We start from the raw sequence: 60,948 nt of genomic DNA, 5'->3' as shown, positions 1-60,948 counted from the left end.
TGGGTGCTTTGTATGCATTTGTCCCACCTTGCTGAGAGATAAAGTGTTTGTATTAGGTGTATATCTTGTAGTTTATTTTGTTTTCTTATTATTGGCAGTTATGAAAAGAGTCTAATTTAATTTTCAATTTTATCTACTGAACCAACCAACATTGTGCCAACATAAGGCCAACCTTGCCAGGAATAATCCTTACCCTCTTTGTCTAGTCACAGTGTGTGTTTAGTGTTGCATTTAAGGCAAACACCCTAAGTTAAAATATAGCAGGGTTTGTTTCTGCGTATTATACTGTAAGTAAAATGTACTGATAAACCACTAACATAACATTGTTAAGCTGCAAACCGAGACAATTCCCACCTCTGGTTTGTGTGCATGGAGTTTGTATGTTCTTCCTGCTTGGTGGGTTTATGCAGGGTACTCTGGTTTCCCCCCCACAGCCCAAAGTCATGCAGATTAGGCTAATTAGTGCTCCCAAACTGCCTGTAGTGTGTGAATGAGCATGTTTGAGTATGTGTGTCCTTTGCAATGGATTGGTGCCTCGTCCCTAAGTCTCCTGGGATGCACTCTAAAAACTGCTGGGTTAAAAAACAATCAAACCTCAACCCAGCCGCTGTGTCACTATTAGACAGAACACACGCTGGGTTGTTTTGACTCAAGTGCTGTGTTTAATCATTTAACCCAGAATTCTGGGTTGTTCATTTGACCCAACCAGTGGGTTAATATGACACTCTAGCTGGGTTAAATGTTAAAGTGCTGGGTTTTTTTATTAGCAGTGATGAAAAGAGTCTAATTTAATTTCCAATTTCCAAATGTATCTACTGAACCAACCCACATTGGCCCACCTTGCCATTATCTACTGAACCAACATTGTGCCAACATTGGCCTAACCTATCTTTGGCCCCAACAATGAGCCAACGTTGGGCCAATGGACAAAATGACATTCGGCCCACGACTGATGCCAGAATTGGCCCACTGTATGCCCTTCAGCAGTGTGCTATCTGGGAATATATTTTATACCTAACATACTGTATATCATTGATGGTAAAGTGGAAATCTTAGCACAGCGTGGTGCGGTTGGTGGTGGAAAGATCTATTTTTTTTTTGGTATTTGTGTGTAAAGTTTGGAAGCAAAATACTATGCATACAGTTTTCAAACAGGGTTCTAATTTTGGGAACTGTGTTTATCCAATAATCAAATCTGTAGCATTCTTTACATGAAACTCTTGGTTTGGGGATTAAAATCCTGTCTCTGGTCTTTTTGTGTGGATTTTGCATGTGCTTCCTGTTGTTTTGTGGATTTTCTCCAGGTACTCATCTTTATTTCCACAGTCCAGAAGCATACACTGTAGTTTGATTGGTGTTTCCAAATTGCCCCTGAGAGTATGGGTGGGTTTTGAGCTTGTGTGCCCTGCGATTGGTTGGCACCACATCCAAGTTGTTCCCTCACTTGCTCTCTGAGTTCCTGGGATAGGCTCCAAGCCCCAGCACTGCTCACCTCATCCCACCATCTCTCAGGGATCGAGGACGGCATTCGTGACCCCCCCCCCCCCCCCAAATGGCACTTAGTTATTAACCTAGTTGACCCAGTATGTATATATTACGTATGTATCCAATGATGTAAACTTTAAAGCACTTTTGTAAGTCGCTCTGGATAAGAGCATCTGCCAAATGCCTAAATGTAAAGCCTGTGATCCTGGCTTCTGTAATTATCACTCTGAAATGAAGGACCACTCTCCACCAGGCTCCTTCTATTAGAAATGCCCTGCACTGAGTGTGAGCTGAGACAAGTTAGCAAGTGTAAGAATATCCATCACACCTGGGTGTTAGGGTGGCTAGCATTCTCAGTGGATCTGAGAATGTCCCGATTAACTGTGATGTCCTATAGGATAAGAAATTTACTGTGATTCTCAGCACCACAATGTGTGTGAATAACCATTCTTAATGGCCTGCTCCGTGGTGGGGGCACACAGAAACCATTTACTCTTATATTACTCTTATAAGTGAAACATGCTCATATGAATGCTGCTCTATCAGCAAATGTTGATGCATTAATGACATGCTCAATTGATCTGATGACGGTTATCATTTCTGTGGCTCATCATTTAGATTGCTACATTTGCTGTTCTGTCTTAGGAAATGCCCCCTTATCTCCCTCTACTTTGCCAACAGCACAATAAAAATTTGAGATTTTCCAAATGTAGAAGGTTAGTGGTTTCTACTTGATTGTACAGTGAAATAAATGTTCTGGCTTGTAAAAGCTTTCCTGTTTTGCATGTTAAGGCTTTCAGGTGTTATTCATACCATGCAAGCCTGGTGTATTTGAATAAATCTGTGCAATGCATATTTTCATGTTGTCACAGGTGCTTTGTCATGTTTTTCTTCCAAGCATTGGTATTCTAACTGAACAACAGGTCTCAAGAGGAATGCAAAGCCACACTATCACCTGAGGGACAACATGATACTTCCTTATTTGGAAGACTATATGCCCTCAACATGCACCAGCCCATTCAGGACATGTCTGCTTAATATGAACACAAGACTTTGTAGCAGTGCCCCATCAAATAATCACACAGATGTTATTCTAACTTGCTTATGTGCTCCTAAAAAGAAAGAAGAAATTCCTCGTCCCTTTAGTCTGATGTATTTGCTTCACAGACCTATAGATGGGTACTGTTGTGGCCACCCTTCCCCTTGCTGGGCTATAAATTGAAATTAGTCTTGTTAGGGATCACTTCAGCAAAAGATTGAGAAAATCAGATGCCTTGGGGATAAGCTTGCATCGCAAGTATTAGTGGCCAGAAGATTCTGGCATACCCTTGTAGTCAAATCATGTAGTTAACTTTAAATAACCAACTAACTGACTTAGCAGCATTCCATAACAAAGTACCTTCCCAGTCTTCCTTGCTATGCCAAATATGTGTCCAACAATGCTAAACCTTTTCACACTGAGATGATGACGGAGGCAACTCTTTGCAAAAACATGCAATAGTTAGTGTTCAATGAAAAACTTTCTAACAACAATGCAGGAAAAAAATAAGCACACATCCTACCACTCTGCCACCATACCAGTGCCATATGAGGAAGATTAATGAAAAAATAAACAATTTTTGTCTCCTCAGTAAACAAGCTTCAGTTAATCCAAAATGCAACCGCCAGGGTTCTCACTAGAATATCTGACACTAGTTCTCCCATCCAGAAAATGTGATCATATAACCCCAATACTATCATCCCTGCACTGGCTACCTGTTCCGTTTAGAATTAATTACAAAATAGTATTACTTACATACAAGGCCTTGGTTTAGCTCCCACATACCTAACCAGTCTTCTGATCCACCACGCTCCTTAAGATCACAAAACTCCGGACTTCTGGTAATTCCCAGAATTTTAAAATCCACACAAGGGGGTAGGGCATTTTCATATTTAGCTCCAAAGCTTTGGAATAGCCTTCCAGACAGTGTTCGGGGAGCAGACACGGTTTCCCAATTCAAAAGTAGACTCAAGACGCATCTCTTTAATCTGGCATACATGTAACTCATCCCATAACCTCATACTCCAGTACACCGATCCCAAATGGCAACTACGCTAATTCTCTCCATCTGTTCTGTATTTTTCTACCCATCCCGAGGCATCTGGAGATTGTACCAGCTTCAGTAGACAAAGGCCGACCCTGCAAGGATCCTGAGGCATCCAGAGAAGGACCAGCTCCAGCTGGATTCTGCCTTATTATGGTTGGAGCTACACATCCTGCTCCTGTGATCCCAGTGATCCAGACCCCATCTGCCCTCTGCACCTACTGACTCGTTCCTGTGCTGAACTGGACTTTATGTTAATTTAAAGAATTTCGGTTATATTGTACTTTCAGCTGCATAACACACATGGTGTTATATCATCTCTATCTGTTATCACCCAAATGAGTATGGGTTCCCTGTTGAGTCTGGTTCCTCTCAAGGTTTCTTCCTATTGCCATCTCAGGGAGTTTTTCCTTGCCACCGTTGCCGTCACCCTTGGCTTGCTCATCAGAGACATTTCATTCATCATTCATTCATTTCATTATTATCTAGACACATTTTTCTCACACATACACACTTCCAAATATTTCCTTTTCTAATAGATTCTTTCATTTTTGTGAAGCTGCTTTGAGACAATGACCATTGTTAAAAGCGCTATATAAATAAAATTGAATTGAAAAAAATGGAAAACAATTATGAGAGTTATTGTGGTGAGGGGGACACCAGTTCAAATCTTGTTTAGGGACCTAGGGCCCTTCATTGATAGATCCAGTCCTGATTAAACTACAATTATCATAAAAAGGGAGAAAACCAGCTGTGCTGGAAGTATCTGGAATAATAGCTGCAATGTACAAATAATTAATTATCAACAAATAAATATTAATGGCTCATATATAAGAATTTTAACATATTCCCATTTTTTAGGAATGCTTTCAGTCTTAAACACCAAATTGAAAATAATTAATAAACACTAAATTGAAAATGAATTAAGATCATTTCTACAGGCCAAGATAACAAGACATGCATAATAAAGTATATTTTTATACATGCTGATTGTGCCCTCTGTAGGCTCAAGAGTGAATTATAAATCAGCATAACAGGTTAATTCTGCCCCACACAAGCTTTTGTCATAACTAAATCCATAAAAGGTTTTTTTTTTTTTTTTTTAGATTTAAACAAAAATTACATTTTGACCAGCATGTAACATACACTAATCTGTTAAATCTTCTGAATGATTCTGATGTTTTTAATTGTGATTTTTTTTCTGCAGATTGTTACCCTCAGCTCTCCCCCAAGATGCGTTGAAGACTGGGTTATAAGCAGTGAACTGGTCTGCTGTCTTATTAATGCTTTGTGCTCAGTATTTCTGGGATGGTCTCCAGCTTTGTCCATGATCCTGAAGAGTAATGAATTAATAAATGAATTTGCAGAAATCCTAAAATGTTGAAGGACCCTTGTGTTGCAAGCTCTCAAGTTCAGTTCTGAAAGATTACAGCTTCAGTTTGGAGATCTGAGGACTGTAGTCAGTCAGGATACACACAATCAACCCCTACAGAGAAAGGCAAAAAAAAAAAATACACATTCATGCATTAAGCATATTTATATGAATTTGTGCCCAAATGCACACATACTTGCACACCAAGAAAGCATAAGACACAAACACCACTCCACAGCTATATTACCATAATAGTCCATTTGCGGTTTTCCGCCTCAGGAAACACCAGTGATCGTGGCGAGTAGAAAACCTCATCGTCCACCTCTTCTGACTTTCGTGGAAGACAATGCATGAAAGTCCAGTCTGGTGCGGCTACACTTCCAGTCTAAAAGCCAATCAGATTGCAAGATAAAATCAATTAGTTCATCTGTTTTTGAGCTAGGAGCAAAGCATTAATAAGTATTTGGGACCTTGTGGCTGTGAGGGAACACTAACCCAAAAGAAAGAATGCAGTGGGCCTCATACATATTGACCACCATGCATTGATTTTTTTTTTTTTACTATTTAAAATGGGCAAAATATTTATTTTATTTAAGTACTTTATTTAAGTTACTTCATTAAGTTAAGTAACTTCCTATTTCATAAGCAGCCATGTCAGGAGATATATCCTGTGGTCATGGCATGAAAGGGCCTGCCATGAAATTATCCATTGGCCTGCATTAAGAAAAGAAAACAACCAAAGAGATTAGTGAAACTACTAAAATTAGGTAAAGACCTGTAAATGCATTATTAAAACCTAGAAAGATAGTGGGAACCATCATCTCTGAGGTCAGAAAAACATCCTGTATGTGCATGATGTGAGACCACTTTAACACTTATTAAAAATGAAATCATTGAAACAGAGTAGAACTCAGCCATGTTTAATAGTAAAACTAAGAGCATTTCCACATGCATAACGTAAAGCGATTGGGACAAAACAGCAGTGTCGCCTTAAGAAAATTAATTATCAGTGAGGCTTATTGGGGGAAAAAGGCTTAAATTTGCTAGGGAGCACAAGACTTTGGAGAAAGTTCAAGTTCATGTGATCTGATGAGTCCAGATTTACACTGTTCAAGAGTGATGGGAGCTTCAGGGTAAACTTTAAAACTGTTCTTAGTTACTTTGTTTATTTTAACACTGGTCTATAATTATGAGGTTGCACACATGTATACCTATACTTATGTACATCTCATACATAACCATGGCATAAATTCAGAAGGTATAAAACCAAATAACACATGGTTGTTGAAATGCACAAATCTGGTAACAAATATAGAACAATAGTAAGCAGTTAGAATAACATCCCAGACAGCACACACATGTATCACCGACATCAGCCTCAGAGCGGCACGACTGATGAGCACTGGCGGAGCTTCTGACCTGTGTGATGGGTGCTCCATTCTCCAAGTTCAGCTAGGTTAACTTTGGGTCGGCCCACTACTGCAAGCCATTACCACCTGAAGTAGTTTTAAATTCTTACTGATACTATGTAGTGAAAAGGTGTGAAGAATAAACCATGGAGGTGGTTTCCCTTTATATTTCCAATTATTCCAATTTAGAATATCAGGTCAGTTTACTTCCGTGTTCTGGGGTTAAATCCCAAATAAACTAAATGGAGAGCTAATCAGCTAAAGTGTTCACTAAAGTGTCACCAAGTAGTACCCTTGGTTAGGGGTTACAGAAGTATTTGGGATTTTGCCTTGTGTTAGAAGCCAGTTAGCTTTGTAGCTCACTATAAAAGTTTTAAAAAGGATGATTTAAGGAAAATTTGGAATGATGTACAGTAGAAGCAGTTGACAAAGTTTTGATTAAAATGACATTATCAGATGTGATTTCTTGCTGAAAGTGCTTCTGTGACTGGTTTTGAATGTCAGTTTTGACAGATAACTGCTCTCCTCAGTGTTGCAGACCATGTTAACATACTTTTATCCATGCTGCAACCAACTGTTACTGCAATTACCAATTGTTAGAACACCTGCGACCTGGAGTAATACATATTATTAAATGTCCCAGTGCTGTTACTATCCATTAACACAACTCATGGAATGGCTCTCATCCAATCAGATTCCTCAGTCAGAACTAACTGTTGTATAATTTACGACAAAGCTGACAAGGACTCATTTACCTGCATGGTGATCTGGTAACCATGGAAATCCTTTAGTCTCTTCTTCTTTTCCTCTTCCTGTCCCATGCTAATCCATGTGTCGGTCACCAGAACATTGCTGCCCTGAGCTGCCTCCATTGGCTCTGAAAACAAGTGCAACTCTGTCCCAAACTACAGTGTGCACAAACATATTCTACATTTTATTCACAAATTTATTGTCTGTGGATGTACAATCTACAACCCCAATTACAAAAAAGATAATATAGTATGGAAATTGGCAATTAAAACAAAAGGGAGAAGTCTCTTCACCTTGTCCTATATTATAATCCATAACACTACAACAACACATTTGATAATTTACCATGTGAATGTTTGCTGAAAATACGTGGCTGTAAGATCCTCCTAAAAAGTTGGGACAGGGCCAACATGGGTTTCAAAGAAAGGTGTAATTTTTTTAGAGCAAGGTTTAGGCAAAAGACTCGCAAATGATGCACCAACAAATTATCCATGACTTTTATTATTAAATGTCAGTACACAATATTATCAAGAAATTCCAGGAAACTCGTCAAATCTCAATGCCTAAAGGGCATGCGCAAAAACCCTTCCATTCAAACATCATTGTCTTAAAAACTGTCAGGTATCAGTATGGATATCATGATGTGGGTTCAGAACACATGGACAGACAGTGGCACACTGGAAATGTGTTTTGTGGTCCGAAGAGTCAACATTTAAAAAGTTTCTGTAAAACAGCAGCCATCATGTTCTCTGGGTGAGAGAAAAAAAGGACCATTCAAGCTCTTATCAGCATCAGGTCCAAAAGATAGCAACAGTAACGGTATGGGGTGTGCCAGGGAGCTTGACATGGGTAAATTGCATACTCTGTCTGGGCATCATTATTGCAGAAAAATATATATTTTTTTTGGACCAACATCTGCTGCCATCCAAACACGTTTTTCAGAGGCCTGCATTTTTGTATTTTCCAGCAGGACAATGCCAAACCGAATTCTGGCTGCTCCAATTGAAAATGTGTGGTGCATGATGCAGTGCAAAATATGGCAAAAAAGATCCTGTATAATTCCGCTGCTGAAGGCCTGCATAATGGGGGAAACTTCGGCTAGCTAAGCTTGACTAATTGGTGTCTTCAATGCCCAAATGCTTAAAAAGTGTTATTAACAAACAGGTTGATGTTATATTTTGGTATACACAACTTTTTTTGGAGGATGTTGTAGCCCGATATGAAATGAATGCATATTTTTCACAAACTATTAAATTCATATGGTAAATCATCAAATAATAAGTTTTTGTAGAGTTTTTATTATAAAAAAAGGGGAAAAAGGCTTTACAGATTACTCCTGTTTGGGTTAATGGCCAATTTCCATGCTGTGTCAACTTTTTGGGACTGCAGTTGCATACCCAGAGCGTGATTCTCACCAACACCATACTGACACACCACCCTGTTTCGCTCAAGATCTTTTAATTAAACCTTAACAGAAAAGTATGGTTTCCTTTTGTGCATAACCTGTGGGAGTTATACTGTTTTTTTAAAGCAGTACAAGGGTTTTAAAAATGTGAAATTCAGTGCCAATACTAGTAGGTTATTAACAGTTACTGTATATTGTATCATACCTGCTTAGAAAGACATAGTGCCTCCTGAGTGACATTAGGATCTGGCTCATAACCCTAGGAAGAAAAGTAAATAGAGTAAATAATTGCATCAGTTGTTTTTTGCTGCAATGGCAAGTGTACACAGAGACATTCATTTGTATAGTTATAAACACTCAGAAGTCAAGTTAGAGACAAACCTTTGGTGTGGCTATTCTCAGATTGACACCCAATTTGGCCAAAGACATCATGAAAGAGTGAAGTACATTGTTACCATCACCTATCCAAGACAGTGTTAGGCCCTTCAAAGATCCATAATGCTCCTAAAAGAGAAGACAGCACAAAGGATAAGAAGAACAACAGTGTCAGAAAGTGTGTGTGTGTGTATCTGGGTTTGCACTTTTGCCGGTCTGAATAAAAATGTCTGACAAATGCCTAATTGTAAATGTGTGTACCTGCAACGTGAGCAGATCAGCTAGTATCTGTATGGGATGGTAAAGATCAGAGAGGCCATTGATGATTGGTACTGAGGCTTCCTTATCCAGCTGCTCCAAAGTAGAATGACTGTACACTCGCGCTAACACAATATCAGTCAGGCTTGAGAGCACTCTGCAATACACACACAGAAAAATATTTTATTATTACTGCATTGTGTTTAAGAACGAAATTAAGGATCAATTTAGTGCCAAGGTATGTGTCCAATCTAACCATTATATACATTATATTGTATTTAACCTGGCGGTGTCTTTTGTGCTCTCATTTACACCCAGGTGAATATCCTGAGGGGTAAGGAAACATGGATGTCCACCCAATAGGGCAAACCCTGGACACACAAACAAACACACACACACACACACTGTCTATTTGGCATTTTTTCGGATTTGCTTACTTTCATTTACTATTCAGTATGCTCCATGACCGTGTTGCTTATGCCTGAAACACAAACACACACACTCGCTCTCATTTGCACCTGTCTCAGTGGACATGCGGGTCCTGGTGCTCCTCTTCTCGAATATCATGGCGATAGATTTGCCCTGAAGGAGAGGAAGATACTAAAAATAGAAATGTAAACCATTAAACCCATTTAAATCACACACAAAAAACAACATGAACATTCCCTTTATCACATTTTAAAATTATTTTAACAAGTATACACCATAATAAATGAAAAGCAAGTTTGGAGTTTTGTGCAATCAGTTTTAAAATTATCTTGCCTGTCCATCATGCTTGATTCGATGCTTCAGGTCAGCAGAAACCCTCAGGATGTGCTTGATCTCATCTGGGTTAAAGTCTTTCAGCGTCAGAAAACTGCGTCCCTTTAAGTGCACAGCCCCTAAGCAGGTCCTCCCCACCCTGGTGTCACACAACACCATAGTAGATCAACCACATACAGTAGATCATTACAGGTCAAATTGCTTACATTCATATATATATATATATATATATATATATATATATATATATACTACACCATACTACAGTAGTGTGCTCACTAATAGTTTACAGACTGAGTTATCATAAAATACCATGTACACTTACCTAAAATTCCTTGCTTGTTTAAACTGGACAGTTTTAAGCCCGTGCATGAAGGTGTTCCTAAGAGCAGACATGCCGTTTGGAATGTGTGTGTTTTTGCACCGCGAAGAATAAAATGCAAACTTTGCTGCACGAACTCAATCCCCGCGTGCGATTACATCAGCGAAGGTGGGACGCACGCCACTGCTTCATACAAGACACGCCCACAAAGCGCTCATCTACCAAACCACGCCCAATCAAACACACGATTCTCATTAACTGTTTTGATTCCAAAAAATAAACCTCAGGATCTACATGTGCTGATCGGTCTATAGGAAAAAAAATCCTAATATGTAATTTATCTTCCTCGTTAACAGTGGGGTGGCGGCATAGTTTAGTACTGTCTCATTGTACCTCCAGAGTCTGGGTTCAGTCCGCGCCTTGGATCTATGAAGATTGCATGCTCTGCCTGCTTGGTGGGTTTACTCAGGGGACTCCGGTCCCCCCACAGATTAGGCTAATTGGTGGCCAAATTGCCTGTAGTGTGTGAATGAGCATGTTAGTGTGTGTATGCATGTGCTCTGCAAGGGATTGGTGCCTCATCCCTAAGTCTCCTGGGATAGGCTCCAGGCCCCCTGTGTCCCTGTATGAAGGACAATATGACAAATGACACACAAAAAAAAAATCTTGACGTCACCCAGGCCAAAAAAATCAGGTGACTGACGATTAAACCAACAACGATGACGTCACAAACATACACTATGTAAATGATATTAGACCGAAATTGAGCAAGAGACCACTTACATTTAAGGATACTTCCTAAACAGAGCACATTTTTCTCACGGGGTAATATGGAGAATAGCGGGCACACCGGCAGTCCAGTTCTGTTCAAACTCCGGAAGAACCGGTGAGTTCTTAGACATCAGAGTCCCTAAAAACCCCATCGGTAGGTTCGACCCGGTTCTGTGATACGGCGACGCGGACATCGCCCACCGTGCCACCGATTACCCCATCATAATCGCTATTAAAATAACGCAGCATAATTTTACATATTTATTATGATCAAATATTATATTCCTATTATAATGCGACTATTATATAGTCACGTGCCAGCCTTCGTCAACATTAATGAAATATTGGCACATAAAATGCATTTTTGACGCATTTATTTTGATCTGATCTGTCTGAACTAAACCACTGACTAAATAAATATGTTTTTAACAGTATTTTATCATGTTTATTAGAATTTCAGTTTGTTTATGACATCGTTTTCATATACAACGTGTATATTTTATATCGTTAATTTTAAAATAAAATTCATTTTATGAAGTTTTTTTGAAATCTTGTTGTAGTTAATATATAAAGATGTTAAAACGATTATTACAATATTCTACAACAATATTTATTTAGTTTAAAAATGTATGACATGACAAATCCCTACACCAATGGATATTTTATTTGGCCATTTTTCATAAATGGGAACGATAGCTGTCACGTGACTAAAGTTCATAATAATAGTAACATAATACGTGAGCATAATAAAGAGTGTTAATCTATGGCAGAAAATATGGGATATAAAGAAATAAGTAAACGGAGGGCTGTCTTTTTTTATTCATAAAAAGCATTATAGCTTTTATATTTTTAAAAATATTTCAATAAGGTGTTTCAGTACAGTCTACAGTTACTTAGAATCCAAGTTGTTAGGCTGTTATCACTTCTATACATGAGAGGAAGTGTTTAACATGAACTAAAACATGAACTAAAATACTTCCATGGTTAAGAAATATTAATTATTTTAAATAATTTTTAAGCATACATTTGGCTTATTTGGCTGGCTTGGCCATATACTTTGAAGTATATGAAACATACATTTCTTTTTTTTTCTTTATTTGAGAAACGTCTTTATCTATCTATGTCCCTATCATTGGAGTTTCCTTACACTCCAAAACAGAACACATTGCAGCCACTTCCAGAAATACTGGAAAAAAACACTAAATGGTGCATATTTAGGTATTAATAATTGACCGTCATTAAGTGTCATGGAACTCAACAAAAAAACAAACAAACAGTTAGACAAGGACAGTCAGTCTAGTAAAACTAAAATAATATGAAAGTATTCAGTGTGATACATAAACTATAAAGTGTGTATAAAGTGAGATGTAGTACAAGCATAATCCGGCAGTATAGCATAGACACTTAGTAGCTTATAAATACATTTGTGGTATGTGCATTCATAAATAATATATATATTTTTTACTTTTAAGGTTACATCATAAATGATTGAATATTAAAAGTCTTTTTAAAAACAGTTAAGAAATTCCTTGGGGGGCAATGCTAAACTGGGATCTTTTGATAAGCAGAAAATGAGAAGGTGTAAATAGTAGGGTTACAAATGTCACATATATTTCTTGACCAAAGTTAAGCATTAATGGCATCGATAACCTTAATCTGTAATGTTTCATAATTATTAATCAATGCACCACAACCTTAGCAAATTGTTCATGTAAAACAAATTGATAAACCACAATAATAATAATAATAATAATAATAATGCTGTCAAAATACTGCTCGTCTCTCTGTCTTTATTCCAATCAAGTCTACTAGAAATACGTGTCCAGTACAAGTCCCTGAACTGCAAGTGTGCCCTCCTGTGGTTTACAAGATAAATGATATGTGAGCTGTGAAGAAACATAGTTTGTTGTCTTTATTGTGGCAAGGAGGCATTTTGGATTTGAAGAAAGTGGTTGGCCCATGAGAGGGCTTGGCTTTATATATATATGGTAATGCAATTTCAATAATATTCAAGGGCCCCACACAAACCTACTGTTTCAGTAGTTCTCCCAGAGATTAGCTGGCATTACTGTTTGATCATTTTTTAATATGTAATTTTCAATATATATGTTGTATATATATTTCTTCAATGAAAACTGAAGACAAACGAATGGAGATGACTTCCAGATGGAAATTAAAGAGGAAGATCGTCCAAGTTGGAGACAGATGGAACAAAGTAATAGAGTAAGTAAACTGTTTAATTAAAAAGCTGTACTGCTATAGTCAATTCTGAGTCAATAAGCCACTCCTGGCTGCATTTAATGTATTAAATTTGCATTGGTCATCTGTCCTTATTGCAGCATCTGGATAAATTAAAAGCAGATGGCACAGAGCTGGTCACAAACGTTTTGGTTAAATGTGATGCCAGGCAGATGAAGAGGAGAGTAGAACTAAGAGCGGCAAACAGGCTAAGGTGCGAACACAGATACCCACATGCACAAGCAGTGAAGAACCTAGAAAACACCAAGTTCTTCCACAAATGTTAATAAATCTTTCTGTAGGGATTACTTCACCATATTAAACATTACATTTATTCCTCGTTAAATGTCATCCCGTTTTTATCAAGGCATTGTTACATTAAAGTATGTAATTAGCAGTGGTGTGGTGATGTTTAAGTAGTCTAATATTGAAATCATTTTATAAAGGCCAATTACAGCTTCTTGCCATTGCAGCCGCTTTGAATCATTGTGCTACTTTAGGTTTTATTAGGTTTTATCAATAATATTTTCAACCAACTTTAGATTTTAAGTTTAAGAGTTTTGGTTGATGTGGCTTCCCTGACATTTCTTTACTGCAGAATAAACCTCTGCATTCTGCTGCTTGGTCGGTAATGTTTTAATTTTACTAGGAGAAGCTCTCATTCCAGTTAAACAGGTGCTTTTGTATGCTTTTTGTAACTACAGTACAGTATATCTAGACTAAGTTGTGCAGCCATATTAAACTGACAGACATTATCACAGAATTCTTGACAACCACCATGATATACAGTACAGTATTAGTTATACAGTTTAGGGTGTAATTATTGATAAATGGATAAAAACAAATACAGACTATGACTCTTTCAGTATTTAAAGCTAATAGTTAGAAAACACAAAAGTTACATATATAAAAAAAGTCCTTGCTGCTTGACAATATAACATTTTGTCTTAAATTTAAGAAAAAAAATAAATAAATTAACAAAATCATAGCTTGCATGGTGTTGCAGAAGGTATCAATGCCGTCGGATCTAGAGCTTCAGTCCCAGTATGTGCAACTGGGACAGATGGGAAAGATACAAAAATTGTCTGTTTGTTATTTCTTCATTGTTCCCAAACATGCACTCGATGATCCTGGCCAGAGTGGAGAAGCTAGAAAATGAGGCTAAATCCAGTACAGAGAAGTTTAATGAGATCATGAGCAAGTGGTCTGAGGCCGAGACGAAGGTGATCCACCAGGAGCTGAGAGATGATCTGAGAAAACAGCAACAGCTCTGTTGGCAAATCATTGAAGACAAGAACAGGCTCCTTAATGAACTGCTGCAAGTGTGTATACACACAAACACACACACACACACACACACACACACTTTCTCTCTCTCTCTCTCTCTCTCTCTCTCTTTCTCTCTACCATGCACACACACAACAGATGTCTACATTTTTGTGCAGGAACTTAAAGGAAGAGATAATCATTTTGTAAAAGAGCGCAAAAAGGAGGCAGAAGAAGTGGATCTCTTAATTGAAAGGATGCAGGAACAGATCTCAAGTCTGAAGAAACACTATAGAAAGGAGCTGGAAGCAGTTGAGGTGCGGTAGTGCCCAGATGCTATGTTTTTGATATGCTGTGCTATCATGGCTTATTGCTTAGCACTGTCGCCTTTCACCACCAGGTTCTGGGTTCAAATCCTGCATTGTCTGTGTGTATGAAGGTTGCATATTCTCCCTCTTCTTGGTGGGTTTCCTCCCGCAGTTCAAAGACATGCAGATTAGGCTAATTGGTGTTTCCAGATTCTACCATGGTTGTACGAAATTGGAATAAATACGATGGTCACCATTGGCTTCCATGGTTCCTAGTTGGACTAAAGAGGTTTCTAGATGGATGCATCTGGATACAGTATGAACTTAAAACTATTAAAACAAACTAATTATGTGCTAAACTTTAAACTTACACAGTTTATAATTCTAGGAAAATGTATATCACTGGGTCTGTAAATGCTTGTCATGCACTTGTCACACCACAGTGGGTGTAGGAAATGTTTTTTATAGGTTTCATTTGAAATGAATTATATACTTTTTGGCCATCATCATACACATTTCATTACATACATAAGCAGTAGTCTTAAGCAGAAAGCAGTGAAAAAGTTTCTAGAAATCTCATATTTAAACACAATATGTTTTCCCACTCTTTATTCAGTACTATGTACATAGAAGCAACCAAACCTTTAAGTCTTTAAGTCTCAACAAGCTTTGCAAACAGATTTTGGCTATGTTTTCTATTTATAACTTGTTTACTTACGTCTTCATAATTTTCTAGAAGATTCTAAAACAGCATAAATGCAAGAAAGTTTTACATGCAAATGAATAGAAAAAGCATTGTGCTTACTTTGTTTCTTGTTTGGGTTACAGTGCTCATTCCATGATGAGCAGAAGGATTTGCTCTCAGCCAGCACGAACAAATGGGAACAGCAGAGGAAAGAACAAAATGACAAAGAGGTACAACAAACCTTTACATATTTTACATGTTTAACATGTTGGATTTATGCCAGTGGCATAGTGGTTAGCACTGTGGCCTTGTACCCCCAGCCAGAGTCAAGGGTTTGATCACTACCTCGGGTCTGTGTATGGAGTTTGTGTTTTCTCCCCATGCTTGGTTTTGTCTGGGTACTTTGGTTTCCTCCCATAGTCCAAAGATATGCAGATGAGTCTAATTACCGTTCTCAATCTGTCCAGAGTGCGTGTGGCTTGCAATGCATTGGCCCCCTATCCAGGGTGTCCCCCGCCGGGGTCCGGGCTTCAGCAGAGGTTCTCATACATAATATTCAAAGGTCCAAATCTGATTTCTATTTACAGTCAATGGAACAATCAGTGATAAGCAATTATTTTTTTCTTAAACTTGCTCATAACTTATAAGCAACGTACATTCACATTTAGGGCAGTCTGAGAAAAAATACATTCAAACCTAGTGGGGAAAATGCCACTGTTTAACTGCAATCAGCTGCATAAACCAAAACGACTCTAACTTTACAGGAATTTACACTCAAGTGTCAGAAATCTTTAACGTGACTCAGAAGAATGAGTACTCTCAGAGAGTGATTCGTTCATTTTCTACTGCTCAAAGCATTGCAAAACCTCCGTAAATTATGTAAAGGAAACAGAAATGAGTAATTACCTTTGAGTCTTCTAGTTCGAATTGTTTGTACTTGTGTCACATAATTCCCATAGACGCTATGTAATGCAATAGATTTAAAAGAACAAACAACTCAAACTAGAAGACTCATGAAAAAAACTGCTCAAGTATTGCACTGCAAAGCATCTATGGGAGTCACGTGACAAAATAACAAATGATTCGGACCAAAAGATATGAGAAATGAGCTGCTTATTCTGTTTATCATAATATGTCCTTAGCTACATTGTAATATTTTCATTAGTGGAACTATAGCCAAAACTTGTGTATGTAGACGTGCTGGGGGTCTGTTTATTGAAAATGTAACATTTTGTTTTTATAAAGAACGAAATGAACTAAATAATTAAAAAAAAGATTAGTTCATTTTGATAAACGAGATTCATCATAGAACTAGCCATAAAATTATCCAAACTTCCCATCAGTACTTAAAAGCTCATTAATCATTAAAAAAGTTTGCAGGTGTTTTAGACAAATTTTAGCTACAAGAGAACAATGTTCATTGTGTGATTTTCATGTTAAAACAAACTAAATAAGCAGTATATTTGCTATTTTGTCTACATAAACCGATTAAAACAAACTCTCTTAAATGACATAACAAGATACTTTAATATCCAAATTATTTTAAAATAAACGTTTTACTGGACCTTAGGGGGCTGTTCAAATGTTTTGTCTAAACCGTGTGGAAAGAGGTTTTCTCCTTCTTTCCCAAGAGGCATGGTGTGGTGTCTATCGTTGCTATGCAACCGTGACCATTGCATTCCATGACGGCAAAAATCCCTTGTATTAAGCTCTGCTGCTAAATTTATTCGTGGACAATATGGAAAATAGCAATGTGCTTTCCATCCTTCAAGGCTGAAGAAACACCGGATAATCTCTATCCCTCTTTATTGTGAGCGTGCTAGTCTTTAAAATGTCAGTCTAATTCCAAATACAGTAGCTGCCTAAACCTCGGCAGAAAAAAGATGTGAGCGCTAGGCAGAGAGAATACATTTTTCTTTGCATATTTGGATTGTGACATTCTGACTGCACAGGCGACGTAATATGCTGCCCGCAAAACTATCAGTTTTTTAATAGGTATAACACATTTTTATTTCACAGTAGAAAACATATACCTCATTATCTTGTATTTTTGTAATCCTAATTTGAGGTGTGGGCTGGGTCAGTTGACTTGCAGAGGAAGTCCTAGAGTCCAGGCGTCCAAAGTCCTGGTATAAAGGATATTCAACAAATGTGTACATCACTGCTCTGTGTGTTACACAGTGTATAATTGCACTGTGTTTATACAGTAAGTAGGACTACATTATTTTTGTGTGTTTGTTTGTGTGCAGCTGAAGTTCTTGATGCAGAGGATGGACATGGTAGAGGAGCATGAGGCCCTGCTGGATCGCTTAAGAGCAGAAAACTCAGAGGAGTACAACCAGCTCAAAATCACACTAGAGACTGATCTACAGGTAAACTGTCTAACACTGATAACAGGTCAAAGTTTCTTTAAGAAAAATAAGAAACAGTAATACATCCCCATATATAAATATATTTGTTGGTGTGTATGCATTAACAGCACCTGCAGCAAGACCTGGAGGAAAGAAAGGCTATCTACCAGAGTAATCAAGAGAAACTTGAGTATGATCTGCAGAAAGTAAAGAAATTTGAGGAGGAGTGTGCCGTCATTAAGGCTCAGCAGATAAGGAAGATCACTAGGTACTGTTCAAATAAATCTTTTGTCCTGAACCACAATATAAGTCTAACTGAAATAAACTCTCATAAATACTAACACAATAGCTCTGACCTATTGCTGACACCTAAGCATACTAAAAAGCATACACATATAGGTTTGGAATTACATTTAAGTTAGCTCATTTCTGCAAAATAGGACCTTTATTCAAGCAAGACAGGTGGCATATAAAACTGCATAAGCAGCAGCTTGATATAATTCAACGGCTGACTTCAGGTGTTATTATTATCGGGTATTAGCGCACAGGTAGTGGATAGCTCAGTGGTTAAGGCATTGGCCTACTGATTAGAGGGTCCCAGGTTCAAACTCTACCACCACATTGCTGCTGTTGAGCTACTAGGCCCTTAACCCTCAAGGATATAATAAGATAAAAATGTACATTATCATGAAAAAGGATAAACAATCAACAGTGCACGTTACAGTTGGATGCTTATTGAAGCCTAAATTTTGGATTACAAAATAATTGTAAATGCAAAGGACTGTTATCCAAGCAAAGCACATCCTCACACTTCTGCCAAAACTGCTGACACTCTGCAATAACTTTGTTTTGACTATAGGGAGAATCCTATCCTCAACCTTAGAACTTTGTTTTCATATTGGGGTCGCTTTGTTCTTTGTTACAGACTACAGGATACACGCAACAACCTGAAGAAAAAATGTGCTATTCAGGAAAAGCAGTCCCAGGAGGAGATCCAGTCATTGACCAATAAGTACAGACGTCTCATACAACAGTGCAAAGATATTCAGAAGAGGATAAGGTATCAGTTACACACACACACACACACACACACAGCACATCAGAGATTATTAACAATATTGATTGTAATGTGTCCATGTGAAGGCATTTTGCAGAAGTTGATGCCAAGCGTTATGAGGAGATTTGGCTGATGAATGAAGATGAGGCCAAAGCTTTGGTGGGCAGGGCTGTGGATTTGGATCGGGTTATTCATGAACAGGTGCTGGGCCTGACATGGAGTCCACCACCACTGCCTTTCACAGATAAATCGAACCCCCAGCAGCCCGTGGATACAGCATGGCTTGTAACCCGACAAGTTCTGGGAGAGGAGGACAAGACACAAGATACACAGGGGGAATCTGGACGTCTGGGCAGCCCCATGGGCAGAATGAATTGTAGAGCTGTGAAGAGGCTGATGGAGCTTCTGTGTGATGAGATGGTAGGTATTATCTGTTTATGTGTATGTGGATCCTGTAATTCTTCAGTTTACAGAAAGGTGAAAGTTGGGAATACATCCTGGATGTGATGCTAGGCCATCGCAGGGCAAAATGCACACATATTCATTTATACCTAGGGGGAATTTAGAGTGGTCAATTCACCTTCTGGCCTGTTTTAGGAAGAAACCTGAAAAGAATGGATAAAACCTATGTAAACACAATCAGACTATTTAAACTCCACAAAGACATGGGGTGCCTGCCCATGGTCTACAATTAATTACAAATCATCCCTTTGGCAATTAGCTAGTCAGAAATGACCTTATAATAATTTCACTGGTTACATACTTGTTATTATGGCAGTGCTATTTTAAACATCAATAGCTCTTTTAGTTTATCGCATATAAAGGTTCAAATTATTATGCTGCACCATTAACCACTAATTTCAATTTGGCCCAACAGTCAAATACAGTGTTAACACTGAGTATTTTGCTCTGCACATCAGGAATTTTTACTCATTCTTAAATATGAAACAGTAGTATTGTATAAACAATTTGGTGCAAAAGGAATGGAAAAAGCAAGATTGTCTTTGTGGAGTTTTATATAGTCTGATTGTGTTATATAATCTGATTCTTCCACACCGAACTCCTCAAACCATGTCTTCATAGTTCTTACTTTGTGCACTAGTATGCTGAAGCATTAAGATTGCCCTTCTCTGGGGATAAAGGGCCTGACTGAATCTAATAATTACCTGGTTTAGCCGAATAGTTTTGTCCATATAGTGTATTTTCTTAAACATAATTTCTTATCTAATTAGATAAAGCATGATATAGTTCAGGGTGAGAAAATCACAGACCATGCAGGCCGCACTGGCTTTTTTACTTCTGTTTTTATTTTTTTATTAATTTAAATTATTTTTTTTATTATTGCTCATTATTCTTTTATTTCTCTTTTATTTTTTCAAGTTGAGTATTCAAATACAGATAATAATATTTGGAGCATTAAACTGATACAGATAATGTCATAGTCTTACACTCCAAATGAGTAGACTGTGATTATAAGTGTGAGGTCAATGGGTTTATAATAAACTTAATGTCCTAATATGCAAACATTTAAAAAAATATGTTTATGTTTATGTTTTAGGGCTTTCTTTTAGAGAGAAAATGTCTTGAGTTAATTTCTTCCATGGAGAAGAATGAACAGGATTTTTTAAAGCTCGATTCCATCTGTTCTGTGAGTAATATTTTTTGTCAACTTCTGCGTGTATCACCTGGTTTTACTTGCTATAATAATAATAATAATAATAATAATAATAATAATAAATCTAATTCCTGATAGTCCAATTAATACTGATTTATTAATGTATTTTTTCATCTTGTGTGATTATTTGCAGGTGTTGGGGATTGAGAATGAAGAGGATGTAATTGAAATGACCAAGTTCTTCTTAAAATATAAACAGCCACAAACAGAAAAGGTGGAGTTTGAAGGAACTTTTTGGTTCATTTGGTTTTAACAGAATTCTCTTTCCCCTTCATTTCATTTCAGCTGTATAATTACAACTACAGGGGGGGAGGGGGGGGTGAAAAGTAACTAGGCATTAAAAATTAGTAATAAACTCTATATTTCTCATACAAATACATTGAAAGAAATTTAACATGTAAATTATCACATAGGATAATGAAAGAACGTTTTTTTTTTTTTTCATCGGTGGCGGCAACTAATTCCATCCTGAATTCCAATACCTGGAATGTAACGGACAGTCTTCTGTAGGAAGTCGTTTGTGATATTGCTGAGAACCTCCCGAATCTGTGCCTCTACTTCCACCAGTGTGGCCTTAAGCATTGGGCACATTGGATGGAACGACATGGACCTCATTAATGGCCTTCAAGACGTCCACATCTCACTCTATGTAATTTTTTTCCTGTGGGGCTATGCAAAGGAGGAGGTGTACAGGACAAAGCCTTGCACACTGGAGGACTTGGAGGCAGAGATTCAGGAGATTCTCAGTAATATTCTCCAAACAACTCACTTTGTACATGTACAATTTGTTTACATAAATTTGTTTTAGAAATATGTACTTTATTAACAATTTTTAATGGCTAGTTAGTTTTCACCCACCCTGTAGTAATATCCCAATCAGGTTATGGCTAACTTGTTTTTTTTTTATTTCTTAGAGTATATCAGTGAAAAACACGGCAGAGAATAAATCCAATCTTATCCAATCAAATGATCTACTGAGAGCTCTAAGAGCCTTCCATGCCCAGTACTGCAAAACAAGGTGTGTGTGTGTGTGCTTTTGTAACCTAATCCGATTTAATGTATAGGTACAGACATGAGTTTTTCTGTATTTAAGAATGCTACACGTGTACTACAGTGAGAGCGGTTTAAAACTTTAATTATTTCTTTAATTACTTTTATTACAGAGAAAAACACAGACATAGAGGCAGTGCTTTAGGGCTAGAGAGGATGACCGACTCCGAGGTCAAAACATACTGGGAGAACATAGCTAACGTCATCCCTGAGTCCAAACTCAAAGTCTGGAGTGTGCTGGAGGCAGGTCTCAAAAAGTACTAGTGAGTAGAAGCATGTGTGTTTTCACATCATAGCAAATACATTTTTATTTTTATTTTTTTATAATGAGATAATCATATCAGTTTTATATTCTGCTTAATAGCTACAGTATGTATGTGCATTGTTCTTTCTCAGTACTGAGCTGACTAAGAGATCAAAGCTTCTGTCTGAAACAAAGCAGCTCAAACAACAAAACTCAAAGCTACGCATGATCCTGAAAAAATATAAAAAAATCAAAGGTAGGTGTGTGTATGTGTGTGTGTGAGTGTGTGTGTGTGTGTGTGAGAGAGAGAGTTTGTTTACTTCCAAAATCAAATCATCCTTCTAATGTTTTATCTCCTGTTAGGGAAATGGTGAACTGATGATCCTGCTAATTCAGATGCCTGTCCATGGTTGGAGCAGATATATATACTGCAAAATACTGCAAATACTTATTACAATAATTACAATGAACAAGTATTGCAATAATTTAGATAAATACTCACACCAATCAGCCAGGTTGCTCAGTGGTAGATTTCGCACCTGCCATGTGGAAGGCCCTTTTCAATTCCCACTCAATGCAGAAAGCCAAGCCACTAGATAAAGTGCCGGTCTCAAGCCAGGATAAATTTGAGGGTGATACCAGGAAGGGCATCCGGCGTAAAAGATGGGAGCAGCCAAAGTACAATAAGAACTTACAACAATCAGCCATAACCTTAAAACATCGGTTAGAGAACTCAGGAATTTGTCTAAAAATTCCAGATCTGTTACCTAGGACACACTTAGCCAATTTTCCTGTTGGCTTTTATTAATTGTGTACACCAGGGTGTCCATCTGGCTTCTCAGGTAGTAATAGCCCAGTAGGCCTACTTGTGAAATTCTGCTGCATTCAATGATTGAAAAATTACAATGCACTAGGATTTCTCCATCAGCTCAGGTTAGTCAAGAATGTGCTGTGGCTGGAGCGTGTTGCATGCCAACTGGACCTCATGAGAAAATGGTGTCCTAGTTTTGGCCCAGTCCACCTTTGGCCACATGGATGGTAACTCATGTGAAGGTGCGCATGTAGGCCTCTGCATGATTGTCCTTTGTGAGTTTGACCAAGGAGTGCTGCACATCTCAACAAGGGTTGGGTAGCAGGGTATCAGTAGCAACAATCGCGTTGCATTTGGCCAGCAGTTTGTTGGTGACCCTAATTGCATTCCATCTAGTGCACATAAACAGTGATCAATGCCACATCCCATGCACTTCCTGGCAGTTTACAACAGTGGTACTGAATTGCACTTTCTGTACAGTACCACAGTGGCGGTCATGTGAGGAACATGTTTCAGCTGTCATGCTGTCAATCTATCAGTGAACTAGTCCATTAGTTGTCCTAGTTATTAGTTCTGTAACAAGGTAAAGTCTTCACCACTTCTGAGAAAACATTGGCAAGACCAGATTAGACATGAGGATGTTTAACCCATCACAAGTCTGTCAGAAACATGCTGTGCCTTGTGCCCTACGCCTTACGCCCAACTTCAGAGGTCTTGGGGGTGTCTATGCCTCAACGTGTCAGAGATGTTTTTTTAAGTGGGAATTGTGCAATATCACAAAGAGGGTTTTAATATTATTGCTGATGCTTTCAAAAAACACTATTAGTCTCACATAGGTGTATATTAGCCTTCAATTTTAGTAAGGTTTTTAGGAATCGAAAGACTATAATAAACCTAAATAAGATTTGAATGTTAGTTTTGGAATTGGTTCAGCAACATTTATTTTTGTGTATTTTTAATAATTTATGACTGAATTTTTTTCTAGTAGCAACAAACATTTATTTTACTTTTATTCATTGTACGAGCAATGAGTAGGACCTACCATCAATCAATTGATGCCAAATGAATAAATAAATATGGAAGTAAATATTAAGAGTAAGATTTATAGAAATCAGTGGGATCATATTTTAAGATCATCTAAATGAAGAATCTAAATCTGACTTTCTGTAGTTTACAAATATTCTATTCTAATAAAAAAAATCTTTTTGCCATTTTTCCAAAGAATTACCCCAGGAAAGCTTACAACTTTTTAGAAATAAAATGGCTCAAATCAGTCAGACAGGATAAATGCAAAAGGATATTTTTGAAAGAAACCACAACTTTAAACGACAAAACTGAGTCCTTTTTTTTAATATTTGACTGATTAACAGCTTTGCTCTTACTCCACTTAAAAAGTAAGATAAATTTTTTATCAAGAATCCACAGAAAACTCCATACAGTAGTTCTCTCATTTACTCCCTAACTTTTTTCATCCTTGGTCTATTTAAGATTCCAAGGACAGGTAAAGGGACCCCATGTCCTTGTTCCTTCCCTTCTTCAGTAAAAAGATCTACATTGAGGCTAAGATAAAAAAAAAAATACATTTCTTATAGAATGACACTGCAGGGGCAAACTTTGGGTTTGCAGGGATGAAGAAAGGAATGCAATGTGTAAAGGAAAAAAAACATGAACTGAAAAAACAAAATACTGAATTGAGGAACAATTAATGAGGTGAATAATCACTATTATTTAAGTAATAAGAAAATGCATGAACCTAAACCACAACTATTTGTGAGAAGAAACAAGGGGGTCCAACAGGAAGAAGCCCCTAGTTCTGAGGAAACATTATACCATAGTATCTAGACCTATTGCATAAAAACTACTGGAAAATTCATGTCTGGTGAACACATTTTATGCTGGTGCAAATTTTCCTACACTGTAGTAACAATCCTATATGCCATACTACTAAAATGTAGATCTTGTTCCACATTCCCTCCAAGTTCAACAGTTTCAAAAGTTCTCAATTTCCATACTGTAAAAAATATATATAAACAGTTCAGTTCAATAAAAAATGTCTTTTTCCAGTATTCATTTGTCTAGTCTGGGGAGCTTGTGCCCACCATAGCTTCTGACTCTGATCCATTTTAAGGTTAGAAGTGCTGCACCTTCTAAAATGCTTTTCTGCTTACCCTGTTTGTACAGAATCCATATATTTTTCTGTTAGCGCAGACTAATCTGGTCCTTCTAGTTGGATATCTTTCATCACAAAGTGTTTCGGCCTGCAGGCCCTCTGCACACCGAGGGTAACTCCAGGACCAAGATTATTAGATACTATGATAAATCATACATTTAAACAAATATGCAGATTTTCCATCTGTAGCATGCGAATTTATGATGTTTTTTTTTTTCAACGCAAGACAGGAATTTCCTGTGTTACTGTTCAGGTGGCTTACACTCACACAATATTTATCACTTTTATTACCACCAACAGCTGCTTTTCTGATTACTGTTATTAAATATAAAGTAGAGCAAAAGATGATAGGGCATTTGTTTTATGATAAAACAAATTTATGTTAACTTTATTTTGACACAGTTCTACTCATTACAAGCCTAAACTTGTCCTGGTCTGCTGGTGACATTTTTGCTCATTTCTGGCATGCATTTATCAATAATTAGGATAAGTGTGAGAATGTGAGAGTATGTATGTATAAAATTATATATATTATTATAATGTATTATGATGATGATGGTTATTATTATTATTACATTGTTATATGTATAAAATGTATCTTTAAAATTATTTATTAAATAAACTTTTATATTGCACAGAGCAAGGGTTTGTGATTTTTTTTATTTATACCCAGTGAACCATTCATAGTTTATTTTAGAAAACGAGTCAAATATTGGGCACATTATGTAAATATATGTATAATTATATTTTTTCAGGGAAGCCACTCATGCTTTACCGAGCCCTCTGCACATTTAAAATCATTAAAACCCCTTAAAGTTGACCTATTCTGATTATTCATTTAGGTTTATATCTATCACTAAATAACTTAAAAGGCATCAAATTCTTTAAATGTAAATGTTGTTATAAAAAAATAACTAACTAACTAACTAAATAAACAAACACTATTGCTTTTGGTTAATGTGGTACCATCAAGAGGACATGTCTTGTACCATTTATAAGTCTCTTTCACCCAGAATCTATACTGTAAACTAGTATAATGCAGTAATGGATTTTGAGATGCTTTGGTGCACCTTTAAAGTTTTAATGTTAATGTGAATTAAAGGTAAACTACATGGTCAGGAAAGAGGTAAATAGACACTCATAGATTAATGCACCAACATTTGTTACAATTTTTAATGAGTCAGGTCTAGCTGTTAATAAAGTATATTAGTAATACTTTGTTGACGTTCCTTTAGCAGCTTTTAAAGCAAAACTTGCTGGGGTATACAGTAGACTATTGATTTATGTTCTACACCTACATCCTGTGTACAGGGTCACAGGGAGCCTGTTACCTATCCCAGGAGACTTAGGGCACACAGTGGACAAGGTGCCAATCCATCGCAGGGCACACATACACTTTGTGCAATTTGGGAACACAAATTAACCTAATCTGCGTGTCTTTGACTGTGGGAGAAAACTGGAGTATTTGGAGGAAACCCATCAGGCACAGGGAGAACATGCAAACTCCATGCATGCAGACCCAAGGCGGGAATCAAACCCTCGACCCAGTGCGAGGCCACAGTGCTAACCACTATGAGACGTCTTTCAGAAGGACACCTTGAATGGTTCACTTTTTTCTTAAAAATTTTTGGACAGTCCCTCCTTGGATTGACTGGCCTCTTTCCGAAATTTCTTCAGAATTTTTAATTATAGGTAGGCTAAAAGCCTTAAAATGGGTATATTTCAAGTAGTACTTGAGGCTTAGTGGTTAGTACTGTCTCTTTGCACCTCCAGGGTCCGGGTGCGATTCCCAGTTCGGGTCTGTGTGCACGGAGTTTGCATGTTAACCCCATGTTTGGTGGGTTTCCCCCCACAGTTCAAAGACATGCCAATTAGGATTCAGATCCCAAATGAGCGTGTACAGTAAGTGTGTGTGCCCTGTGATGGATTGGCACCATGTACAGTGTGTTCCCTACCTTGTGTCCATAGGTCTCCTGGAATAGGCACTGTATACAGGATAAAGCGTGTTTCCATGCACGTGTAAAATGAATAGTAAAGGTAGATAGAAAACAGAAATATAGAAAATAGAAAACACTCATGGTTCAGGCTCATAGATATTTTATTTCAAACTTAGACTTTTTTTTTTTAGAAGTTTAGCACTGGTAATGTTTCCCACAATTTTAAAGGAAAAAAAAAGTAACTTATGTACTCTTTGGCCATGACTTTGGCTACACATGAGATCCCACTCGGGTTTCCGGATCGCAGTTCAGGGGTTTTGTGCCCAGACCTGAGGGTTTCTACTTTATGCACAGCGGTACAGGACGGACGGACGGAGAGCTCGTGTTTCGCGGAGGAGGCGGCGCTCTGCAGGGAGGAAGAGGAGGAGAAGGAGGAAGAATGCGACCGCGTCTCAAGCAACTCATGCACATTTTTAAACATGACCAGCTGGCTGAGAGCGTGTGTTCTCGTGGGACTTCAGGTCGCCTGCTGCCTCGCGTATGACGGTAAGAGACGTGAGGTTCCCGCCCTCGTGTCCCGTTTGTTTCTGCAGCGTCCAAGTTTTCACTCGCTTTTTCTCCTTGATTGTGGCCACTCTGGGAACTAAACCCCACGCTGTTGTGTGAGTGCGAACACGAGAAAGGTTTGTAAACCTCGAGTTTTTTTTTTCCTGGTGCGGGGTCTGAGGTTGAGTGTGTGTGTTTGTGTGTGTTTACGTGGACGGTTTTGGGGGCAGAGGTGGCGCTGCGCTGCGCGTTACGCCGCGAGCTAATAGTGTGAAGCGGAGGGAAACACTGTATCCATTCATCCAGCTGTTCGCTTCGACCACTGTGCACGCATTAAATGTGAACACATAAGTAATAGAGATCATTTGGCGTTTGGATAGATTGGAGGTGGATGTAGCACAGAGCCTGACAAGTCATTAAGATAATAAGAAATAATCGGATTTAATTATTTGTTACACATCCTGTACAGCAGGGTGACAAATTTTTTTTGGGATTGAAGAACAGGGTACAGGACCCCTGGAGCAGCACTCCATACCCCACGGTCAAGGGTCGCTCATTGGTTCAGGCATTGGACTACAGTTTGGAAGGTCCCTGGTTCAAACCCCACAAACATCAAGCTACCACCATTGGGCCCCTAAGTGAGCTCTGGTTTCTGACAGATTGGTGTGCACCAGGAAGGGATGGTCAGAGTTGGGTTACTGGGAGCTGCTGAGGTGGGTTTTGAGTTGCTGGAAAGTCTTTTCCTTCTCTGTGGTCCACTGTACTTTCTTTTTCTGAGCAGATTGGAAAGGGGTGATGCCACAGAGAAGTCAGGCACAAAATGTCGATAACATCCTGCTTTAACTCTCAACTGCTTTGAGATAATAATGCAAGTCTCCCTGGATAAGTCTGCCAAATACTGTAAAAGCAGTCTTGCTCAAGGCCTCAAGAATGACAGCTTGAACCTCCGATCTTCCGAGCAGTAACCCAGAACCTTAACCGTCTCAGCCGCCACTACATTCCCTTATGTGGGCTTCTCTTAGTGATCTGTGGTCCAAGGCTTTGGGTTAAACCTGGCTTTATGAGGTACAGTAAGGGGACTTTTGGTGCTAGTATACACACCATACATAGGGAAACTGATACTTTTTTTTCCCACAAAGGGTCATCTACTGTGCATAAATGCTATTTCTTTTATCTTTTCCACTTATTATGAGCTTGTATTAACAGATATAAAGTTATATAATTGCACTGTGAATAATATTTGTGCTGTATCTTGTCCTGGGACTCCATGGCCTCCATGTGCGCCCACAGACAGAAATCAAGTGGGTTCAGATCTGAAGATCGCTTTCACCACTCTATGGGACCACAGTGATCAATCCAAGAACCCAAAAACAGTTGATCCACCCATCGTTTTTAATTTTTCCTATGTGTGGAGATTTGGAAACTCCAGGCACACTATAGAATTTTCTACACTGTTCATGGAAATTTAAAGCTTTCATTATATATTCTCCATGTAATGGCAGAGTATACAGACTTTGAGTTTTCAGTCTTACTTGTTTGTTAGTTTTAGGCATCAAAATGATGCTTTTCTGGATATACTGTAGATAAATAATGAAACTTGCAAAATGAACATGATTTGCTTTAATTGTTAAATATGTAATGCAACTTCAATCATTTTCTCTCCAAAATCTGATAAAGACCAAACCAAAATCAAGAAACAAATCTTAAAGTATTTTTAATTTTAAGGCGAATTTGTTTTTGTATATCATTTAAAAAGCTACATGCACTACAGTTACTGGCACCTCTACGATGTAATGAAGAAAGCATCTAAAACAAGATTCCTGATCTTTAAAGTGGTGCTTTAAAATGGATTAGTCCAAAACTCTGTATAAGAACATGCATGAGCAAAATCCTAAAGTGCAGACAGATCTGATTGCAAAAAAAAAATAAAAAATCCATGTGATTTTGCTGGGGGAAATAAGTATAGTAAAGTAAATCAAATGCTGTATGACTCAAGAGTCATTAATGATGTTTAATGCTCCTCTGGGATTTTGTGGAAAATGTAACATGCAAATATTAGCCATAGTATACAGTATGCGTGTGTATGTGTTTGTGTGCTCTTTGCTGAACAAAAAACTAATTCACTGACTTTCAGACTTGTACAGTAAGTGTGGTGTGTATGACAGGGGCTTTAGGTGTCTCTATATGAGTGGAGTTAAGGTAAAATTGTTAGGACTGTATGTATGATGAATTTCACACAGGTTGCAACATGAATTTACGTTCCAGGGCTCGGAGTCAGATTTGCGTTAATGGAATAGAAACTGATGCAAACAGCTCTTACAGCTTTCTATAAGGCTATTTAGTTCTCTATCACATCAAAGAGATGACAAAAAAGACCAACACTATGGCTCCAGTAAAGTCTGGTGTGAGTGGAAAACTTCTCTCTGTGTGTGAGAAAAGAGTTGCATGACATTTTGCTGAGCTCAACAGATGAACTCATCTGCCAAGAGGACCAAGGAGCACTCTCTCACACACACACAGACAAACACACAGGGAGAGAGAGAGAGAGAGAGACAGAGATCAGAATACAGAAGTCTTTTCCAAGAATGCTGAGATGTTAAGCCAAAGGTAGATCCTTACTAAATGAGAATTTCCAAGAAATCTTTAAATGTTTATGTGTGTGCATGTGCTGCCGTTTGGGGCTGGGGGTCCAGGAGGCTGCTTAGTCCCGTGCCAGGCGTACATATAGTAGAGAAATGATTAATGGTTGGTAGGAAGAGCTCAGAAGAGCCCTGGTTAACGTAGCTCAGTTTAAATGTTAAGGTTCACTTCAGTCAGGATCACATGTTTTTAGTCACCACAGATCTAAATGGAATGAACCACAGAAATCTGTTTCTGTTGGAGTGCAGTTCTGTTTATCCTGAACTGTGTAAATGGAAGAGAAAATTGCATGTTGACTGTAATAGAGGAGCGGTGGCATGGTGGCACATTGGGTAGCATTGCTGCTTCTTCAGAGCTTATAAACTCAGGTTACTTTTTTTGTACATTCTCTCATTGGTTTCCTCCAGATTCTCATTCTCCCATTAGGTAGACTGAATACAGTAAATTGTTCCTAGGTGTGAATGAGTGTGTGAATGTTTGTATCCATGTTGCTTTTAATAGACTGACATCTCATTCAGGTTGTATTTCTGCCTCCCCCTCATTGTTCATAGGAAATTTGCTATCAACCAGCAGTAACTTAGTGAGTCAAAAGAGTACTCCTAACGCATTATAAGACTTTACACAAAACAGTTGTGTTGAATTCTGGAATGTGACTGGTCAGAAAATAATGATTCATTTCCTCTAGCAGCACCTTGGACAGTAGTTACACGCTACAAGCATAGACATAGTCCTGCTAGAGTGGACTGAGATGATGCTCCGCTACTTTACTATAGGTGAGAAGAAAATATTCATGTACAAGCACGTGTACAAAGTTTTTGTAAACTCTTGAAGATCATATCATCCAGTAAAGCATGTCACACAAAAGAAACAATAAGAAAACAAATTGAATGGTCTAAGTATGGTTGTAGTAAAATGTAAGGTATGTTGATTCACAATATTAAAACTCATGCAACAAGTAATATGCAAGAAAATATTTCACTTTAATGGTTGGCAGAAGCACAGTGAATATAACTGTGTTTCTACCCAATTAAAAGGCAATGGTTAATGGGAAGCCTGGAGCCTATCCCAGGAGACTTCAGGCACAATAAGGGGTACACCCTGGAGAGTGTGCCAGTCCAGGCATACATGCGCACACACACCACAGGAAATTTGTGAATGACAATTAGCCTAATCTGTGGTAGATACAACTTTTTATCAATTTCCCGCTAAAATAGTTGTTTTACTGATGCACTGTAAGATTTCAACTGTAATGAAATGAATCTGTTACAAGGGAGTACTGGGCACCTCTAATGTCTCTATAGACACTTAACCTACATGTTTTTGAACTGTGGGAGGAAATCGGAGCACCTGAGGGAAACCCACCAGGACTCGAACCTTTGACCCTGGAGGTTTAAGCCACAGTGCTAACCACTACGCCATCTTGCTACCTGTTTTCAACATGATAAATGTTATTCATAAAGTCAGTCTAATAACTGATCGTGTGGTCAGTTATAGTAGACTAATGTATGTAAACGTTGGCAAATCACATGTTTATATTAATTCACTCATTATAATGTTTTAATTAAATATATTTTGGTCTTAATTGATGCAACAAAAGTTTGCCCTATAAACATTCACAAGTTCAATTCCTGGGCAGTGTTGCCAGATATTGAAATACCAAATCCAGGCCTCCGAGTGGCGCAGTGGTAAAGCGCTCGCCCTATCATCCGGAGATCGCTGGTTCGAACCCCGGGTGATGCTGTTTTCCTCTCACAGCCGGAGGCACAGAGAGAGCTGATTGGCCGAGCTCTCTCAGGGGGAAGGGATGAGAGGTACTTGTGCTCCCACATTAATCACGGCTCTACAGCCAATCAGGGGCGTCTGTGAGCTTGCGCACACGAAAGGAGCGGCTAGCGCTTTCCTCCGAGTGTGTTACTCCGCCCCTAACGGTGCGTGAGCGAGCAGTTCGAAAAGATGCGGTCGGCTCACGTCACGTGGTTCGGAGGAAACACGGGATAGCTTTCGTCCTCCCGACTGAGTGGTTGTAGTAGCCTTGATGTGTGTGAGAGCCTCCTAGCGACGGGGAGTAATTGGCCACGACTAGATTGGGGAGAAAATCGGGAAAAAAAGAATTGGACAGGACTAAATTAAGAAAAAAAAAAAAAAAAAGAAATACCAAATCCATGAAAATAAGCCCAAACTATTGAATTCGACAACATGAAAAGCTCAAAAGAAGAAAATGTATCAAATATAAAAGAAAGTCCAGTTTCAGTTCATGCATTTAGCATGCATTTCATGCTAAATAATAATAATAATAATAAAACATGCTTTGTAATTACACTTTATGTACCTTAAACAAAAACCAACTTGCCAACGCAAATGAGGAATGAATAAAAAAATGATGTAAATAACTGAATGTAAAACACTGACTGAGAAATTACTCAGTGACCAGTATTAGTATTAGCAATTTAAAACTTTTAACAGTAACAATGTAATATCAGTATTACAATATCAGCTTAGTGTAAGCCTTTTGAGAAGTCAGCTATACACACCACTTCCACCAGCCGGTGGCGAGAATGAGCCATGGCTATGACCACGCTGCTACCAACCATAGTTAACAAATGTAACACTGACGTACAATTAAGCAATATCACATAAAAGGGAGTGCTGTTGTATTGAACTTCAGCATAACTATGTGAAAACCACATGTGAGAGCATGTTTCTGTGCAGGTGAGTGTACACTGAATTTCTCTTTTCCACCATGACACTGCAACTACCTGTTCCTATTCCAAAGCAGTTTTTGATGTCCAGCTCAAAACTCGAACACAACAGAGTAGAAGCAACAGCATCTGTTGTCTCGCCCACAAGTCTTATGTATGTATTTTTAAACATACATGGAGCAATAGCATGGTTGATTAGTGCTGTGTATTTGGTCTGGTAGCATTTTGATATCTTTTTTAAAAGTAGGTACAATTAATTTGCTAAGTTGGTTAACAGAAATGAGGGATGTGTGACAGGCTCTGTAGGCTCCTAACTTTAGGTAATTTCTCTGTCTCGTCTTGTTCTGCTCTGAAACACTGTAAGTCGAGAATGACAAGAGACAAGAATGGTGCTGCATTCTGTTATGTTTATCTGTTCTGGCATGCTGAAGAATATCTGCATGATGTGCACATATTTCACTCTTATAGTACCATAGTGCCTTTGAATCAGATTGACTGCATTACATTACGGCATTTGGCAGACGACCTTATCCAGAGCGACATTTTTATCTCATTATACATCTGAGCAGTTGAGGGTTAAGGGCCTTGCTCAAGGGCCCAACAGTGACAACCTTGAACCTGGGAATTTCCAAACCGTAGTCCAATGCCTTAACCACTAAGCGACCCCTGATTAAATGCAGTTCTTGAATGCAGTCGTGCTTTATTATATTAGATTTTTCCATATTTCCCTACTTTGTCCCTGACTTTCAGACAGTTGAAGAGATGCCAATGAAATTGGCGCAGGCCCAAATAAGTACAAAAAAACAAAAAAGCTTAAAGTGGACTTGGCAACTGCGTTCTTAGGGGCATAGATGCACTCAACCTTAAGTGAGCAGCAGTTCAAAAAGATTCGGTCGGCTGGCGTCATACTGTATACTGTACTCAGAGAAAGCATGTAAAAGTCTTTACTCCCTAGTTGGTAGTTGTTAACTTGTTGGGAGAGTGCCCTAACAGAGAGATGTGTGGGAATTAGATACAATTAATTTAGAAGAAAATCTGGTAAGTTGTAGGTGTAGCTTTATAATAATACTTTTTTTTTTTTTTTTAATATTGAATGAAGTGTTCTGTGAGGAGACATATTTGATCACAGAGTGATCAAAGCCAATGCCTCTATTTTTTGATCAAAGCCATTTTTTTTTCATTTGATTTACAGTTTGCCTTAAAGCACAGATTAGAAAATGCTGAACACGCCTGGACAGACCTATGGCAGTCTAGTTAACCCTGGAGCGATCTATACATTTTTGATACACATTGATTGTTCATACATTTACATTTAGGCATTTGGCAGACGCTTTTATCCAGAGCGACTTACATTTTTATCTCATTATACATCTGAGCAGTTGAGGGTTAAGGGCCTTGCTCAAGGGCCCAACAGTGGCTACTTGGTGGTTGTGGGGTTTGAACCTGGGATCTTCCGAACCGTAGTTCAATGCCTTAACCACTGAGCTACCCCTGGCCCCATACATGTTAATATGTGTTGATACAGTAGGTTAGTATGTTTCTGTTTCCTTTTTTGGATAATAAACCTTAATTAATTTTTTCTAAATCCTTATGCCAACCCATAATGCATAACATTATGACCACCCACCTAATATTGGGTAGGTCCCCCTTTTACCACCAAAATAGCCCTTACCCATCAAGGCATGGACTTTACTACATCTCTGAAGGTGTGCTGTGGTATCTGCCGCCAAGCTGTCAGTAGGACATTCTTTCCGTAAGTTACGAGGTGGAGTCTCCATGGATCTGAGATATGGATAATTCGGATGCCAAGTCTCAGCTTGGTTTGAGCACCTCAAACCATTGTTATGTTCCTCAAACCATACAGAGTGGTAGGGCTACATCAGGAAATATAGTTTTCATGAAATTGTACTTCATATGACCTCAGTCATCTACAATTAGATGAGCGTGGTGGTACGTGTCAAAGTAATACCCACATGAATAGCCATTTCTTCCCCAGGTACTGTATATGACAAAGACACACCCAGCCATTTACATGATGCAAAAGAGAAAGTGATTCATCAGACCAATCTACCTTCTTCCACAGCCGCATACCCAAACTTTGATGCACTATCTGTCCTGACATCTTTCTATGGGATCCAACATTATTTTTTTCAGCAATTTGAGCTACAGTGGCTCCCCTATTGAATCAAACTACATGGGCCGCTCCTTGCATGCATCTTTGAGCCTTTGCCACCCTTTTGTTGGTTCACCGATTTTCCTTGGACCATTTTTGGTAGGTCTTGTCCACTGGAGATCAGAAACATCCCTAAGAGCTGCAGTTTTGAAGTTGCTCCAACACAGTTGTATAGCTATCATAAATTGTCCATCGTCAAGTCACTCAAATCCTTGCCTATTTTTATCAGCTTTCCCAAACATCAACTTCAGGGGAAAAAAAAATTCACTTGCTGCCTAAAATATCCCATCCAATTTCAAGTGCCATTGTAATAAGATAATAAATGTGATTTAATTCACCTGTCAGTGATCATAATGTTATGGCTGATCGGTTTATATTTTATGTCACATCATATCATATTTCACATTGTCACATCAATCATCTAAAAGTTTCAATTATCAATCAAAAGTCTCAATTATCAATCAATCATCAATCATATGCCTCAATCATCAGTCATCATTTAAAAATCTTAACATTCATCTTCTCCCCAATTTCAGTTTTGTGGCCAATGAGATTACATTCTCCTTTAATATGATCTGGTGCATCACTCCATTCATTTTGTTTTTCATAAAAACTAAACCATTTGCAGAGAAGCAGCTGCACATCCTGAGACTTCGCTGTGGTCACGTTATTTTCAGGATCATATGTAATTCAAATGATTGGATGAATTATTGACAGTGGGTTCTATTTTTATTACTTTTGCAGTGCAGATAATGCATATTGTTATCTGGTTAATTGCTGTTCCTGATGCTTTCATGTCATATGTGTGTGTATATCACATGCATCATCACACTAATATATATTCTGTTCTTAGGTTTATTCATATTTATTTAAATATATTTGCATTTGAGGTGGTACAATATTACTGCTCCTTTATATTCCTACAGGATATATAATCCTACAAAAATGACAAAATCACAATACAAATTGAATCTGTACCTAGGTATCGTGATAATACAGTACATGCATCATCATGCATCATCGTACATGCATGTGATACTGTGTACTAAACATTGCATTGTGTTACTGTATGATGTTCTCAGGCCATTTGAAGCATCTACTGGTTTGTATTTAAATGTAATTGCCAACAATGGGGGAATCAAAGATTTAGCTTGCATGCAGACCTGTGTGATCTCTGTGATTCCGTGGCAATTCAGACTCCCTTGGCTCTCTTTTGCTGTCTTCCATTTTCCAGGGTCAGGATACTGGTCTTACTCTGACGATGAGGATGTAAGATATACAGGTAAACATGCACACGCACATGCAGGCACACACACACACACACACACACACACATACACACCTATTCCCTTCCCCTTACACCCTTATGTTCCTGGCTGCATCACATGGACTCAGTTGGTACTTTGAAACACATCTGTCTTTTTATCACCTCTGTTTCTGATTCCTTTCTCCTTCTCAATGGCTAATCTACCTTGACATCTTATTACTCCTCTCTGCTTTTATCCACGATCACTCTAAAAGCTGTCAGTGAGTCAAGGTAAGTGTGTGGAACTATGTTTTTTTGGGTTTTTTTTGCAGGTGACTATGATGAGATTACATTTGTGTGACTTTTTTAGTTTGTGTGAGTATCTTTTTATTTTTTTTGTCATGGTACTGTAGGTGTGCCATGGTGTGCTCCAGTCAAAGTCAAGCATGGGCAGGCGAGCTGCCATACGCCACGTGGTGAGCATTATAAGAACGTGCTGGGAGCCCGCTGTAGGATCCACTGCAAGAGAGGCTATGAGCTTGAGGGCAGCAGTGAGATACTCTGCATGGCCAGCAAACAGTGGTCAGGAAAATTCTCCTGCAGAGGTCAGCCTCAAACAGATAGATAAATTACATACATATAATTTATGGTGCACCCAGAACACATTTAAGTACCATTACAACTAACTATCATATAATAAACTTTTTACACCTGCAATTTAACAATAAATAAATGGCATTAATCTTAAGGTGCAAATGTATACATAATTTTTTTTAATGAAACATAGACAACAACAAACTTACCATTAACATACTGTTAATGCTGACTGTTTAAGCACATCATAAACTGAATGAACTGTGTTTTTGCAGAGGTCCGCTGTCCACCACTGGCCATGCCATCTAACGGTGGATTTAAATGTTCAGACGGTTCGTACTACAACTCCAACTGCCAGTTCTTCTGTTCACCAGGATACACACTCCGTGGAAATCAGCGGATCACCTGCCAAAGCAGCAAAACATGGAGCGGTGGTCAGAGTGTGTGTCTGGGTGGGTAAAAGGATTAAGAACCAAAAAACAAATTTAAACAATCTATAAACAATTTATAAAAATTAAGAAATGAAACTATGTTTACCATCAATTTTTAACGTGCTTGTCTTTACAGATCTGGATCCTCCAGTCATTAAGTGTCCAAATGTGAAGGAGAAGACAGCTGAGCCAGGAAAAGTGACTGCAAAAGTGACATGGGATACACCAGAGGGGAAAGACACAGCAGATGGCATACTCACAGAGTTAATTACACACACACACACGCACGCATGCACGCTCACACACATGCACGTGCACACACGCACACACGCACACACACACACACAGTACGCGATCTTGCGATTTGCCTATCTTCACATACATTTTAAAATGGTTTAAATATTTTCAGATTAACGCTGACATTCTGTTCTTTCACTTTATTGTCCTATTTTAAATTCAGTCAGGGTTTTAGCACAAATCCAAAACAGCTAAATGTAAAGGCTGCACTGTGTTTGAGATTTGCTAAGTAGTATATGTTAAATAATAGCTCTTGTGCTTAAATAAAGTCTTATGTAACCATAAACATTTTTGTGCTTTACAGTGTAATACTAAAGGGAAAGCCTCCAGGAACATACTTTACAGAGGGAAACCATAAACTATCGTACACTGTATTCGACCGGGCTGGAAACAAGGCTACCTGTAAATTCAACATCAGAGTAAAAGGTGACTAATACAAGAACATATTTAGTATCTTATGATCCAAACAAGACATACTGTATCTCCAAATTGTACACTAGAGTATTAAAGTCAGGCTCCTGTTGTGAGCACTGTAGAAATGTTCTGTTGTGAGTACTGCTAGTCTGGTTATGGTTTCAGCATATTTCAAAATTTACAATTTTACTTTATACACTAAAGCAAAAACTGTAACAAGTTACTTGAAACTTTACATTTCCAGACACTGACTAGAAAAAAAGTGCCATTTTTGACTCAAAAAGTTGGCTTGGTCTGTACAACATCGGATACATCATATGCAGTGTTGGGCGTAACGCGTTACAAAGTAACTAACGTAATACGCAGTAATATAGTAAATCTAACACGTTAGGTCCGTCATTTAAGTACTCAACTATTTAGTTAGATTTTCAAAAATGTTATCCATTATTCAGACAATTTATGTAATCCGTGAGCCAGACAGCAGTCTCATTCCGTTAGTGTGTGTGTGTAAAAGTCGTCCTACAAGCCCTGCCCTAGTGCGTGTGTGTAAAAGTGCCCTTTTTCTGACTGTGTATGGTCACAGCAACAGGAATTAAAATGTCACTTTAGCACCTGCAAAGGGGGTTATAAAAGTGTCTATTTCAACCCTGTACAATCAGCAGCTAGTTTAGTTGGTTAAATCTGTAACACTGAACATATATTTTTGACAAAGTGAAAACATCATAAACTCATGATGTTAGTAGAACTGTAGTTAATGTTAATTGGCTAGCTGACAAACAAAAAACTAAACAAAAAAATAAACGGTTTCATAGAAGTGTGGGTCAAGAATTCTCATAAACACACTCCTAGACCTTGTAGAAAACCTTTCCAAAAGAGTTGAAGCTGTTATAGCTGCAATGGGTGAGCCCACATCGTATATGGATTAAGAATTGGATGGATACTCAAGTTCATATGCATGTGAAGGCACGCAAGCAAATACTTTTGGCAATATAGTGTATACTTCAGTTAATGGTAGATCTTAACTCTGTTTGATTTTAATAACTTGTTATTAACACCCAGTCCTTAAAATGTTCTTATATGTTTTCCCCATTATAGTCCGCCGCTGCAGTCCCCTGTCAGTGCCGGAAAATGGCTGGATGAAGTGTGACAGTGCTGGTGATAATTATGGGGCGACATGTGATTTCCGCTGCATGGGAGGTTTTGAGTTGAGAGGCAGCGCTGCCCGAGTTTGCCAGTTAAACATGGAATGGTCTGGCCCTGAAACCAGCTGTGCACGTATGTAGAGCAAGCAATGGTACACCATAGCAGTCACACCATAACAGCTACCACAGCCAAACAGGCATTTCAGGTTGTGTAATTGACTTCCAAAAAGGCTTTTTGATAATACTTATTAACTTTCTATACTAAATTATATATATATATATATATATATATATATATATATATATATATATAGAGAGAGAGAGAGATAGAGAGAGAGACTTTTCCACATTTTGTCACATTACAGCCACAAACATGAATCTTTCATCTTCCATCAAATTTATTGGAATTCCACGTGAAAGACCAATACAAAGTGGTGTCCACGTGAGAAGTGAAACGAAAATCATACACGATTCCAAACATTTTTTACAAATAAATAACTAAAAAGTTGGGTGTGCGTAATTATTTAGCCCCCTGAGTCAATACTTTGTAGAACCGCCTTTTGCTGCAATTACAGCTGCCAGTCTTTTAGAGTATGTCTCTACCAGCTTTGCACATCTAGAGAGTGAAATCCTTGCCCATTCTTTTTTGCAAAACAGCTCCAGCTCAGTCAGATTAGATGGACAGCGTTTGTGCTGTTGACAGCGGTTGAAATGGTGGTGCTATTTTGGACAAATCCCCCTTGATTGTTTCTTTTGTAAAACACTTTTTATTTTAGCTTTCTATGGATCTTTTAACCCCCCTCTTTTTTTAGCTTGGTTTTACCACTAACTTAATCTGCTAATTAATAAAGGTCTACCATAATCTTGGACTATGGTTTGGAAGGTCCCAGGTTTAAATCTAACGACCACCAGGTTGTCCCTGTTGGGCCCTTGAGCAAGGACCATAACCCACAACTGGTCAGAGTATAATTAGATAAAAAATAGTAAGTCGCTCTGAATAAGGGCATCTGCCAAATGCCTAAATGTAAATCATTTGCTGCTATGCATCAGTAAGACACTTGCCAGAAAAACTAAGAGAACAGACAAAAAAAAAACATTTTTAAAGCCTAGTTTAAAAAAAAAGAAGAAAAGCTATAGACATTTTGATATCAACGCAATTTCTTGGTCTTTTCATTGGAACAGAAGATGCAAGCTATGCACCAGTTAACAGTGAGCTGGATGTATTCTAGTTGAACATCTTGTCTTATTATCTGCTGCATTACATATGATTTTCAAAGGGAACAGTAATATTACAAATTGCCAGGCAACAATACATTGACCCCAATTATTTACCATTTGCTATTACTTGTTATTAATTACAGCCATGAGCATTAATGTTGGAGTGCGATCTGCTAATCAACTACTGGACCAGTTCTATGAGAAACGACGTCTGCTTATAATCTCCACCCCCACAGCGGCCAACCATTACTACAGATTCCAAATGACTAATTTACAGGTAATATATCTTTTTCTTCACACTATGTCTGTATTCTGGAAATAAATTGAGAAGATGTGGGGTGATCTGGTGGATTCCTGAAAACTGATAAATGTGTGTTTGTGTGTGTGTGTGTGTCTGTGTGTGTCTGTGTGTTTCAGCAAGGACAATGTGGTTTGGACTTAAGGCATGTGACTGTGATTGAGCTAGTGGGAAGGTTTCCAGCTCAAATAGGACGCATTAGATACCAAATCTTCCCCCCAGGTCTGGTCCTACAGCTCAGGTATGCTTTATCCCTACTGAGGCAGAAAAGTGGAATGAATAGAACAGACAACTAATCCATATAGTGTTAAATATGCCTTAATATGCTTCATCTCACAAATAGTTGCACAACTGGTTTGAATATGCATATAATCATACCCAGTACTGGTTTTATTTGGAGGGGGGGGCTTTTTGTTGGAATGGTTCGATTTCATACACATATCCTTCTGAGCAATGTTTTGAGCAACTCTGGGGACCACTTCTGAACTATGTTGTGATTCCTAACAAGTTGTGCAACTCCATACTGTACTGTATGTAACCTTTATGCTTGCAGATTTGCAAAAGGGTGAATACTAGGGTTTTTATTATTATTTTTCTCCGGGACCAACTGTTTATTTTCTTTGGCTGCACGCTATGGGGCTGTGCAGAAATATCGACAAAAGAGGAGACAAATTCATAATAGATTATTATTTACCTGCATTTCTCTTGCAACATTTCACTGCAAGCGCTTACACAGGCTGGTACAGCAACAAGTTGTCTTTGCCAACATAAAAAAAACAACACAAAGTTTCCTGATAAGAATGGTCTTGTGTGTTACCTGTTGGCTTCACCCGCCTCACTCATGGGCACTTTGTTAAATGTACTAATTCTAAACCCAGTAAAAAAAAAAAAAAACATTTAATAAAATAATTTAAAAAATACTTCATCTGGGCACTGTTTCCTGAGCACACTCTTAGCGCTCTTAAGAAGACTCTTAAGATATATCGTAAGTTGGTTACTTTTCTAAGTGTGTTTCCCGAACTGTCTCTTAGGAGTCTTCTTAAGTAGCTGCTTCTTACGTTATGAGGCGCTGTCTACAGTGAAGGTACTGAATTAGCTGACATCGAATGCTCAGGAATCGATGTTTCACACCTTTTGCATGACAGCGTTAAGAACGACAGCACTTTCTATGCAAATTAAACATTGCACAAAATTCTTTCAATAACTTATTGATAAGTTAACTTATCAATAGCATGCCATAACAGAAAAAATATATAAATTAAATCACCAAACTGTCGCTAATATTTTCATGTAACCTGTAGTGGCGGTGAAACGAACCGGGTATACAATCATAGTTAATTGACAAACAGCTGCGGGCTTCTATACTTTTTCCAGAGGTGGCAAGAGTAATAAAATTTTTTACTTAAGTAAAGTACTGTTACTTTAGTGAACTTTTACTGAAGTAAAAGTAAAGTTACCCTTATAAAAATCTACTCAAGTAAAAGTAAATAGTAACTCATTAAAAATTACTCAGAGTAAAAGTTACTAAGTTCCTTTTTTTTTAACAGCGGGGGTGGGATGGGGGAAGGAACACCCTGGCATAATAAATCTGTTCCCTTTGTTGTGCATGAAATCAAAGTGGTCGCTTAAATATGACCAGATGTTTGTTTCATTTGCGATTTCACTTTCAGCTGTGTCTGAATCACTGCCATCTGTTTTGTCTGTCTCCATCGTTCTAGTGACTTTAACATGTTTGTTCTCCACGCCCATCAATCAATCAGTGCAGTGGTTTCCGGGGTGCAATTTTTTTCCTTCCTCATTGTATTATTTTTCATTTTCATTTATTTATTTTTTTCTTAGTAGCGAATATAATTTAAAATGTAGTAAAGTACAATACTTTAAACTAAACATACTTAAGTAAAAGTAAAATTACAGATTTTAAAAACTACTTTAAAAAGTAGAAGTACACAAAAAAATCTACTCAATTACAGTAATGCGAGTAAATGTTATTCATTACTTTCCAGCTCTGACTTTTTCTTTGGTTAACTTTTGACAGAGATATTCTAATGTGTAGGCCTATACAACTTTAGGAGAAGCATGTCAGTGGTTGGGGTTGTGTAGCGCACTTATGAAATGAATACGATGAGATGACAGTAGAGGTTAAAAGCATTACAATCACTCAGAAAAATTAATGGATGCGGGGTTTGAAACTCCCAAGTTTATTCTTTCATTTAACTAAATCAAATTTCATCATAACATAAAACGTGTCAAAAGAAAAGTCCATCCAGCGGACGACGCCGTCTTTGGTTTAGCACAACAACACGCTGCATTGCTGCCATATCTGTTGCTTTCTGGACGCCACCATGATCACCCATTTATACGATCTTAGCCACTGATATGCATCTATCAATAGGCTAATTAAAAGTCACTCAATTAGTTCAGATATCAAATAAATTTTAATTCTTAAACAGGCCTACAGTATATTCCATCATTAATACGACTTTGATAACGTGCCATAATGTGCTTCCATACACCGCTGATTTATAAAGACTGCTGTACAGTGGTGGTGAGTAACGTTTTGAGCTGAAACTACGCTAAAAGTGAGTTAAGGTTGATCCAGACCAACCTTATTTTGTAAAGCGATCATCTTGTCACTAGATGGTGCTCTTGGCACTTGTGACTCATTTAAAAATTATACCGTAAAGTTTACATTTCATAATACAATATAACTCCAACCACTCTGAGTTAACCGGAGTTTTAAGGCTGCCTTACATCACTTGTGGGAAACCTGGAGAACACAGCTTCACAGCAAATGGGAGGATGCCTCATGCAACTTTTCAGGATGTTGTCCAATGGATACCATCCGGTCAGGATTCAGACAGTCTGGACTATTTGAAAATGATTCTGAGGGTGAATCTGAAGACAACCAGACAGAGGAGCATATGCCGCTTCAACTTCCCCCAGAGTTGGTGCAGATGTTTGCAGGAGGATGAGGAGTTAAACGGAGTTAGTGATGCAGATGAGGAGTGAACTTTTTTCTTAATGCACTATTGATTGTTATTATGCCCAGCCAACACATTCTTTATAGGCTAATTTAAACATTAATAGGTAACGTTTACCATTATGGGGTTTCTCGGTTAATTAAAAAGTGATTGACATCATGAAATAGAAACATTTAAAAAAAAGAAATGTGATGCCAATAGATATATAATATAGTTTAACATAGTCTGGAAAAAGTGTGAAAATGTAACGGTACTGGTACATTTCACTGTTTGTATCACTACACTTATCTGTTCATGCTAAACTACTTTACAATTTTATAGTAAATTCATTACTACATTTACCATGTACAGTCAGTCTGTATACCTCATGTCAACACGCGACACTGTGGCTAGGTGCGGCTCCTTTGGGGATTATTTTTGTATTGTAAACAAAATTTTTAGTAATATTATGTCTAAATTGTGCATTATTCAATTTGCAGCTTTTTGTTTATTTAACTGTTTTTACACATGCAATAATGGTGTTTCCTAGCATGGTTGTGATTTGGCAGGAGCTAATCATCCCTACCTTTAAATTCTTCCTACAGTCTTTGAACTGTTCAAAAGCTGCACGTGTGTATGTGTTTCTCGTACAGAATGCTCCTTCAGCTGTCTCAGAACTCATTTAATCTGGTGCTGCTGGACAAACAGGGAGTAGACAAACAGCGCTACACATACCCAGTCACAGCAGCAGAGATCTTCAGCATCATCGACACCTTCCCACTGCGCACTGAAGAGGCGCTTCTGCAGAAAGAAGCAGGTCATGGCTGCTAGACAACTAGACCACACACACACACACACACACACACACACAATGCATGTGGGAGTTTTCATATACCTATTTGTGATTGTTGGATGCTCTAGTAATTTTGTGCCAATATATAAATATTATTGTGTCAATATTTATATTATTCTGTCATAATATATATATTAAATTTACTCAGTCCAATTGAAACTATTTACTTGCCTTAAAGAAATTAACATGTCCATTTTAATATCTCTGAAATGTCAAAATTCCAATGTGTGATGTTACTGTAAGCTTGGCAACTAAATCCACAAAATAAATGTTAATTTCATTAATGTTATATGATTGCATATATGTACTTTTTATTGTAAGCAGTTTTTTTATGAAACCGAACCAAAATACCCCATACCTCTAAAATATAAACATATTTATGTACAAAAACTAGAAATGCTTTTATTTATAAAGTTGGTGCTCTAAATAGCTCACATAGTAGTTTTAAGCATGGTGGGCTTAAAAAACAAATAAAATAGTCTATGTACACCCACTGTATGTGTTTTTTTTACCATGCTTAAATGCAATAAATGAGTTACAACCAGCTTATGTGCTTTAATGAATAGTCCTGTGCATTAGATATAATGTACAGCTTAAAAGCTAAATGTTCTAATTATAGTTATTGTGGTTCACTGAACTTCCATGTAACCATGCAGGTTTTGTGCTTCACAGTGTAATACTGAAGGGGACGCCTTAAATAACTGATTTTATAGAGAGAGACCATGAACAATCATAAACTGTATTCAGTATGGTTGAATATAAAACTACCTGTAACTTCAACATTAGAGTAAAATAAGATTAATACATCTTCAAAGACAACATGTATAGTATTACAAAAAGGCATACTTCCAATTTTTCCAGTAGATTATAAAGGGTAAGCGTCCTGTTGTCAGCATTGGCAGATTACACCTGTCGGGTCTTAGTCTGTAATCTCAGGTCATGTTTTCTCTGCTTTAGCACATTCATTAACTTTCTTACATTCCAGAGATAAGAGTGCACTTAAAATTGCTTGAGGTCTGGTAAATAAACACTCCTCACCAGCTAAGGTCTGGACAACCCAAAAAAGACACTGATGCTTTAGGTGTAACCAATATATGTTTTCAGATGGATAAACATGTCTTTTCGTATGTATAAACAGACCAATTTACATCCTTCACAAATTGGATCTCATTTTAATGCTGTTCCGTCCTTTATGTTGCTTTGGTACAAAATAATTTAATTAAACCAGTAACAATGTCTGACAAAAATATGATGAAGGAAACTATGCAAAACGCCTTCATCTCTAAATCTGAACAGAACATAAATTAACTTAAACATTAACAACTTAAAAGTTGCCAACAACTTAAAAATGCTTATGTTTTCCTAAAAATCCCCTGTATTCTCAGTGAACATTCCTAAGCTCATTGCTGGGCGATGAGTGAGTGAGAGGGGACCTGTGTAGATCGCTCATACTGCACTTTAAGCTCATTTATTTTCCTCGCCCTTACCTCAGACTGCTGGGGGTGAGTTTCTTAAGTGTCTATGTTTAGCTTCATAATGGCGTTTAATGTTTCCACTTTTGACAACCGCAACAGAGTCCGAGCAAATAACACACACAGGCCTCGTAAAGCTTGATGCAGGAAGAATGAATGCATATTTTCATATCATCGTGGAAAACTCTCCAAATCAACTTTTCAAATTTTTTAACGTGTATAGCCACCCCCACCCCAGCGCTATATTCATCCAAAAAGCGCTGCTCATAGCCTTACTTCTACTAAACATTTGGATTTTATTTATAGCGCAGGTTTAACTTCAGGCAAATACCTAATGACTGCCAAAGTTTTATTATTTTCTGTCCAGCCAGTATAGCCTGATGCTGTGACAAAATTAGTTGAACAAACATACAGACAGATATTTTGAGATTCAATTTATGAAATATAAGAATATCATTGAACAAGTGAGATCTGACCAATGTACAGACAAAACCTTTCTTTTAGTTAAACAGAGGTAAACGTTATCATGTCTCTATGCCCATGAATATACAATACAAACAAATAGCTTGTGTCTGCTGGAACCCTTTTGTTAGAAAATGCTAATTTATTTAACATAATAAGCCATGTACAAAGATTTAAATGATTACAGAGGTTTTTGCACAACTAACTCTTTTGTCACTTTAAAATCCCAGATTTGTGCATTACTTTATTCACATTTGGTATCAGTCTTTCTGCATACTCCCAAATTTTATTGTCCATTATCAGTTTCTCAGCGCCCAAATCAGGACGGTGTGGTCTAGTAGTATGCATGACAATAGCCAAACCACTGGGCACCCAGATGGACTTTCCACTGATTTTATAGACATTGTGTACAGATGCCTGCATCACCTTTCTTGGGTCAACAATCATCTTGCTATTGTTGTTAACAAACCACTTTAAGGGCTCTCGGTGGATGTGTCTTAGGATGTTGACACCAGGCACATGCCTCCACTGAGGAATGTTAAATCTCTCACTGACTTCATACACTTTTTGGGAGAAGACATGGGCCCAAAAAATGAAAGCTACCACATGCGGGTTATTTTTCTGAAGCTCCGTCATGAGTTGTTGCAGCGATGAGTGTTGATATGGCATGATGATTTCATCTGCATCAGTCAGAATCACATATTTGGATCTTTGCCTGTTCCTGTGAATGCAGTCATTTATAGTGGCCTGTTGCCCATAATAGTGCAGTTCCCCTGAATGCTGCTCAAAGTTCCAGCCTTTGGATGGCTCCAGAAAGTGATGGATCGGCCAGGGAATGATTTCCAGAAAGCCATCTTGCTCATAAATGTGCAAGACCTTCTCAAGGTCCGGACCACAGCTGGTGTTGTAGATAATCATGTGCTCCACGCCGAGAAGCTTATATGTCTCTACGGTCTGCACAAACTGAAGGACATTATTATACCCTCCAAACATGGAAGAAATGCATAGTGTGAAGTCCACATCAAAGTCTCTCTCATGAGTCAGAAGCTTCCTTATAGGCAAATACAGGTGGCTTTGTATTTCTAGAAGGTTCTCTGGTCTTGAAATGGTTATGTGTGTGGCATTGCATGTTGGTTCCATGTTACAGAAAGCGTCTGTGGTCACAAAAGGAAATCCAAAATGATCAATGTGCTGGTCCAGTTTAACAGGAGATATACTAAGTCCATGCTGGTAACAACAAAATATACAGGTAAATGGCTCTGAATGGGTCCTGTTCATTATGGTTATGATGTTTACCTGCCCATTTGCCTCATCATTTAGGTAAGCTGATACCATGAGATATCTGGTCCCAGTAATAGGTGTTATGCTGTTGCCTGATATAGATGCTGGACAAACTGAGGCGAAAAACGTGGAAGGTTTTTGTATTGCTGCTCTTGGGTTTAGATGTTCTGCTTTTTGATTGAAAGAATAATCATTATGATTAAAATAAATCATTATTATGCACAGATATATAACCATCATGAAGGCTGTGACAAGGCACATATTTCTTGAATTCCAAATGAAGTTAGCCATGTTATCAGCAAAAATCTGGAAAAAGAAATGCATTTGAAAATCATTAATAAATATTTTGATTTGCAACTATATTTAGTGATCTAGGAAATATGGACCAACAATCTTTTTCTTTTGCTTTATTACTTTTAAATGATAGTGCATTAGCATAACCATAAAATGTGAAACATATGTTAATGTGTTCATAAAATATGTTTAATATATTAACTAATTAAAAATGATATTAATAAAAAGACAAACATTTTCAAAACTGGAATGAATATAAATACAGATATAGAAACAGAATGTGCACAGGTATTCAAGTCATAGATCAGAAGAAAGTTTACACAAATTGTTGGGTTTATGATATTTTAATTTAAGGTTATACAGACGAGCAAAGATTTTTAATACATTTTGACTTGGAAAATAAACAAGTCTTGGTTTACGAGTACCGAGTATCATGTATCACGTATGCGCTTCTTGTTTTGATGCCGGGTGTACGTGCATGTTATTCACAAGTTCTGACGCGTGTCTTTTGTTACACAGTGTCACTGATGTCATCTTTTAGCTTACAGTCTCACAGGCAAAAGCTTGTGGTTTCCACACCTTTCTGTATCCTTCCGTGTCTTGACAACAACTGAACAACTAACGTGCTAGACATGCAGCTAAATAACTGTGAAATGATGTCACAGAACAACTCATGAAAAGATGTCACAATACAAATTATGAGTACGATACTTAATGCTTAACTAATAGACTGAAATGAAATAAACATAACAACAAATCACAAGAATGAAATATGGCCCTTACACCGGGCGTCACATGATCACAGCTGAGCCAATGGTTTTTCTCTCTCTTGCCCTGCAGAATTGTGGGTAATCACAATTCGGTCTTAGTTTTATTTTGTGTTTATATCCATGTGTGTACAGTGCGCGTGTACTGTTTATTATAACACACGTGTATGCGTGCATGTAAAGCAAAATAAAGTCTCATTATAGAGGTCAAAGATCCATTTTCTCTCTCCCTCTCTGTATCAGCCTGCACTTTGTCATTGGCCCCTTCGCACACACACACACACCCTCTCGCTTTCACGCACCCCCTCCCCCCTCGCTTTTACACACCTACACACACACTCTCTCTCTTCAATGTAAACACTGCTCTGTCGCGATTCTTTTCAAAGGTAAAGTGCAGGTTAATTTGTTTTATTTTTACTTTACAGCAGTGATTCTGTTAGTATGTGCTCATGCGAGTGTCACTTAACAATGTTTCTTGTTAATCTTTCTGATAAAAAAGTCTTTCTGTTAATATATGTGTGTAAACAGCGCCTGCGCGCATAAACGGAAATTAATTTGTCGGGATTTATTTTTACTTTTAAGGTAAAGAAAGAGCAGGTCAATTTGTTTTATTTATTTTTTATTACTTATTTTATTTATATATATTTATTTTTATTTTATTTCCATTTCCATAGTTTATATTATTTCTTATGGGAAAATTCACTTTGGTTTACAAGTGTTTGAAGTGTTCGGTTCCCGAACAAATTATGCTTGTAATCCAAGGTTTCACTGTAATGAATTCAGTAATAAACTACTGACCTCACAATCTGCCAAGTTGAGACATGAAAATTGCTGTAATCCTATGAATTTTATCAATTGCCATTAGAGTTGTGCTTCTTAGTTTTTTGTATTCTCTTTAGACCATAACTGGTGGAGAGCATGCCCAAACGCATAAAGGCTATAACTGCAATTCGGGGTTATTCCACCAAATACCGATTTCTTAACGTTATTTAGCCATTTAATAAACGTTGATTTAACCAATAACACAATTTGATTACAATTTCTTTGCATTTTGTTTTATTCGAGTTATTAAATCTCTGCGAATACTGCATGATATTGGGTTATTTTTATGTGTTGTGATGTTGTTATTTCCTTTACATATACCCTCTAAATAATAATAGTTATATTTTGAATTTAGGAAAAATATTGTTAGCAGTTAACAAAAAAAATGAAACAAAACTGTTTATCTCACCAATACATGCACCTGTAAGATGGTTATGGATCTGATTAACGCATCCTACCTCCCAAGATCAAAGCTCACACAGCTGGTAAGATTGACGAAGTGCGTGAAAATGCATTAGCTGATAAATTGGCTAAAGAGGCTGCGTCTTCTACACCTCTCCTGCCTTTTCCGTCGCATATATCGGTAAATGCTTCGTTTTTATCTAGTGCTCTAATTCCGGACTTAGATCTGTTATCTATTCAATCCACTTCAACTCCAAATGATACAACATTTTGGTGTAAAATTGGGCCTTCGTGGGGCCTAAGGACAAACTTACTAAGGCCATGCAAACAAAGGGTACGAGCAACTGGGTCGACATGTTACCCGGCGTTTTAGCCGAAATTCGCATGACACCTCAAAAAGACATCCATCTCTTGCCACATAAAATTGTCTTTGGCAGACCTTTCCCACACCATGGAGAAAGGGAAAACCGGCTTTGGGAACCTCAGACCTAGACGTGCATATCGCTGAATACTCTGCTGCGCTCATAGAAACGTTAGCCACACATTGGGAAAAAGTCAACTCAGTTGCTCCAATTATCAAAGAAAACCCTACTCATCCTTTTACCCCAGGTGACACAGTGCTAGTAAAGTCAAACAGAAACAAGAAAATTAGGTGAAGTTAAGTATGAAGGGCCAGCAGAAGTATTCGTGATTACACATACTGCTGTTTTAACTGATCTTTTTCCACAGTGGATCCATGCATTCAGATTAAAGCTCGCACCTGCGGCCCAATGGTCTCTTCTATATAATCTTAAAATGTGATACTAAACTCTTATGTGCTTTATTCCTCTCTGTCTTCTATGCGCTATGATCTCTAAAGATAAGCAAAACGACAAGTGTAAAAAACCCATAGTGGGAAGTACGAGCATCCTTTTTCCGAGACCGAAGTTCTGTTGATCCCCTACAGTTCCTGTAGCGGTTCAACTGTGAATTGTGTCTTTTCTCTTTCAACCTTAGTCTTGGTGGTGTCTTAGCGCCTGGTGAGGTGGGACGAGTGCTAATTGGCGTGCACGCACTCTGAGCACCGTAGCATCAAGAAAGGCAATAGTTCACCACTAGTAGTTTCTTATGAGTCTCGTCCCTAAAGTATTGCCCTACGTTCACACTAGTACCTCACTCAATTCAAAGGCCAGTTTACACTAGTTTCACAAAATCCACATGGAACGGCACATCACTCACATCAGAAACGAGACACCTCCTCCTTTCCTCCACCAAAACACCAGCTACAATCCAAGGGTAACACATTTTGGCAGGCCTTCCCTTAGTATGGTATAACTCAGCTATGGAATCAGATTGAAGTAACACATTACAGATTAGCTGCCTTTGTCAATGCTACTTACATCACTGTTGAAGGCATTAGGACCGAACTAACCACCCTTCGTTTGACTGCTGTGCAAAATAGAATGGCCATTGATATTACCCTCAGGGAGAAAGGAGGTGTTTGTGTATAAGTGTGTGTGTGTGTGTTTGTGTACGTGTGTGAAGTAAGAGGCAGAATCAGCCCTACCCGTCTCTTTCTTCTCATCTTACACAGTAAACCTTTCTCCTTTCGTATTTGAATTTCACACACACACACACACACACACAAACACACACATAGACACATTAACAGAAAGACTCCCGAGTGGAAAAAAAAAACTTTAGTGTATTACAAATATATTTAAATCTTTAATATACTTTAATATATTTCATATTTAATAATGAAACTCTCACGTGCTCTCTCAAACTCGTTTTTGTGCGCTAAAACTTTTGCCCGTTCAAGATAATTTATTTTTGCATTCTCTCTCTCTTCTGTGCACTTACTATCATAAAGCTACACATGAAGGCTGTGCCAATGCACATATTTTTTTAATTCCAAATAAAGATATCCATGTTACCAGCAAAACTCTGAAAAAAAAAAAAAGATTTTAAAATCATCAAATTACTTAATATTTTGACTAAAAATTATATTTAGTGATTTAGGAAATATGGATCAACAATCTCTATTCTTCTGCTTTGTAATACTTTTAAGTGATAGAGCATTAGCATGATGATAAAATGTGAACCATATACTAATGAGTTTACAAATCTTTAATATGTTTAATGTAATAACTTAATATTAAGTTATTACATTTAATATAATAACTTAATACCTAAAATAATATTAATGAAAATAGTCCTATGATTTTTTTGGTGACAAGCCTTCTGATAGATTACAATATTTCTTTATCTTTTCATTGTAATGGAGGCTGCTAGCTGTACACTTAACCACTGAGCTTTGCCATGCTGTACTGTACTTGTCGAGTTATCTTGGATTTTGCACATCAACTTCTGCTTCTAACTTGAAAAAAAAAACATTGGCCAATTACAGGGGAACACAGAACAACTCTGGAATTACTTTTTAACTCTTGTATTTGGCAGTTTGGCAGGGGAGACAACAATTGTTGGCAGGCTAGACAACAATGCAAAAAAAAAAAAAAGTTTTCCAAATTATTTAAATATTATATTGAATTCAGTAATAAACTACTTACCTCACAATCCTAAGAAATAGGCCATTAACCTCTGCCAAGCTGAGACATGAAAATTGTTGTAATCCTATAATTTTATCAGTTCACTTTAGAGTTACACTTCCTAGTTGTTTGGTATTCTCTGTAGACTATAACTTCCTAGTTGTTTTTACTTATCATGTTTTGGGAAAGAGCGCCCCTGAGTGCAGCCAAATAGCCCGTCATGTACTGTTGCTAGGGTAAATTAATTATGCGGCCAATCAGGTTTATGGTCTTGGGGCGCTGGAAATTCTGCCCCAAGCCGCAGAAAATACCGCGAATCAGTGTTGCCAACTTAGCGACTTTTCAAATCCCTCTAGCGACAATTCTTTTTAAAAAGCGACTAGCGACAAATCTGGCGACTTTTTCTTGTGTTACTGGAGACTTTTGGAGACTCTGATGTGTCTGTACTGACTCTTCTCAACTTGCCAAAGCAGCTGCCGCCGCCGGCCCCTCCCCCGTCCCAAAGCACTCACAGACAGGCCTGTCCTCTAGCAGGAGTCCCCCCCCCCAGCTGCAGTTACAGCTGGAGATGCTCACTCCTACGAGTCTTGACTGCAAATCAATTGCCCATGCGCGAATCCGCCATTAAGTGATCCCGCCTTGACGACTTTTTTTTTTTTTAAAGCGCCTAGTGACAAATCTAGCAACTTTTGGACAAACCTTAGCAAGTTTTCAAATGTCGCCAATACTGTCCTGTAAGCACGAGGTCTTGCTTTTCCGGTACAGTTACTCATCTCCCTGTGTCTGCTCTGATCAGTGAGCGCTAGCTCCGGCTGAAAGTAGCAGCATATTCCCGTGACTGCACAGCAGCTAACATGGATGTGAATGAGCTGCACATGTGCAAACGGTGTTGCAACGGACCTATCACTTACCTGCTTCTCCTTTGCTTGAAATAAAACTATTTAATTTGACCATTTTCTTTTTTTTTTTTTCGATGCACTTATATTACTCACTGTTACAAAGCTTAAGTACATAATTATATTGGACACATGAGGAAGGATTAGGGAAAACACGCAAAATGCAAATACAACGTAATTACGTCATCAATATGCAAATATACGCATGACGTCATCTAGCAACATTTGGCGACTTTTCGAGCAGACTTTAGCTACTGTCCGTTGAAAATAGTTGGCAATACTGCGCGAGATTTAAGTTTTTTTCTTTTGAGGCGCGGTCAATCAGAGTAATGATGGCGAACTTAATGAGCGAAGAGCAGTTTCCACCAAATCGGTGAGATCCTTATTAATATACCCGTTTTAGACTGTTGTGTTAAATTGCATTTTTAAAACTGTTTTTCTTTGTGTGAACCACTTTGAGATGCAACTTTGCTTGAAAGGTGATCCAGCTGATCATACCCTTTGATGTTGATTATTGTATTTGATACTCTCTTAAGCATGCATGGCGTATTATACAATGGAAATTTGTTCATTTACTTTATCTGTGAAACTGGTGATTTTGAGGAGGAGATTAAATCATTACTGTTAATTGTAATCATCGTCTGACTGTTGATTTTAATTCTTATATTGGACTAAGCAAAGAAATATTTTGTCACATCAGCCCCACCAGGAAAAATTTTCACCAGCCGCCACTGCTCCTCTGGCAGATATCACGACCAGTACGGACCTCAAAGAGGGTGCCATTGAAGGACAGTGAAGGAAGATACATTTGCTACTAGCCGGCAATGCATTGGGAAACACGCCAAGAACAATTAGGTCAACAGAAGTGCTCCTCAGGAGTGGCAAAGGGCCCTAGGAATAGTCACCAAGAGGGGGAACAGAATTTCTCTGATTCTCTAGTAGTCTGTAGTGGAATGGTTAACTGTGCTACCAATAAAGTGGATAAAGCTATTGGAGAATGTGCACATTTACAGATGTGGCCATTAAGACTGCGTGTGTCTTCCCGCGAGATGCCGCAATTTGGCGCGCAGCGTGCCGCAAGCAACATTCAGGAATTTAAATAAATGTGTTGTGCCTTACTGAATATTAACCAAATGGCGCATTGAAGGATTTTATCTAAATGCCAGACCAAGTACAACGAAGAATTGTATGTTTGTATAATTAGTTAGCCTAAAACAATATTTTTTCTAATGCTGAAACAAACATGAATTTTATTTTGCTTTACAACAGATCTTTCATGATGAGTGTGTGTATAGTCGTGAATCGTGAATGTGTGTGTGTTTGTGTACGTGTGTGAAGTAAGAGGCAGAATCAGCCCTACCCGTCTCTTTCTTCTCATCTTACACAGTAAACCTTTCTCCTTTCGTATTTGAATTTCACACACACACACACACACACACAAACACACACATAGACACATTAACAGAAAGACTCCCGAGTGGAAAAAAAAAACTTTAGTGTATTACAAATATATTTAAATCTTTAATATACTTTAATATATTTCATATTTAATAATGAAACTCTCACGTGCTCTCTCAAACTCGTTTTTGTGCGCTAAAACTTTTGCCCGTTCAAGATAATTTATTTTTGCATTCTCTCTCTCTTCTGTGCACTTACTATCATAAAGCTACACATGAAGGCTGTGCCAAGGCACATATTTTTTTAATTCCAAATAAAGATATCCATGTTACCAGCAAAACTCTGAAAAAAAAAAAAAGATTTTAAAATCATCAAATTACTAAATATTTTGAATAAAAATTATATTTAGTGATTTAGGAAATATGGATCAACAATCTCTATTCTTCTGCTTTGTAATACTTTTAAATGATAGAGCATTATTGGTTATTCTACCAAATACTTATTTCTTAATGTTATTTAGTCAAAGCATTTACACAGTTTGTTTACAAATTGTTTGCATTTTGTTTGATTTGAGTTATTGAAGCTTTGCAAATACTGCATAATCTTGGATTATTTTTACGTGTTGTGATGTTGTTTTCTTTAAGTAGAGTGTTTACTTAAAGGAAATTACATCACAACACATAAAAATAACAAAAGAAATATTTTGAATTTTTTAATGAAAAAAAAAAACAGGTTTTCTCACCAATACATGCACCTGTAAAAAGAAAAAAACAAACTTGTTATGCTGCAGTGGTCTCTTTTTTCCCCCAGAGCCATGTGTATATATATATATATACACAGTTTTATGCAAAAGTTTAGGCACCCCTTGATAAATAACAGATTTTGGTGATTTTTTTAAATTGAAAAGATGTTAACAATTAGGTCAACAGAAGTGCTTCTCAGGAGTGGCAAAGGGCCCTAGGAATAGTCACCAAGAGGGAAAACAGAATAGTCACCAAGAGGGGGAACAAAATTTCTCTAATTCTCTAGTAGTCTGTAGTGGAATGGCTAACTGTGCTACCAATAAAGTGGATAAAGCTATTGGAGAATGTGCACATTTACAGATGTGGCCATTAAGACTGCGCGTGTTTTCCCGCGAGATGCCACAATTTGGCGCGCAACGTGCCGCGACTTGCCGCAAGCAACATTCGGGAATTTAAATAAATGTGTTGTGCTTCACTGAATATACGCCAGATGGCGCATGGAAGGACTTTATCTAAAAGCCAGACCAAGTACAACGAAGAATTGTATGTTTGTATAATTAGTTAGCTTAAAACAATATTTTTTCTAATGCTGAAACAAGCATGAATTTTATTTTGCTTTACAACAGATCTTTCATGATGAGTGTGTGTAGTCGTGGCCAAAAGTTTTGAAAATTACCCAAATATTGGTAATTGGAAAAGTCCATCAAGCGCCAGGATCGTCTCCTAAAGAGGATTCAGCTGCGGGATTGGAGTGCCACCAGTGCAGAGCTTGCTCAGGAATGGCAGCAGGCAGGTGTGAGCGCATCTGCACACACAGTGAGGCGAAGACTTTTGGAAGATGGCCTGGTGTCAAGAAGGGCAGCAAAGAAGCCACTTTTCTCAAAAAAAAAACATCAAGGACAGATTGATCTTCTGCAGAAAGTATGGTGAATGGACTGCTGAGGACAAAGGGTACGAGCAACTGGGTCGACATGTTACCCGGCGTTTTAGCCGAAATTCGCATAACGCCCTCAAAAAGACATCCATCTCTCGCCACATAAAATTATCTTTGGCAGACCTTTCCCACACCATGGAGAAAGGGAAAACCGTCTTTGGGAACCTTAGACCTAGACGTGCAACCTGCCTAAAATAAGTAAAAAAATATATATTTAAATGATTAATAATAACAATTAAATCAGGCTTAATATTTGGATTTGATACTTTTCTTTTTATTTACTGTATGGACAGTTGTATTATGCTTTCTCCATATTATCTCTCTCTCTCTATATATATATATATATATATATATATATACAAATCGGCTCACATCGGAGCGTGCTGGCGTGTTGAAAAAGCCAGTGTTTATCTAGCGATTAGCCTATATATATTTGTGTTTGTAATTTTTTTCTTTTTTTGAGGGGGTTGGGTTATGTTTGCATGCAACTATGTTTGTTTAAACTATGTTTCTTGATCATTAGCCATCATTCATGACTGAATGGATTTTCTTTTGGCACGTTAAGTTTCATGATAAAATTTGATTTAGTTAAATGAGAAAATAAACTTTGGAGTTTATCTCACTCGTTGTGAGATATGGTGTTATTCCCCTATCTCACATATGCGGTTTCGCGCGGTGGCCGTAAGTAGATACAGTATGCGGTTTCGCGCTGTGACATTTCCATCTTTCCGCGTGAAAAATCAAGTTGTTTTTTTTTTGCAGGTAATTAAAATAAGTAACTAGTTTACTAGCGTAAGCTAATGCTGCTACTGATTTTAATTCAGCTTACCTGTTCAGTTTTATTGCCATTTTTTTTTTATATTGTCTTAACAGTTTTATATGTTGTTTACTTCAAATAATATGTTAAAAAAAGCATTGATTTCTGTATTGTGTTATATTTTTATAATAGTAACTGGCGTTAAAAATTTATCTCTAGATTAATGAGCCAACGTATTGTAGCGTTTTTACGCCTGAAGAAATGCTGGAGAGACGAGCGAGCCTATTTGCTGCCCAATGCAATGGCTGGGAGTACTTTATTTAGCATACAGCCGGTATGGCATGAGCAGCACCTTCACTCAGGAGCCTACCTCTAATTTAGCGTCAGCCTGAACTAGAGCACATTTCACACGTTACACACCTCAACACACACACAACAGGGCCGAAGTCACTAACCCAAACACCTTTCCCCATCATGGTGAACACACCGACATTCCCGCAAAGCATGCTGGTCGTCAGCCGCCGCCCCGCCCACGCCACACTGCCCCCACCCGAGCTGTGACCGTCCCTGGTCACCATGATGAAGTTTGTTTTGGAGGCGTGGAGGCGGTCGGCGCTGGCGGTGGGAACGCCGGCGTCCTTTGGCAGGTGAGGGATGAACGCGAACATAGTCCTGAGGCGGTCCGGCCTCCACAGAGTTCGATGTTTCATTGGCGTGCGGCTGGTAAGGCGCAAGACGGTCCCGGTGGAGCAAAACTCGTACCCGCCCCGCCAACCGCACCCGGTAGATGACATCGGAGAGCCGAGCTATTACCGCACAGGGGCCCACCCAGTGAGACACACGCCCGGCCGAGAGCCCCCTCCTTCTCCTTCCGGAGGAACACACCCACACCTGCTCGCCAGCAGCAAAATCTCGCCCCTGGCTGTGAGTGTCCACGCCCATTCGCCCTATAGGTGCCCCCACCTGAAAGTCTTGCAGCGGTGCCCGCGAGCGCTGGATGGGGCCCTTCTGCCTGGCGATGAGAGGTTCAAAGTTCAGCTGTGAGACCGGCGAGACCGGCGGAGCGACTGCGGGTGACGCTCTGGGAGACGCAGTAAGACGGCTGCATGCTGGCTCGGACGGCTGATCACCACCGGAGGACCTGGAGGACTGCACGGGGGGAACGTCCTGCGTCGAGGGTTCTACGTCGCGACGGTGCTCCACTTGCTCGCAGTACCGGCCACGCGCTTTGCTGCCCGGCCGGCGAGGTAAAGCGCCGGTGTTAGCGCGCAGATTTCCCGCTCGGTCTGCTACCGGAAGTTCCGCCCCCCGGGTGTGTGCTGCTAACCTGTCCGGCTGTGGTTTGGGTCCGAGCAACCTGGCTACCCCGAAGTTACCACGCAGAGTTCCGCTGGACAAATTCAGCAGCGCACCCCATCTCTCCAAAATATCCAACCCCAAAACGCAGTCCTCCTCGACATCCCCCACAACGAACCCGTGGGAATAAGTTCGTCCACCCACCTGGACTCGCACTGTGCGACACGCCCTTACCTTCACGTAGCCCCCAGCAACGGTGCAGATGCTGAAGGCAGGATCAGGCCGTCCGCAAACACGCTTGCTTTGCCCCAGTAATCCAGAGCGCAGCAGCGAAACAGTGGAGCCGGTGTCCACGAGCGCCCGCAGTAAGACGCCATCCAGCACACAGTCGATGTAGAGCCCAGCGCGGCTTACCACGCGTCCTCCCGGCGCTAGTCTAGCGGCTGCTGGTGTACGCTGTCCCGTGCCTCGTCCTCGCCGCGAAACGTCGGGGAGTTGCTCGTTGCCTAGCCGCGACGGGTAGCCCTGTCCCCGGCTAGGTTCACGAACGGAGCGCCACTGAGCTGCAGGCGGTCGCTCGGCTCTTCCGCCGTGATGTACCGCCGATATGGGCTCAGCGCGCTCGGCCTCGCGCAGCGGCAGGTCGCTTTGCCGGCTAACGGCGCGCGGAGCTGTCTCTTGCTCCGGCGCTTGCGCTGCGCCAGCCTCCGCCCCGAGATCCAGCGCCGGGATTTTCACCTCGCCGCTCCGCGTTGGTTGTCGTGGTGTGCTCGCTTTAGCGCCGTCGGGAAAGCGCTTCTTCTTCGCGAGTAGTCGCTCCGCTACTCGGCGGCCCGCTTGGATTTTCAGTAGGTCTTCCGTTGTCCGCTCGAACCCGTTACTCTCTATCCCACTTCTGACACCAATGTAGCGTTTTTACGCCTGAAGAAATGCTGGAGAGACGAGCGAGCTTATTTGCTGCCCAATGCAATGGCTGGGAGTACTTTATTTAGCATACAGCCGGTATGGCATGAGCAGCACCTTCACTCAGGAGCCTACCTCTAATTCAGCGTCAGCCTGAACTAGAGCACATTTCACACGTTACACACCTCAACACACACACAACAGGGCCGAAGTCACTAACCCAAACACCTTTCCCCATCATGGTGAACACACCATGTGTCAAAATGTGTTCCATTATTTCACAATATCATTCTCATATTACATATATGTGTCTTATTTATTCAGATTTATTTATTTCATCGTGTCCTATTTATTTATTTATTTATTTAATTTTGAATTACCTCAGACTGCGCAAAAGGTGTGCAAAGCTCAGCTACTTGAATGCTGCGCTCCTGGAGGCCTGTGATTGGTTGAATGATGAGGTCGCATCTGATTGACTAAAGAGCAGGAACGACCCATGTTGGTACCAGCAAAGTCTCAAAAATACACACACACAAATCCAGGGATATTCACAAAGACGATTTTCACATGCACAATCCATAATGCACTTGTGAATTTTAATTTAAATTTACATTCAAAATTTTTTTACACAGTTGTACATATGTGAATATGCATTTGTGAAATGTATATTATATATACCGTTCAAAAGTTTGGGGTAAAATTTCTTAGTTTTTGTTTAGTGATTTATTTTCTACATTCTACTACAATACTGGGGATTTCAAAACTATAAAATGACACATATGGAATTAGGTAATTACGTAACAGCAACAAAAACAACAGCTAGTTATTATTTTAAGACACAGAGGTCAGCCTTTCTGTAATAGTTCTTGCAAAAACAGTATTGTCAAGTGCATTTGCAAAATCCGTCAAGCACCATAATGAAACTGACTCTCATGAAGGCCATCCCAGGAGGGCGAGACCAAAACCTACCTCTGCCGCAGACGAGAAGTTCATTCAGAGTTATCAGCCTGGAAAATGACCAATTAACAGCACCTCAGATTAGAGGCGTTATGAAGTCTTTACAGAGCATAAGTAGCAAAAACATCTCAATATAAACTGTTCAAAGGAGATTAATGCATTTTTTTGGACGCCTTTAGCATTCCTTTACAATGTAGAAAGAAATAAAAATCAGGAACCATCATGGAGTTAGAAAGTGACCCCAAAACATATATATATATATATATATATATATATATATATACTCAGCAAAAAAAGAAACGTCCTCTGACTTTTAACTGTTTTTACTTTCAGTAAACTTAATGTCAAATATTTGTATGAACACTAAAAGAGTCAACACCATAAGACATAAACTAAAAATGTGTCCCTGAATGAAGGGAGGCTTAAAATCAAAAGTACCAGTCAGTATCTGGTGTGGCCACCAGCTGCTTGAGGTACTGCAGTGCATCTCCTCCTCATGGACTGCCTATTGCGGACAGTCTGAGCACTGATGGAGGGATTGTGTGTTCCTGGTGTGACTCGGCCAGTTGTTGTGGCCATCCTGTACATGTCACGCAGGTGTGATATTCGGATGTACCGATCCTGTGCAGGTGTCGTTACACGTGGAGGATGATCAGCTGTCCTTCCTGTCTCCCTGTAGCGCTGTCTTAGGCGTCTCACAGTGCGGACATGGCAATTTATTGCCCTAGCCACATCATCAG

At 38.6% G+C, this 60,948-nt stretch overlaps 4 protein-coding genes across 5 annotated transcripts; 2 read left to right on the top strand and 2 right to left on the bottom strand.

Moving 5' to 3' along the window:
- Positions 1-4,703: 4,703 nt before the first annotated feature.
- LOC128524278 (ornithine transcarbamylase, mitochondrial-like) lies at positions 4,704-10,385 on the bottom strand. The gene is made up of 10 exons (XM_053496769.1): positions 10,226-10,385; positions 9,901-10,039; positions 9,657-9,738; positions 9,422-9,509; positions 9,142-9,295; positions 8,887-9,009; positions 8,711-8,764; positions 7,106-7,255; positions 5,189-5,326; positions 4,704-5,055 (listed from the first exon to the last, which is right to left on the bottom strand). Exons 1-10 carry the CDS (start codon positions 10,294-10,296, stop codon positions 4,996-4,998), a joined length of 1,059 nt encoding a protein of 352 aa, XP_053352744.1. The 5' UTR covers positions 10,297-10,385; the 3' UTR covers positions 4,704-4,995.
- Positions 10,386-11,026: 641 nt separating this feature from the next.
- On the top strand, positions 11,027-22,288 carry LOC128524566 (dynein regulatory complex protein 1-like). Its single transcript, XM_053497197.1, has 16 exons — positions 11,027-11,108; positions 13,135-13,216; positions 13,333-13,445; positions 14,370-14,553; positions 14,677-14,814; positions 15,634-15,720; positions 17,740-17,862; positions 17,970-18,109; positions 18,767-18,901; positions 18,985-19,318; positions 20,457-20,546; positions 20,707-20,787; positions 21,488-21,591; positions 21,737-21,886; positions 22,020-22,123; positions 22,231-22,288. Exons 1-16 carry the CDS (start codon positions 11,053-11,055, stop codon positions 22,239-22,241), a joined length of 1,932 nt encoding a protein of 643 aa, XP_053353172.1. The 5' UTR covers positions 11,027-11,052; the 3' UTR covers positions 22,242-22,288.
- A 4,923-nt stretch (positions 22,289-27,211) lies between these two features.
- Positions 27,212-44,802, top strand: srpx (sushi-repeat containing protein X-linked). Of its 2 annotated transcripts, XM_053495885.1 has the most exons (10): positions 27,212-27,331; positions 36,078-36,125; positions 36,503-36,694; positions 36,959-37,135; positions 37,251-37,377; positions 37,716-37,837; positions 38,921-39,100; positions 40,329-40,462; positions 40,603-40,724; positions 44,097-44,802. In XM_053495885.1, exons 1-10 carry the CDS (start codon positions 27,265-27,267, stop codon positions 44,272-44,274), a joined length of 1,347 nt encoding a protein of 448 aa, XP_053351860.1. In that variant the 5' UTR covers positions 27,212-27,264; the 3' UTR covers positions 44,275-44,802. The 2 variants fall into 2 exon arrangements, with proteins under 2 accessions (XP_053351860.1, XP_053351861.1); XM_053495886.1 differs by lacking the exon at positions 36,078-36,125 and having other exon boundaries at positions 27,216-27,331.
- Positions 44,803-46,269: 1,467 nt separating this feature from the next.
- Positions 46,270-47,681, bottom strand: LOC128524552 (uncharacterized). The gene has a single exon (XM_053497181.1). The coding sequence runs from the start codon at positions 47,563-47,565 to the stop codon at positions 46,444-46,446; it is 1,122 nt and encodes a 373-aa protein (XP_053353156.1). The 5' UTR covers positions 47,566-47,681; the 3' UTR covers positions 46,270-46,443.
- Positions 47,682-60,948: the final 13,267 nt, after the last annotated feature.

The sequence above is a fragment of the Clarias gariepinus genome, chromosome 5, assembly GCF_024256425.1.
Source record: "Clarias gariepinus isolate MV-2021 ecotype Netherlands chromosome 5, CGAR_prim_01v2, whole genome shotgun sequence".
NCBI classification, from domain to species: domain Eukaryota; kingdom Metazoa; phylum Chordata; class Actinopteri; order Siluriformes; family Clariidae; genus Clarias; species Clarias gariepinus.
Note: the sequence above shows the minus strand (reverse complement) of the source record. Positions and strands in the feature narration are given on the sequence as shown.

Bases quoted from the DNA above. Each gene is read 5' to 3' on its own strand.
- LOC128524278 (XM_053496769.1), bottom strand. From the start codon at position 10,296: ATGTCTGCTCTTAGGAACACCTTCATGCACGGGCTTAAAACTGTCCAG. The intron at 5,327-7,105 runs GTAAATGAGTCC...ATTGGCTTTTAG, and splicing joins GTTACCAGATCACCATGCAG to ACTGGAAGTGTAGCCGCACC. The intron at 5,056-5,188 runs GTAATATAGCTG...CTTTCTCTGTAG, and splicing joins ACCGCAAATGGACTATTATG to GGGTTGATTGTGTGTATCCT.
- LOC128524566 (XM_053497197.1), top strand. From the start codon at position 11,053: ATGGAGAATAGCGGGCACACCGGCAGTCCAGTTCTGTTCAAACTCCGG. The intron at 18,902-18,984 runs GTATCAGTTACA...GTCCATGTGAAG, and splicing joins GATATTCAGAAGAGGATAAG to GCATTTTGCAGAAGTTGATG. The intron at 19,319-20,456 runs GTAGGTATTATC...TTTATGTTTTAG, and splicing joins AGCTTCTGTGTGATGAGATG to GGCTTTCTTTTAGAGAGAAA.
- srpx (XM_053495885.1), top strand. From the start codon at position 27,265: ATGACCAGCTGGCTGAGAGCGTGTGTTCTCGTGGGACTTCAGGTCGCC. The intron at 36,695-36,958 runs GTCAGCCTCAAA...GTGTTTTTGCAG, and splicing joins AGGAAAATTCTCCTGCAGAG to AGGTCCGCTGTCCACCACTG. The intron at 37,378-37,715 runs GTTAATTACACA...TGTGCTTTACAG, and splicing joins GCAGATGGCATACTCACAGA to TGTAATACTAAAGGGAAAGC.
- LOC128524552 (XM_053497181.1), bottom strand. From the start codon at position 47,565: ATGGTATCAGCTTACCTAAATGATGAGGCAAATGGGCAGGTAAACATC.